The sequence below is a fragment of the Pinus tabuliformis genome, chromosome 7 (assembly GCF_031772625.1).
Source record: "Pinus tabuliformis cultivar Carrire ecotype Pingquan chromosome 7, CPIR1, whole genome shotgun sequence".
Lineage (NCBI taxonomy): Eukaryota > Viridiplantae > Streptophyta > Pinopsida > Pinales > Pinaceae > Pinus > Pinus tabuliformis.
The window spans coordinates 1,883,415,113-1,883,487,201 of NC_142293.1; the positions used below are offsets into that span (position 1 = coordinate 1,883,415,113).

The 72,089-nt window shown below is 39.2% G+C and overlaps 1 protein-coding gene across 1 annotated transcript; it reads right to left on the minus strand.

Annotated features, from left to right (window-relative positions):
* Window positions 1–8,305: 8,305 nt before the first annotated feature.
* On the minus strand, window positions 8,306–23,965 carry LOC149255999 (red chlorophyll catabolite reductase-like). Its single transcript, XM_089460624.1, has 2 exons — window positions 23,535–23,965; window positions 8,306–9,254 (listed from the first exon to the last, which is right to left on the minus strand). The coding sequence occupies exons 1-2, from the start codon at window positions 23,910–23,912 to the stop codon at window positions 8,640–8,642; spliced, it is 993 nt and encodes a 330-aa protein (XP_089316750.1). The 5' UTR covers window positions 23,913–23,965; the 3' UTR covers window positions 8,306–8,639.
* Window positions 23,966–72,089: the final 48,124 nt, after the last annotated feature.

Consider the following 72,089-nt stretch of genomic DNA (forward strand, 5'->3'; position numbering starts at 1 on the left):
TGAGCTCTTAGAGGAATCTTTTAACTGTGATGGATGAAAGATAACTCAAAGGAGGCCAGTCTACTTGCAGAAAGAAGCTGAAAGCTGAAAAGAAACTTAAACCCTAGCAAACCCTAGTTTTACCGACTAACCCTACTGGTGCAAGAAAAGAGATGAGAGCTGCAGAAATGGATGCTATTGATTCTTGAAGAGGCTATATGCATGTGACTAAGCTACTTCTGAGGTGGAATCTGAAAAGAACATCTTTTTTGTATTTTTGAGTAATTTTGCAGAATTATTATGCATGTGCTTTAACTGTTTTTGGCTGTGCAGAGGTTGATTGGAGAAAGGAAATGGATTGGGCACTTGCAGGAGGTTGGGAAGGTGAGAAGAGGGCCTAAGGGGTCCCTAGCACCTTTCCAGAGAGTTTCACAGTGTTCAGATCTCGAAAAACTGCTCACATGAACTTCTATAGGAAGTCTGCAGGGGTTCTAGAGGATGTTCTACATGAAGAGCTGAGAGAGGATTTTAGCGGGTTGATGGAGGAAAAATGGTGGGAAAATGAAAATGGAGGATGGATGAGGATGTGAAGAGGTCTAGGACCTGGTAAAGGAAGCTAAGGAGTGATGAAGGTGGTTGGATTTGTTCAAGGATGGGTAGAGCAGTGTTGCACGAAAATGTAGAAATTAGGTCAAGTTGGAAAAATGTGGCGAATGAAGGGAAGGAATCTGGAATTAGGGGTTGAAGCAGGTGGTATGATGGAGGAAGGATAGACAGGGAGGTATTACAGATGCTCTGCACACTATTTCTCAAAACTGATAGAAGAAAGACTAGAAAAACCAGAGATCTATCTACTTTGACCTAATCTAACCTAGAAACCAGAAACATGATGAGCAGACGTTTATAGAGGGGAAATCATGCAAGATAACTATGGAAACTAAGAAATAACAGATCTAAACATGCAAGCACAACTGGTATCAACTTTTCCAACTAGAAATTTAACACTGGCAATTGCATTGAGAGGAAAAAACAGTGCAAGGATGCCTTGGTCTCAACTCATGGTCCCAAGGAGGGAGAGGTGAGATCAAGGGTTGCTTGGTGGCCTTTTTGAAGATCTTTTCTGTTACCAACCTGTCAAATCAACCTGAAGCAGAAAAAAGCTATCTTAATCATCAAAAACAACCTAAGTAACAAAGCAAGATCTTAACCTAAATAGCAAAAAATATTTTATGAATGCAAAGAAAACACATAATAGTACACAAAGGAGGTACTGGCACTTGGGCTGGGCCCAACCCCAGGAGCTACAACCTCTTGAGAAAAGCTCAGAGCTGGTGCAAAGTGAAATTTATCTCCATTACTCAAAAAATAACCATGTCACAAAAATGTTTACAGCAAAAGCTCGAAAATGAGCTGAAAGGCAGAGCAACACTAAAGTGCGAAATACAACTATTCAAGAGCTAAACTACCAAGGCTTGAAGCCTTCCTACTTATGCACCACGAGGACCTCCAACAACCCTCCTTAACTTGAGGGGCTTGGCTGCTCAAAACTGCAAGTAATCAACCACTTCACAAAAGTTGCTCGGCTGCCCTTGGAAATCATCTTTGGTGGGCTGTTGAACTCCGAGCTGATGGTGGAGAACTCGAGGAAGGGGCCATTTAGTGCAGGAGACACCCTTCCTACTAATCCTCAGCCTTGTTCCCTCGTATTTGGCTGTCAACTGGCTCATAAATGCTTGACCTTGGTCCAAAAGATGTCCAAAAATCTGCAAATAGCATGTATTAGACTTCATGGTCAATTGACTATTCTCATTCATTCAATTAACATAAATATATTCAAAAACATTCATAAACTATGAAGAATGGTGGATTAATCGAGAATAATAGGCAAAATGAGCCCAATAAGTTACCCATTTTTGGGGCTCATCAACCCTAAAGGTTGATGATGCTAAAAAGAAAAGAAAAAATAATAATTTGGCCAGTCTCAATAGGAAGCGTACCACAAAATGCAAAAGATGGTTGGGACATACAAATATAGCACGTGGGAAAAAGCTAACATGAGCTCTACCCCTATCATTATGGCCATCACCCTAGTTCCTAGGTCCTCTTATATAATCCCCTTTCATCATTAAGGAACTCATGATTGCCCCAACCCTTAGTGGGTGATGAACTACCCCACCTTGATGGGGTATTAATTGTTATATCTTACAAACGATGCTCTCATCCCCTAAAGCCCCAAGTCATAAAAGAAAAATCAATAAAAGGAAAAAGGCATACGAAAAAGGGTGGAAAAACAAACCTCGGGGTAACTCATGCACCATGATTTCTTCCTCCTACATTCATACACCTAAGTGTGGGATTCCCCCATCATAGCTACCCTTGTACTATGTCATGTAGCTTGGAGCCTTCCCCTGATGTCCCACTATGTTTCATCATTATAACACATGCCACTTGCTATTTTATGTATATACCACAAACATGTCACCCCTTTAGAGGCTGAAACCACCTAATAGGGTCCTTAGTTAACCTTCTTCTTGAATTTGGAGACACTTTCACATTTTAAAGCTCACTATGGAAGGGCATGTCACTATGAAGTGTCCACTTGGATCCATGATTTGTAAGCTCATTTAGTCAATTGCACTAATGTTTGGTTGTACTAGAAGGTGAGGGGACACATTGGATCTTATACAGGATTGCGGGTGGATCTTCATCTTGGGTTTGGTCTCCCTATATGGGGTCCAATCCCTCTAGAGGGTCATATTGACATTTGTAGGGTGAGTGTCGAGAGTCATGGGCCTCCCCTATAGTAGAGAACAGATTGCCACTTCATGGGATCCTTTAGTTCTACTCATTGCTTGCTCGTGTTCCACCTATTTGACAATGATGATGCACCTAGACCACCTTGCCCAATCGGTTACACTCATGCACCACACACTTGGCAGTTGATCCAGGGTCCATATAAGGATGTGCCTCACCATGGGAGACAATGGGAGGGATTGCATCATTCTTCCAGCCCTTACAAATGGGATATAGGCTTGTTCGATCCATTTGGAGATCCATGAGGATGTTTTGTGCCCCATAGCCTCTTGGGAGCACCACAGGTCATTTTCTTGGACATCAAGGGGCCACGCCCTTTCACTATGTTTGGAGCTCATTCGTTCATCTTGGCACACATTAGACTCCACTAGGCCTCTTTAATGTCCCTTTGACCTATTGTATCTGTTATTTTTCCCTCTTGGGAGGCTAATTTTTGTATTATGGAGCTATCTTGGTGTGCCTGTCACCAAGGAATGTTATTTTGCACATTATTTTATTAGTTGGGGCATTATTAGGCCTTATTAGGAAAATCAAAGCCCTTAGGGAGGATATATATTGATGTGATGATCATTTGATTTGATCATCACTTGGATTTGGATTGGTATCTCTTCTTGAGAATTTTTCATTAGCTATTGAGGACGAATTGGAGATTCTTAGATGCATTTTGATGTTTGGATTGATGTTATTCTATTTTGGAGCTTTTCTCTTGCGAACTTAATGGATGAATATACTTTTTGTGCCATGTAAGTTTCTCATTTATGCAAAAATTTCAATTTATGTTTAATGTATGCAATATTGCATCATGATGTTGCTTGTGCTCTAAATTTATGTGAAAATCTTGAATTACCCAGTAGTCTTGATCTATTGCATGCGTTATTCATTGGGAATGAAAAGTGAATGTTCCTAGGGATAATCATTGAAGGTCCAGCCTCGAAACTCTATTAATTTGTCAAATCGAACTATAAATCTTTGTTGTAGTTGGGTAGTTGCTTCACTAAGGCATGTGAAGCTGCAATTAGGCTCCTTGATAGAGAAGAAACCCTAAATCAATCTCATCCTTGACTCTATTCTCCCAATAGGCTAGGCACTAGTCTAGTCCTAAGGTGATCACCAAAACGAAAAATCTTTCTCACATACTTCCCTCTTTTCTAAGCCCTAACCCTAGTAGGCTTCCTAGGGCATCACACAAAATCCATTTTAGCCATCCAAAATTCATGAAATTTGGTCTAGAACTGCATTTGTGTGTCCTTGAGAGGTCCTCCAATTTTCAAGCCATTCTGACAGTTGAATCTTGATTTTTTCCAAGCCCTAGCTTGAAGGCTATTTCTCCCTAGGTTTCCTTTGGTTAGTGACTTTATGAAGGACCATTGCATTAATTAAAGTCAAATCTCATCTCTTTGATCCTTTTTCTTCTCACTCACTTGGTCAAGGCCCTTTGTTTGATGCCTCACTTTGAACCCTTGACCTCGTTTGGGTCCACTAGGGTTTTTTTGTGGTCATGCAACCTTATCATTCCAATTACACAAGGATTGCTTAGAAACCCTATTCTTATAGGATTCTTTGGTCTAGGGCACTTCTTATCAAGAAATACTCCTCAACCATACACCTAGGTCTCCTTCTAGCCCTTCTTGGAGAGTCATTCATCTTGCTTCTAAAGCAAGCAATCTCTATCATTAGAGTCTCTCCTTTGAATATGATCTTGGAATCATTACCTTCACACCATTGATATATCTCTCCTAGTGATTTCCCTAATACTGAGACTCCTCCTATCGATGAAATTCATAAAGAGTAGGGAGCTTTAGCTTAGTTGACAGTGGGTTATTGCTCTATTATTGCCACTTGACCTAGTAGTTTCTCTATAGGAACCCATCCTAGGACGCCTGCTAGTTTGAGTGGTAACAATGCCGATTAGGTAATCAACATTAGTTACTCAATGTAAAAGAGTCATTTTTATTAAATAAAGCTTGCTAAGTGGTTGAGACTCCTTTAGTGATGGCTCCAAAAATAGCTAAAGATTTGTCACTAAGAAACTATTTATAGAGCTAGAAGGTTGTGTAATATTTTCCCAAGAATTCGTATTGTATTGAACCTCTAAACAATTGGATGTTGCCCTTCTCTTATTTATTTTTTCATTTTATATTACTTTGAATATTTCTCATAATTCAATGTTTTTGTTGGTTAAATAAATTACACTATAAACATAATTACGTATCTTATTAATAATATGTGAAATTGATGGAATTTTTCAATTGCTTTTACATTATGAATTCATTTTAATATAATTTTACTTAACTGTGCATGTATGCATAAAGGACTTGGTGAATGCAAACATGCACATTAACATTTGCATATATTAGCATCACACATGTAAGTTTATGTTAAACTAGCAAGCAAGAAAGCACAATAAGATTATGTTGATAGTATTTGGATGAATTTCACTTTTTTTATTTTGGATTGACAAAACTTAGGATTAAGCCCAATTATATACTTATTAGGCATATTACAATAGAAACTTGAATTCATTCCTTTTCAGTTTGTGGATATATATTACTAATCAAAATACTAACTCACCATATTTAATGAAGTACCCATGTTATTTGTATTTATTTTTATAAAGTAATACTGAGAATGGAATTCATAACTTACTTAGATATAGATCCTTAATCAAAACATCCAACATAAATACCTAATAAAATACCTATATCATTTGTACTCACATATTTTTCCTTATAGAACAAAATATAATGATACATATACTAATAGACCTCATATACCATACAACTTGTACTTCTTCCATTTTATTCTTTTAAATAAAAGTGTAATAATGCAATAACATCATATACAAATACATTTCATAACCTTTTACCTAAAAGTCTTCCTTGATACTATTTAGCGAGAAATATAAATTCTTAGGTTTTCAAATCGTATTAAAAATGTCATTAACAAGGATGAAAATAAAATTAGTGGGATAGAATATGAATGGCTATAACCTATGAGGTGTAGACCAGTTGGTTTGGTTTGTGTGAGGTTTAGTGCCATTACATGTTCAAATGTCATGGGGAATGGTTGAGAGTATGACCCAATTGTGTGGAGTTACACTATCCCTAAGGACTTTTAGGGTAAACCAAATCTCACATACTCTTAATGATAGTATGTTGTTGTTGGACAGATCATTTTTCCATCCAAATATTAAGGTTCGCCCGGCTTAAACAAAACCTAATATTAAGTCACTTTATTAAACCCCACAAAAATATATATATATATAGAGAGTAATGTTGTGCAGTGAAATATTATAATCACTGCAAATCTGTAAATCTCAGTGGCTGTCAACTATGCAATAATTTTTTTGAGTTGTTTTTGGGCCTGAATCTTATTAGAAATAGGGAAAAAATTAGTGGAGTCTACACAATACAAACACCCGGATGATTTTTACAAAAATATAATTTAAACAATCCAGCATTGCACAATTCTGATTTGTATCGCAATGGTTTTTGCAAAAATGCAATTTAAACATTAGATCTCACCAAAATGAATTCCTGCTATACAAGGCCAAAAAGTTAGCGGGTTAAACTACACCTTTATCTAATTCCTGACTCACTATAACTCTGCCATGTCGCGGAGCCCAGTTAACTCGGTCCGAAGTCTCACTCTCTACACCAGCAGCGAGAAACCGACGAGTACTTCAGCTCGGAGCCTGATACCCAAGTAACCAGCGGGCTATCAGTTGCTGTCAAATTTGCGCGCGAGCGGAAAAATTCGTACACATCAAATATAAATGCCCAAAAGCTACAGAAAAGCTTTCTATGATTTTTGTTGCTTTGTTTTCGCCATGCCCAACATGGCCAAACTCTCCACTCCGTCCTTGCAGAGTTATTCACCTACCTGAGATTTCGCTCATTCTGACTCAATTATCATTCAAGAGGAAGTACCGTGCCAAACTCTCATGCTTAGGAACCCACACGTCAAGTCTTCAACCTTTCCATCGTAGCCTGTCTTCGACACTGAATATAGAATTTTGACTTTGAGGCAGTATTCCTCCCGATTTTCATAATACGAAGGACAGAAGTTACTTTCAAATATGTGCCGCAATATCAATGGAAGGAATTTATGCATCTCATCCAGCTGTACAGCTAGTCACTGTGTTCCAGCTGGTTTGCCCAAATTCAAAAAATATGGCTACAAGAGTATTGAGCATTTGACATCGCAGTAACGAGGTGACTTTTTGGCATATTTCCGCTGGAATTTGGTAACATGATTTTTGATAACATCTTAATGTTACTTTGTTTAAATTACATTTTTAAATGTAGAAATAGATTCAGTGCTCTGGAAAAATTTTGGGTATGTAGATTTTATAAATAAAACAATTCGAAATCACAATTTTTTGGTTAAATTTTGGGTAAAATCAACAGAAAAATTTGTAAAAAAAAAACCCAAAAGGTTGCCTCATTAGACTGCTAGCCAACAGAAAAATCTTTCTAAAAAAGGGCCAAAAGGTTGCCTTATTAGACTGTTACCCAAGAGGTTGCATCCTTAGACTATTGGCGGCAGTAGTCTAACAATCCAACCTTTTGGCCCTTTTCTGGGCAGATTTTCCCCTCGAATTTTCTCAAAATCCAACCAGAAACTCGGAAAATTGTAATTTGACGTTGTTGAGTCTGCACAACCAAGTGCCTCAAGGGCATTACAAGGTGCTGAATCTAGTTTGGAATCAAAAATGCAATTTAAATAACATAACATTATGATCGGGCCAAGAATCATGTTGACGAATTTTGGGAAAAAGGCCAAAAAAATCACCTCATTAGACTACACTTTTAAGCAATAGTCTAATGTGGTGACTTCTTGACTCTTTCCAGGACTGAATTTTCAGACAATTTTTTGTGAAATCCAATCAAAAATTGGGAAAATTATTGTTCTAAGTTGTTGAGCCTGCACAACCCTGGACCTAAAGGTTTTCAAGGCATTAAATTTTTTTCTGAGTTCAAAAATGCAATTTAAACAATATAACATTCTGAAATTTAAACAATATAACATTCTGATCTTGCCGAGAATAGTGTTGTGGAATTCTAGGGGAAAGCCAAAAAGTCAAGTCCTTAGACTACCCCAAACTGAAATTGCGACAAAATTACAAAATTGAAATTCCTGTGAAAGTTGATTATAGTAACAAGTAAAAAGATAGAAGCTATAGTTAAAGTTTAAACTACTACTTTACAAGCCATTACATAATTAACAAGAGCCAACTGCCAAAACACAGGCAGACAGAAAAACCAAGGACATGCATAACCCTGCAAGGGTTTAAAACTTATGGGGCAACATCAAAGATTAAAATTTGTTAAAGAATGCATTGTATGCTGTCTACAAAATGATGTTCACACCTTCCTTTCGAGGATTTGTTTTCTGAAAGTCGTAAGCACCCTGAACTTTATTCAGCCAAGGCCAACCATGAATTAATCCTAATAGAACTTTTTATGCCATGGTCAAAACGTTTGTATCTAAAGACTGATACTCTTGGAGCTCCAAAGAAAATACTAATAAAATTCAATAGCTTATATAAAACCATTCTACTGTAAATGACTGGAGCCACAATTGGGCCTCTATAGTATATATATGACTCCTCCAACATTGCTTCATGGACAAGAGGTACCATGTTAATGTTACATAGCAATAAAGTAGGAATCATCAACAGGTAACATATGTGCATGATTATATACAAATTTACCGCTGAAATATGATGCTGGATTCTGGCTTCTATGGCTATGGCTTTAACCTTATTAAGAGCTCATGCTTCTCAATGGACAACCTATCATTACCTAAATTTGAACCTTACACAATTATTTGTGGATAGGATTTCAGATTCCCTTTCGGAAAGCAGCTAGTACACGATCAGCGACATCCTGTCCAAAGAGTCTAGGCATGTTAGAGCTCAGATCCAATTCAACACCTTTTGTTTTAATCATGTTATCTCTTCTCAAGAGCGGCTCCTGTTCATGTTCCTGCACTGACCTCCCTCTGGCTGAAATCGCTTCCAACCAAATCCCAATAACTTCTTTTACTACCGGTTCCACAGTGTCCTTGACAACTTTGTCCATGTTATTCACTGTACCTTCATTACCTTGTAACTCACTATTGATCTTAAACAATATTGCAGTGGGTGAAACAACACTACGAACATAAAGAGAGGATGAAACGTATGGTTGTGCCTCTCGAGCTTTCTCCAAGGTTTGCCTTGGGACATCCAGTTTGGTGTCTTCATAAAACCATTGTAAGTACTCGGGCTCTAGAACTAGATCCTTTCTTGGGAGCAAGTCAAGAACAAGTACCAGTGAGCTTGGACTGCTCTGAATAAATTCAAAGAGGAGATGTGGTGTGTCTGTTAGATGACTAACCATGCCAACAATTGTAGCTATGTTTAGAGCTCCAAATGGAAGCTTACAATGAAGCCATGATCCTAGTAGAAAGTCAACCTGAAAATCTCAATACCAGCAATGTGATCAGATTAAATCATCCAATATAAGCTCAACTTTCAATATTGATTGTATGCAATCAAAACAAGTATAATGCACCCTACATTATGAGATACTGAATGGAAATATACATAAAATGATTATTTGCTTAGTTTTACATGATAGAAACTAGTGACTGGTTAAATTTAACATCTTATTTCCAAACATAAAAGATAACTATTTCTAAGGAACAAAAGGGAAATTTTAGAAAGTACTACTAGCTTGTATGAACTTCTTAACGAATTAAACTTCCACACAGAATTCCTTCGCCATATTTTTCAGCCAACTATTTCAAAAGAGCAAATGGAAGCTCCATTAAATTTCCTCCGGAATTTGAAGAGAACGTTAGGAGAAATTGTGCACTTGCAGATTAATGCAACCTACTCTGCAGAATTAGTCATACTTGCATAGTTACCATATGCAAAAGTTAGAAGACATGTTGACGTCCTAAACATTCATACTTTAAAAAGCTAAATAGTTCAAGAAAAAGAAAAATAAAAATAAATAAAGAAGACTTTTTATTCATAAAATTATAAAATAAAGATAAATGAAGTCATCTGTGACAATTGGCATTGTACTTAAATAAATAATTGAGTAAGATATCATCCACACATTGGTGTACTACTGAATAAGCAATACTTGATGCTTAATTGTCCTCCCTTTTCTATATTTTTAATAGTATTATTTTATAGGATATGCCCAATGACTCCGCAATAATGCTTTCTTATACATATTTATCATTTATAAGGCTTTGTTTGGGGAAATTGAAATGCATGGAAAACTATGGCGTATGCTATAGGCTCAGCATGAGAAAATATACGTAAAAAAATTTATTATGTATCTTAAAAACATTGAATTTCAGTAAGAAAATGTTAGAAAATGTAACTAGGTTCATTCGTCATAATGTCTAATGTAATCATGATGTTATGTATTTGATGTAAAGAGAAAAAAAATTTATTATTATTATTTTGTAGCATGGGCTTCATGCTCAAGATATTTTATTTATAGGTCAAGCACCCATTGAGTGCTTCTAGGGATTTGTCATTATGTCTAGGAGTCAAAGAGTCATTGTAATATTTGAAAGACCCCATTGGGCATATTGTATCATGTCAAGAGAATTATTGGAAGTCAAAAGATGCCATAAGACTCCTTCCAAAAGAAGTCAACCTTGCCATCAACAAGTCAGCCTTTAAGGAAAAACAAGTTGGCCTACAAAGTGACAAGTTGGCCTCTTGAAAGGGTTGTTCGACCTCCTCAACTAGCCTATATATAAGAGCTTGATCGCATTTCAAGAGGGCATCCATCCAAGTTCGTTGAAGCACAAGAGAAGCCTCATACCTAGCGAAGAAAAGAGAGATAAAAGGAAGCCAAAACTGAATTTGAAAGGCATTGCTTTAGGACCGGATCTCCCACATGTGTGAAAGGATTATGACAACACTTATTGCAACAAGGACAAAAAATCATAGTCATACTAGGAGGCATTAGGTATTAAAAAGTGTTGGGTTGTGTTATATTCTTTCCACGTAGTTAATAGGGGGTTTGAAGGGCACCCGTAACCCCACTTTATGAGGTCCGGGCCAGCGCCCCGGAAAATTTTGGTTTTGGACCATATGTTAGGTTGGGCGGACCCACCTATGGTTTTGTGCATGATTTTCGCACATGTTTTTTGGACGCGATGGTTTTCGGTCCATGGTATTGGACGCGATGGTTTTTGGTCCATGGTATTGGATGCTTCGGCATGTATAAATATGTATTGTAACATTGAAAGGAACATAATGAAAAATCAAGCTGGTAGTCCCGGTTTTGGGATCCAGGGAAAAATCTCTGTGCATATGTGTTTTATGGGTTATGCTCTCGCATTGTTTATTTTCTTTGTTTAAGAATTTGTATGCAGGTAATTTCTGTACAGGGTTAAAACCTACATTTGGTATCAGAGCTGTTTTGGCTTCAAGGGGACGCCTTTGTTGCTGAGGGGTTTCGCTCGGGCCTGTGGTAGACCCTGTTCAGTGGGAAATCTGCGAGATCGATTCTGGTGGTGAAAGAAGATGGCGAGCAGTGGAAAGATAGAGATTGAGAAGTTCAATGGTCAGAATTTTGAGTTGTGGAAACTCAAGCTGGAGGATCTGTTGGTGGATAAAGATCAGTGGATCGCGGTAGATCCGGGTACTAAACCATCGGGAGTGACCGATGAAGAATGGAAGAAGTTGGATCGGAAGGCAAAGAGCACAATACGATTGTGTGTCTCGGATTCAGTATTGCTGAATGTATCAGGGGAAGCTACGACAAAGGCTTTGTGGGTTAAGTTAGAGACTTTGTACCAATCTAAGTCTCTGGTGAATAAACTGTTCCTGCGGAAAAAGCTGTATAACCTGAGGATGAAAGATGGAGACTCGGTGACAGAGCATCTGAATGCGTTTAATACTGTGGTAAGTCAGTTATTATCTGTTGATATTAAAATTTCAGATGAAGATAAGTGCATCAGTCTGTTGTGTTCTCTACCAGATTCGTGGGATAGTCTGGTTATTGCAATAGGTAGCAATGCAACTGCTTTGCAGTTTGATGAAATAGTCTCAGCCTTGCTGACGGAGGAGATGAGACGGAAAAATATGGACAACCAGAATGGTGATGCCTTGTCTGTACGAGGACGGTCCCAGAACAGAAACAAAAATAAGTCATTGAGTGGGAGATCTAAATCTAGAGGGAGATCTAAATCTCCAGGAAAACCTACAAAGGTGGTGTGCTGGAAATGCGGAAAGGAAGGGCACTTCAGAAGGGATTGTAAATCTAAAGCTCCTAATAAAGGAAAGGGATCTGATGATGCTCCTTCTGCAGAGGCAAAAACCACCTCAGATGAAGGTGGGGATGTGTACTTGGCATCTTCAAGTACACATGTAGATCATGAGGCATGGTTGATTGACTCAGGTGCATCCTTTCACTTCACTCCCCATAGAGAGTGGTTCTGCGAGTATGAGAAATACGATGGTGGTGATGTCTTCTTAGGAGATGATAGGAAGGCTAGAATCATTGGTCGGGGAAAAGTAAAGTTGAAGTTGCAAGGTGGAAGGGTTAGAACACTTTCGGGTGTTCTACATATTCCTGCATTGGCCATAAATCTGATTTCTGTAAGCAAGTTGGATGATGCAGGTGTAAAGACGGTGTTCGAGAAAGATACCTGCAAGATGGTTCGAGGAGCACTGATATTAATGCGGGGAGTTCGGATTGGAACTCTGTACAAGCTGCAAGGTAGCACTGTTGTTGATGGGTGCAATAGTTCTATGGTTCCTGAAAATGGAGTAGAGAATCTAGTGGTCTCTGGAGAGAAGACCATGTTGTGGCATCAAAGGCTTGGACATATTGGAGAGAAGGGCCTTCGAATACTTCATGGTAAAGGTATGGTAGAAGGTATGAATAATAGCTCTCTCGATTTTTTTCTGTGAAAATTGTGTATATGGGAAGCAGAATCGGGTGAGTTTCCCCTCTGGTGGTAAGAGGACGAAACAGATATTAGAGCTTGTGCACAGTGATGTGTTTGGACTGTGAAGGTTCCATCACTGGGTAAGTCTGTGTACTATGTATCATTCATAGATGACTTCTCAAGGAATACATGGATATATTTTCTTAAGAAGAAATCTGAAGTCTTTGACAGGTTTAAAGAATTTAAGGCTCTGGTGGAAAATCAGACAGAGAAGAAGATAAAAGTGCTGAGGACAGATAATGGTGGAGAATTTTGCAGCAAGGAATTTGAAGAATTTTGTAAGAAGTGTGGTATAGCACGGCAGAAGACTATTCCATATACACCTCAGCAAAATGGAGTCGCAGAAAGAATGAACAAGACGTTGATGGAAAGGGCAAGAAGCATGCTCAGTGGTGCCGGGTTAGGACATGAATTCTGGGCAGAGGCGGTGGATACTGCATGTTACCTGATCAACGGATCACCTTCATCAGCGTTGGAGGATAAGACTCCACAAGAAGTATGGACTGGTAAGAAACCCTCTCTTTCACATCTAAGGGTATTTGGATGTGATGCATATGTACATGTTCCAAAGGAGAAACGAACCAAGTTGGATAGTAAATCTGAAAAGTGCATCTTTATTGGGTATAAGGATGGTTTAAAGGGTTATAAGCTTTGGAACCCAGTCACACGGAAGGTTGTGTACAACCGAGATGTGTTGTTCAGAGAGGTAAAAGATGTTATTCAACATGAAGTCCAACCAAAGGAACCTGAGAAGATAGAGTTTGAGCCAAAGGAGGAAGAATCAGACTCTGCAGCAGAGGAGGAATCAGAAGATGAAGAGCCACAAACTCCGGCTGTGAGAAGATCAGTTCGAGAAAGAAGGCAGCCAGAAAGGTATAGTCCATCTGCTTTCAGTTCAAATTTTGCTTTGTCTGTTACTGATAATGATCCCAGAACTGTGAAGGAAGCAGTGGATTCAGAGGATGGAAAACTCTGGAAAGAGGCCATGGTCGATGAAATGGCATCTTTGCACAAAAATGAGGCTTGGGATCTGGTGGAGTTGCCGGCTGGAAGGAAACCCATTGGCAGCAAATGGGTGTTCAAAAAGAAGACAAATGCAGAAGGAAAGGTGGAGAAATACAAAGCTCAGTTGGTAGCAAAAGGTTATTCCCAGGTGCTGGGAATTGATTTTGGTGATATATTTTCTCCTGTTGCCAAAGTAACTTCTATTAGATTACTTTTATCTATTGCTGCTGCTTTTGATTTTGAGGTAGAACAGATGGATGTGAAGACAACATTTCTTCACGGGGATTTGGAAGAGGAAATCTACATGAAGCAACCTGAAGGCTTTGCGGTGAAGGGTAAAAAAGCACTGGTATGCAAGTTAAAGAAGTCTCTGTATGGGTTAAAACAGTCACCAAAGATGTGGTATCAGAAATTTGATACATTTATACGGGGACTTGGCTTCACCAGAAGCAAAGCAGATCATTGTGTGTATTTTAAATTAATTGGTGACCGTATTATTTATCTGGTCTTGTATGTGGATGATATGTTGCTGGTTGGAAATGACAAAGAAATTATCCAGGATTTGAAGACCCAATTGTCCTCCAAATTCGACATGAAAGATCTTGGTGCTGCAAACTATATTTTGGGCATGGAAATTAAAAGAGATCGGTCAAAGAGGAAGCTCTGGTTAAACCAGAGAAAGTATGTCAAGACAATACTGCAGAGGTTTAATATGCAGGATAGTAAACCGATGAAGGTTCCTATTCCTGTAGGTGTGAGGTTATCTGCTGAACAGTGTCCCAAAACACAAGAAGAGGAAGAGGACATGTCTCGTGTTCCATATGCAAGTGCAGTGGGTAGCCTGATGTATGCAATGGTCTGTACTAGACCAGACATTGCACATGCAGTGGGAGTATTGAGCAGGTTTATGTCAAAACCTGGGAAGGAGCACTGGACAGCAGTGAAGCGGGTTTTCAGGTATTTGCATGGCACTAGTGATTATGGTTTGTGCTACCAAGGAAGACCAGGATTGGACAGAGTGTTGGATATTCATGGCTTTGTTGATGTAGACTGGGCTGGAGATCTGGATCAGAGAAGATCTACAAGTGGGTATGTGTTTAACCTATTTGGAGGTGCAGTCAGTTGGATGAGTAAGAAACAATCTGTAGTGGCACTATCAACTACAGAGGCAGAATACATGGCAGCCACTCATGCAAGCAAGGAAGCAGTTTGGTTGCAGAGATTGTGTTCAAGTATGGGGTTAGTACAGGGAGCTATAAGAATAGACCGTGACAGCCAAAATGCAATTTTCTTGGCAAAGAACCCTGCTTATCATTCAAAGACAAAGCACATTGATGTTCAATATCACTTTGTGAGGGATATGATAGAAGACAGAAAGGTGTTGCTGGTAAAGGTGGACACTTTGAAGAATACTGCAGATGCATTGACAAAATCTGTGAGCTCTGAGAAGTTCTCTTGGTGTAGAGAAGCAATGGGAATCTCAAGGCTGAAAAATGACTAAGCTCTCATGTGGCCCCCTATGGAAAGAAAACAACAAGTGGGAGATTGTTGGGTTGTGTTATATTCTTTCCACGTAGTTAATAGGGGGTTTGAAGGGCACCCGTAACCTCACTTTATGAGGTTCGGGGCAGCGCCGCGGAAAATTTTGGTTTTGGACCATATGTTAGGTTGGGCAGACCCACCTATGGTTTTGTGCATGATTTTTGCACATGTTTTTTGGATGCGATGGTTTTCGGTCCATGGTATTGGACGCGATGGTTTTCGGTCCATGGTATTGGATGCTTCGGCATTTATAAATATGTATTGTAACATTGAAAGGAACATAATGAAAAATCAAGCTGGTAGTCCCGGCTTTGGGATCCAGGGAAAAATATCTGTGCATATGTGTTTTATGGGTTATGCTCTCGCATTGTTTATTTTCTTTGTTTAAGAATTCGTATGCAGGTAATTTCTGTACAGGGTTAAAACCTACAAAAAGATTATCTTGCAAGTTGAGTTACTAAGGAAGAAGCAACTCCCCAAGCGAAGAAAGAAAGAGTCATATCTCACTGTCATTTTCTCACACATTTCAAACTAGGGTTTCTACAGTAGAAGCAGAAATTGCAGTCCTGAAGCAACAAGTCGAAATTCAGAAGAAGGGCCGAAATTTGAAGTATTGGAGCAAGTTTGACTGGCGTTAACTTTATGGAAGTTAAGCTCTTCAAAGAAGAGGTTGACTTGGTCTTGGATGGGTCTTTGTCAAGGGTCAAAGGTCTTGGAGGGGTCTTTGTCAAGGGTCATAGGTCTTGGAATTCGTCATTTGAAGATTCTATAAGAAGAGAAGAATTCTTGTGGGTTTTCCTCTCAAGAGGAGAGGTTTTGGCCCTGGCTAGCAGCCTACATTTTGTGTCCTCTTGTCTCTTTGATCTTCGTATTTTGGTAGTTGTTTGATGATAAAAACATAATAATATTAAGTTATTAACAAGTACATCAAGTTGAGTAAAAGAACATCATAAGCGGTTATCAAAGTAGGAGAAATCACCTAATCTAGCCGCCCTAGATTTCTCAACATGGAATTAGAGCTAAGGTGACAACATCAAGGAGAGGCAGCGTGATGATCATACAATTGAAGAAGGATACATAAGCGCCGAGCATAAAAAGAGCATCAAGCATCAAGGAGGACTACCCATCACATCATCACAACGTGTGGAAGAAGAGAAGACCTCAAAAACCTACCTCCATTCAAAGAAGGACTCTACACTTGAAGCATTATTAATAAATTTACACATTCTACAATCATCAATCATCAAAGTGATCTCCCTCTCATTAAAGAAAGGATCACATCTCAAGCATACTTGAAGAAAGAAAGGTCATCAAGGAAGCAATCATCATCAAGAAGGCATCTTCAATTATCAACATCATCAAGAAGGCATCAAGTTGAAGATATCATCATCAAAGGAGCATCTTCACTTGACAAATAAGTATTATATATTTTATGTCTCAAGCTATAATGACTTCTTTCTACAAGGAGAACAACAAACTGGTTGGGTCATCAAATTACCTTACATGGAAGAAGATAATAGATTTGATCCTCTTAGAAAATGGAGTTAGTGAATATGTTTTGGGATCAATCACCAAACCTTCTCAAGAGCAATCTCAAGCACTATCAATGTACATGAAAGGAGAAATAAGGGCACAAAGGATCCTCATAGAACCAATTAAGGATTCTCTCATCCCTTATGTAGCAAAGTTGAAGACATCTAAATGAGGGTATCTCAACTAAAAGACCTACTACAAGAGTTAGGAGAAGTAATGTTTGATTGAGAGATGACCACCATTGTTCTCAATGCACTACCAGATGAACGGGGCAACTTTGTGTCAAGAATCTATGGAAAGAAGGAAACTACCCTATTCAACGATCTATGGCCATTATGCAAAATTGAAGAAACTAGATTGAAGGCGAAAAACTATGTTGGATCAAATGAACAAACTCAAGCCTATGCTGCATTGACAAGGAAGAAAGGGAAATTTGGAAAGTTTGAGCATCGAAAGAAGTTTCAAAAGAAGATCGACATGTCAAAGATCCAATGTTATGAATGTAAAGAATATGGGCATTTCAAAAGTAGTTGTCCTAAACTCAAGAAGGACAACAAGAAGAGAAACGAAAAAAATGAAGCCCATATCACCGAAGAAGTAGAAGAACCAGAAAAAGAGAAACCAAAGGAGGAAGTGAAAGACCTTTATTATGACTAAGATAACCTCCTTCAATTAGTTCTTTTCTGTTATAGACGATAGTAGTCATGATCGAAAGCATCACAAATATGATAGGATGCATTATAGCAAAGGTTGAGATCAATGCATGGCAGGATAGCCAAAGTAGAAATCTATATGGTCGAAGCAGTCATACTACATGATAGAAAGGAAGTAGCTCATGGCATCTTCATTGAAAGCATAGAAGGACAATCGAGGTAAGTAGTTTATATGGTAGGAGAAAATCATCTAGCAAAATAGAAAGGTAACAATTTGTCACACGTCATCATTAGGAAAGAAGCATTTTCAGAATGAGGATCATTAAGATCCTCCATTGGAATCTTTGTTAGAAGATTCACCTCTACTTAAGAAGAAGCAAGTATCTCACGGATAGCCTACATGCCACCATGTGTGCGATCCACAGTTTAGAAGAATAATGGTATGATGACAAAGATGTGTAGCATGTCAAGTTGGTTGAAATATTTCCATCTTCAGGCAAGGAAAGGAAGCTGCTAGAAGGAAGTCTAGATGACCAAAAGAAGGAAGAGGTATGTATATATTTGATAGATAAAGTCATGTCATCATATAGTTACAAATAGAATGGTTGAATGCTCTATCTCATGAGCATGATTGAAGAACAAGGGGCTCTTCCTTATGAATGATACACAAAGGTATGAATTCAATGTGCTTTGAACTCTTCTACATATTGACAAAGATGAAATCAACATAATATGACCTCATGAAGAGTATGAGGTGATTGGCAACTATGGTTCCTATGATGAAGGAACTACGCATAGACAATCTTGTGGAAGAAATATGTGAAGAAGGTGAAAGAAAAGTATATGAAAGATGTATCTATAGTCACGTAAGATAAGATAAATGATCAATATTTAATGACAAGAAGGATTAGCTATGCCATCTCCATGGAGAAGGTATAAAGACCTTGATATGTATGCTAGAAAAGGAGAACCTTAGTAATGAATGTCTTGGAGATGGATTCATACAACATGCAAAAGGATGTTAATGTTGCAAGAAACAAATGTCATGACGAATGGCCATCATAAAGAGGTAATTTTGATTTAATATTCATTTTGATTTTTGAGAAATCATTTGGTTGGATTAAAACAGGGCTACTAAAAGAGAGTTGTAGAAGTTACCTACAATTAGAACTCATGAGATTGGATGGAAGAGGTTGAAAGAAACATGACTTGGAAGGTGGCTACATGAAGAATAACCAGATGTGGACAAGAAGGTCACTTCCCGATGAAGAGAAGGATGACATGACTATTGGTTCAACACGATGTTTCATTGAAGGGAAGTGATGAAGAAGATGGTTGATGCCCTACGAAGAAGAAGGCTCCACGATGAAGAAGTTGAAGTTCATGACATGATGCAGAAAGAAGGAGCGCTACATGCCGCTAATAATACCATGATCTCCACAAAAGAGAGTGTTGTTGGTAACAAGCCCCTTGTCAAGAGGGAGTTTGGGTATATTCCTTTTATAGGAATGAGTAGATCCTCCCTAGTTGAGAAGGAGAGATAGACACATCATTTTTTTCTTCTTTATGAAGAAAGAATGGAGGATTGGGTAAGCATCTGAGATTGATTCCGATACTCTTTGAGGATGAGGTAGGGCATCCAATAGGTAAGAGTAGTCGAAGAGGAAATTCCTTGAGGATGTATCAATCCAAGATGGGAATGGTCCTAGAAGGACATACCTTGTGAACATCCGAGGTATGTGCCTTGAGAGACAATGATGAAGGAGTCTATTAGTCATGTCTCCCTAGCATTGTGCTCTATTCTTGTGGAGAGATATAGTTGTTAGTCAAGGCCTTGCTATATGACAACGTTGGTTGATACGATGAGATGCATTGATATAAGGTGAATAAATAGCTCATGAGATTGTTTACCAATCAGACACTTCTTATGAGAATTCTTCAGTATGAGAATGTCCAAGTACCTTGTATGTATTATGAATACCTCCCTAGTTAAGAGGGAGTATTGGAAAATGTAACTAGGTTCGGTCTTCATAATGTCTAATGTAATCATGATTTTATGTATTTGATGTAAAGAGAAAAAAAATTATTATTATTATTTTGTAGCATGGGTTTCATGCTCAAGATCATTTTATTTATAGGTCAAGCACCCATTGAGTGCTTCTAGGGCTTTGTCATAAATTCTAGGAGTCAAAGAGTCATTGTAATATGTAAAAGAGCCCATTGGGCATATTGTATCATGTCAAGAGAATTATTGTAAGTCCAAAGATGTCATAAGACTCCCTCCAAGACAAGTCAACCTTGACATCAACAAGTTGGCCTTTAAGGAAGAACAAGTCGGCCTACAAAGTGACAAGTCGGCCTCTTAAAAGGGCTGTTCGACCTCCTCAACTAGCCTATATATAAGAGTTCGATCTCATTTGAAGAGGACATCCATCCAAGTTCGTTGAAGCACAAGAGAAGCCTCATATCTAGCGAAGAAAAGAGAGATAAAAGGAAGCCAAAACTGAATTTGAAAGGGACTGTTTTAGGGCCGGATCTCCCACACGTGCGAAAGGACTAAGGCAACACTTTTGCAGAAAGGCCGAAAATCGGTCATACTAGAAGGCCGAAATCAGGTATTATAAGGATCATCTTGCAAGCCGAGTTTCTAAGGAAGAAGCAGCTCCCCAAGCGAAGGAAGAAAGAGTCATTTCTCACCATCATTTTCTCACATGTGCCAAACTAGGGTTTCTGTAGTAGAAGCCGAAATTGCAGTCCTGAAGCAGCAAGCCAAAATTCTGAAGGGCTGAAATTTGAAGTATTGGATCAAGTTTGACTGGCGTTGACTTTGTGGAAGATAAGATCATCAAAGAAGAGGTTGACTTGGTCTTGGAGGGTTCTTTGTCAAGGGTCATAGGTCTTGAAATTTTTCATTTGAAGATTCTTTAAGAAGAGAAAAATTCTTGTGGGTTTTCCTCTCAAGAGGAGAGGTTTTGGCCCTGGCTAGCAGCCTACATTTTGTGTTCTCGTCTCTTTGATCTTCATAGTTTGGTAGCTATTTGATGATAAGAACATAATAATAAGAAGAAATAAATAACAAGTACATCAAGTTAAGTAAAAGAACATCACAAGTGGTTATCAAAGTAAGAGAAATCACCTAATCTAGCTGCCCTAGATTTCTCAACAGAAAAATTCTTAAAAACATTGAAGAAAAGTTTATTTTTCAATGAAAAAGAGTCAGAGTCAGATATTTTCACAAGTATTGGGAACGAAAGGCTTCTAAAACACCAAATGGCAACCATACTGCTCCTTAGTAGCATGCTGAATCTGTATTAAAAGCAGACCAACTGGACTCTCCTCATTTATAGCACAGTGTCTCTGCGTAATTGCAGTAACTAAAGCTCTAATAATAATCAGTCTCAATATGGTGATTAATTCTGGGAATTTCAAAGGTTGGGTGAAGGACACATTAACCTCAACTGTAAGGATGGAAACGCTTAGGGAAATAGCACATGGAGTTTCCAGACAATTGACATTATGCGCATTTCCATCTGGGAATAGGGATTGACAGGGATCCACGAAAGGAGAACACTATTAGTGTACATGATTGGAAAACTCTACAAATATCAAATAATGAGCCCCTCTTAGAAGTCGGATACATGACCCTTCAATAAGTGATCCCTTTTATAAGATTCTTGACTCATGCTATTAATTTTAATTGGATTCTACAGGACCAATAAAGTCTTTGGTTATTCTTAATACAACCCAAAATCTTTAACACGATTGCAAAACAAGGAACATGACCAGAATTTTGTACAGTATGCCATCTGTGCCCAAAAATATATGGCAAAGTTTAACAAAGCTATTTCCTAATTAATACATAGCTCATATATCAACATTATTTACCAGTGAGGTTTATCTATTGCCTTTTAGTATCCTGGTATAGCCAACTTCAGTCCATGTACTTTTCCTTGGAAAGATTGTAAATTGTCATCAAGGTCTTTCAATCCTTCCTGCATGTCGGAGTTTGTCATTCCTCTAACTTAATTAGGATGTCTATTCATGGTGCTTGAATTCCCCCAAAAATTTCATGGATAAAGTGTAGGTATGCACTCATTATAAGGTTACTGAGCACTAAGGATAAGGGTGACTATTGAGCAGATATTCATATGGCGAAGGATTAGGAAACATCCGATGCACTCTTCATTGCCACAACATATTGAAACGTTCAACCAAAAGGATCAAATAATTCCAAAAAGAAGCAGATTCTCATCCGCAAGTGACTAAGAAGCAGTTGCTCATCCTCAAAGTGACTAATAAGAAGAAATCAAACTCCATTATCATCAGTGAATGACAATACACACCTCCCTATCCACATGGATAAGGTGAATTGGTGAAAGTCATGAGCGTCTGGGTTCATAGCTCGCTGAAAAAACCAGAAAATTTTACCAAAAAGCAAGAATACTGGGCAAGGAGAGGGAAACCAAACTACGTAGCAACTCCAACACTCTAATAAAGCAAGACTCGGACCTGTAACTCACTAGCCTAACAATCCCATGCGAAGATGGGTAACCACAAACTATCATGCCTAACATAAAATACATAACCACAAATTAAATAACCCCAAACTCTAAAATATGCATTCGTTCAAAAGGTATGCCAATAGTGTGGGATTAGGTGATGATGATTCAGTATAAGGTAGATGCCAAGAGGAATATAACACTGGAATATGTGTAGGAGCTTGCCATTTGTACCCCAATGGTTTGACAGGAAATTAAGAAGTGGTGGGTCTCTAATATTATATATAGAGCGTAAACAAGCATTAAATGACTAACAAGTTATTACCGTTACGGGAGCAGCTACTGCATACAGATGAAGAAGCTTGCAATCTTCCCAATTGAACCAAAAGAATTACAGTAATATATAGCTACCATGCCTTAGATAAATAAAGCTTAATCTCAGTGAGAATCCTAATTGAGTGCACATTTACTCAAGAGTGTTATTCTAGATCCATTGCTGTTCAGTGTGCCAAAGTTATTGCACCGACAGAAGGCAGGTGTATTCTACAGCCTTGGTGGGATGGGGATACAACATTAACTCTTCATACATTTCATGTGCCATGTAAGTAATTAACTCTACTTGCATTCAGAGAAATGAGGTGTATTTTATGGAGTAAGTAAATAAGTGAGTTTAATTTTTTTCCCGTCCAGGCAAAGGTCAACCTTGATTCACTCTCTTTTCTTCAAATCTGGGTGATCTGGGTCATTCTAATATGGGTCAAAAGTAGGGATAAGATTCAATCACCCGAAATCATAACTTCCAATAAAACTCTTCCTGAATTTAGAGAGGGCTATCTCTCAGCAAAGAGTTGAATTTGTCCACTTAGTTACGCACTCTGTATATTAACTCTTCTTGTGCCCATCTTGCAAACAATTAAATATAGACAGTATAGACAGTGCAATGGGTGCATTGAATATAAAAACTAAACAAACTCATTCAAACCCAAGTTTAATATGGGTACATTGAATATAAACATTAAACAAACCCATTCAAACATAGGTGTAATATGCACTTCAAGGTTGATAAGGAACCATAGTATGCTCACATATATGGAAGACCTATCAAATATTAAAACCTGAAATATGCACCCTTACTCTTAGTTTTGCGACGTCTGATTGCATTTCATACCAAAGGCTTAGATAGGCAGGCGTTAATTCTAAGTTAATAACATAGATCGATCTTAACTTACATAAAGATGGATCTACTAGTATACTAGTGTTTTTTTTAAGGTTGATTTTTTTTTCTCTTTTTCTTTCCATTCAAGTAAATTTCTGTTTTAACATATACATCATCAAATATATTTCTATTTCATTTTATGCAAATAATACCAATCAACGATGAATTTCCATCCCTTCCCTCCGGGTTGTAAGAACATTTAACTTCGCTCAGTGCAATTATGGATTTCTACCATTCCTGAATATTACAGCATAACTATTGAAAACTGGAGAAATCTAATCATGACATAAAATTTCCAGATTGGGTTACGTTTTGCACCTTAGAACCTTCTTTGCCGGATTTGATATTGACAGAGCCTTCCCCACTGTCATCTGCATTTTTGAATGATCTCACATCTGCAGGGGTGTAGCTTGGATTTAGCTGGGAACCCAATTGGGTTTCCACTGTGGAAGCTATTCCTTCCATCAGGCTTCTTCCAGCAAAGGATAAATGTGGGAACTCCACCCATTTATCATGCATACTTATATCTCCAACAATTTGCTTGCATTTGAATTTGAAGGGTATATTCAGTTTTCTGGCTGTTGGTACCTTCAAAGGAGTGCGCTGCAAGCTTTTATTGGGGATGTTACAGAGCTTGACGGAATGGATTGTGAATTTAGCTGTTGGGTGGCCCGGACAAGCGAAGCTCACAGCCATTTGGGAGTTGTAATATGCCTAGAGCCTAGAATATTGAGTGTTAACTTTTCACCTTATCTTCTATGATTGGATGAAAATCGTCGTTATATGCGCCAATTGTTTTTAGTATTTTGCTAGAACACAAGCCAATCAATATTTCGCTTTCTCAAAAGCCGATAGACAATACCTAAGTCAGTATGTTTAGATTTGATTTTGGGTCAGGAGCAGTAAATATTTTTAATTATGCTAATAATTATGCTAGTCTAATTAATAATTGAAATGTTTTTTTGTTTTGTTTTTTTTAATGGGAAGTTTTATAGATTTTTATCGTTTAATTTCGTTTTAAAGATTGTTCAGGTGTAAAAATATATTTTAATAAAAAAAGTCATTTTATTTATTAGTTAGACTACTTCGTAAGAATTCAATTTTAATCTAAGTTAGAGATTAAATGAATAAAGATTTGGTTGTTAAAGTTTATAGAGGTATACATGCTTGATCTTATAAGAATAAACATATTTACTTAACTATTAAACCCACTCAGAGAGTATTTGAGAGTCTAGTTGATAGCTTAACATTTTGGTTTGCTCAGTGAAGAGGCAAAGAATTTTTACATTTATTAAATGCTATAGATGTAGAGATATGTAGTGTTTGTGATTCTTGGTTTCTTTTTGTTAATATGCATGTTGTAATTTAGAATTTTTTTATTTTATTTTAATTGTAGTGTTTTATAGTTTTTTTTTCTTATGTGTTATTTTTCATGATTGAATCCATAACTTGTTGGAGTAATCTAGGCAAGGTCCAAGATCAAACCTAGTTGATGCCACTATAACACCAAGAGTATATCCAATAGCCTATAAGCTAGATATACCAAGAATTTATGACAAGGCTCCACCAAGGTGGGGGAGCCTACTTGATTAAAGAAAATCAAGCTTGGGCCAATTGTAATAGGCTTTCATTATGCATAATTTAGGAAACAACTTAATTTGGAACCTTTAGTAAGGAGAATTTTTCTTGATCTACTCTAGATTATTATCAACACCACATCCTTGCCCATTAAATACTGTAGATATAAGGCTTCCATGTAGTTATCTTTCTTCTTGTTTTTCATTATTTGTTACTACAATGCTTACCTTCAAAATGTGTACCCGCATACAAGCTCGTTGACCTTACTCTAAATCTCTTATATTAACGTATAAATCCTTAACTGAAAAATCAAATCAAAATCTTTGATAAGGTTTCCCTAAGTAATTAAACAAGGCTTCTTCTTGTTATGTCTAAATTACAATGTCTTTGATCGTCAAACCATATTAATTTTAGGTTGGTAGAAGAAAGGAATAGATAGCATGCAAATTTTTATCACTGAGTAGTGAGGAAGCTTAAATTAGGTATAAAGAGACCATGAAATTGGCGACAGCCAGCGGTAAGTGTTGGAAATATGGTTATATTGAGAGGGGTGAATCAATTTAATGGTCAATCTTAACTAATCAAAACACTTTAGAGTATATATAACACCAATTACATTAGCAACATAAAATAATATATATATATATAATCTCAATGATCTTGTAGGCACTAACTAGAAGGAGATACCAGTTCCCTGAGAAATGTAGGCACTAACTAAAAATGCTTTATTGTGACCATCCCCTTGAAATGTTTTACTAGCACCAACTAAAAGGAGACACCAGTCCCCTAAGAAACACAGACACATACTTGAAGTGCTTGTTAGACCCCTTCTTTATATCTTCAACTTTGTTTTATCACAATTCTTATATGCTACTGTATTTTTCTTCTTATCACTTCCTATTCCATATTTTTCAATTTTTCCTATCAGTTTGTCTATTCAAACCTCATCCCCAAACTCTTCCTTGGTCACACATCTTCCATAGACTTCATTATCATAATTTTGTTGTTCTTGATCATGTAGAGCTTCATTCGGCTTCTTTGTTCCTTCTCACTCTTCGCATAATAGAAACACCACAATTGTATCAATGATCGTTCCGAAAAACAATTCAGACTTCATAGTATTAACCACACCCAAATTGAACAACTTCACACATCTTCCATAGACTTCATTTCTCAGACTTATTTTACATTTCACAAAACATAACCACCACAGACGATTACATACACCAAAACCAATATAGTATAAATCGACCGAAAATTTTCCAACTCTTTTAAACTTCTCTAGATTATTTATATTATATTAGCACAATAGAATCCTAACTAGGTTTACATGCCATAGAGGGCAATCTAGAAATTTTGGAATATTCATCTTATTTCTCAATTGGAACCCAATCCAGAGGACCCAAATAAAACTTACTTCAATGGATCCTTGGCTCCTCACGAGCTTAACTTTAATTCCACGAAACTGGATGATATGACCCTAGTTAAACATACATTACATTAAATCTAAGTATGGGCCCACTTGCATGTGACAAGTTACTAGATACCAAGATCATTTGTCTTCCCAAATTACTTTTAACTCTAGCTCCAGGGGCAAGGAATACTTTATAGGACCATAGTATTAAAGAACATGCTCTTAATATCTGAGAGTCTAGGTTTTCCTTAAGTCACACACTTGCTTGAGGCCCAGATCAATTTCATACAGAGCCGTGACAACTAAAACATTAACTAATATTCCTTTGTAGTTGAATTTGGATTCAGGTTTCAAGCTCATGCACATGTTGCCTACACCCTCATACCACTAAATGCCCAAATGTCCTGGTATGATCCTTATTTGGGAAAATTAAAATACAAAGAGAAATTATGCCAAACCAGTTCTTGGCGTGAATCTCTAGGTTTCAGGAGTTGCCATGTAAAAAATTTGAGAACCAAACAGAACTTGCCACATGGTTAAGTTTCCATGTCATCTGCTTAGTCAACACATTTCTATGTTTCATCCTCTACAATTGCCATGTTTCCAAGTACATGTCACGTATCATCTGCCACATGTCCAATTGACCACCTAAAGGTGCATAAAATGAGTGCTACATGTCATCACCTCCTACTTCCACGTCGATGTTTTCTACCAATTGGTGCCACCTTCCATTGCATCTATATCGCCAGGTCATTTGGGGTCCACTTGCTAGCTAAGGCAAGGAAATATGGATCCGATTGTTTTCTTAAGCATCTCTTAGTTACACTCTTGGAGGCGCGAATGTTCGATTGTAAAAAAATTATCTGGATGTATCTAATATCCAACTATTAAGCCAATGAGATGTGCAACACAGGGCCTGAATGCCTGGATGCCTCAGTGCATCCATGGATGGCCTAGATTTAGCTATAAGGTGGGAACTTTGACTAGTTGGAACCATGCTTTGACTTCTTCTATTCAAATTCAATTTTTGGTCGATTCTTGTTGAATTAGAAGAAGTTCCATATACCATTGGAAATATCTTAGAACACGTTATTCGATCATAAAACTTCCATTCTCATTTGGACTAGGGAGATGGGGAAGAAATGCCTTCAAAAATATGCTACCCAAATTGCAACTTTTAACAACATGTTATTCATAATGTTTCTTAACTATAATATAAATGACAACACACATTCAACAATCACCCATGCTATTGGAAAATTTTGAAATCAATAACACTATAGTTGACATCAATGAAAACATGTGTGCAATGATATGCCCCTTTGGCATTGATGGCAACACCACTAGACATCTACTAGTTATTGATGATCTTTAGGCTAGACTCCCCTTATCTGCATGCTAACTGTAGTCCCCCTATCTGCTTGCTCATTGTTCTTCTCTTGTTGTCTTCTTATTCTCCCCCTTTAACATCAATGATAAAGGGTATATACTCCCCTTGTGGTGATGCCTTTTCCTTGAATCTGTAATGCAAACTTGAAGGTGATGGAAAAATTGCAAGTAAAATTATATGTATTTTAGGCAATGGATCACTTTGCAAAACACATAAAGTAATGGTTTTTAAACTTAGTTAACAACATATATAGAGACAAATATACCATATCAAAAACATATAACAACAAAAATGATAAAGGAGTTCACCCTTCTCTTTGGGCTGCTGTTAACGGGAAAAGTGTCTATTCAGAACGACCCTATCCCACTGAGGTGTGACAGTGACCTCAGAAACAAACAGGGAAAACTATTTTCGTATTCTTCTTTATGAACTATAAAGGAAGAGGAATAGGATGAACCAATCTGTGTCTTGCGCTAGTCCTTTGATCCAATCTCTCTCCTCTTTGACAGCTTCCAGCTACCTGCTCCCTTACTTGCCCAGCGTCACCAAGTTCCTGCAAGATCACAGAAGAAGGAAACTACACAAAGACATGGATTTATATTCATAAATAGCTTAGGATCAGATTTAAGCTAAACATACAAATGTAACAAACATCAATGATACACAAGCATGTAGGAGAAACTCAAATAGTTTTATTGATAAAACAAGAAGATCCAAGAGGAGTTACAACCGATGATTCCTGATCCAGCATCAACCTCCCAGCATAGAATCCCCTCTTCACCTCCAACAAAGCATAAATCACCCAATACTCTGATATTTATCTCAAAACCAACAACAATTCTCTGCAATGTACAAAATTCCAGCCTCCGGATCTCTTGGTGAGGGATCCATATATAGATGTATGCAAAGAGGATGAGTCAGCTCATGAATTGATTAGTGGCTTCTCTCTGTCAGTTCTTGCTTCCACTTGGAGACTGAGAGCCTCTTACTCATCACTGGTCGAATTCAGTGAGGCAAGTGTCATTGGGAAAGATTCTGGAAGCTTCCATTGTCTCTCCACCTCGTGGAATGACTCTGCCACTTGTCATTTCCCGCTCAACGCACCTTGGTAGTGCATTTAGGTGCGTTGCAACGCACCTAGCTAGTGTATTTGGGTGCTTTGCAACGCAGCTAGCTAGTGGAGCAGCTGAATGATCCTGATTTGACTAGTTCTGAGCAGTTTCTGGTGGAGAACTTCTGGGAGAAGCTGTAATTTGTTGACCTTGTTTCTTTAGGAGTTGGAACAACACTTTTAGGGACTTAGGATCCCTTGGTTTATGAACATTTCATGCTTAGAGCTGTAAGGCACAAAAATGTCTATAACAGTTGCCCCCTAAAGTATGAGGCCGTTTATCGGGTGAAATGCTTTATTAGGAGGATCCGAAGTTCTTTCAATGCTGGGAGGAGACCTGTAATAAGATACAATACAATACATTATCTTCATACTGTTTTCATGATCTAGCTGAGGCGGGCATTCCCATGCTCAGCTTTATAAATTCATTTTCATGTACATAGGACAGACAATCGTCTGATGGTAGACTGATGATTCTGATGGAGTCATCATCCTTTTGGTAGGATGATTATTTGTGTTGCAATGCTGTACATTTCAATGTCTTTATTTTCCCTGAATATATATCGCAGCCCGGATGGATGAAACTAGATCCAGGGTCTTCAATCTCGTCCAATTTTCACTCGAAGTACAAGTCGATCCATGTGAGAAATGTTTTGAAGTCGAACATGGAAAGGCATCGCTTGATTACCAGTCAATGATGTAAATTGTTAACAAGCGCGAGAGGAATCACCGATAATGATAATGACCCTCAAGGTACTGCAGTACAATTCACGTGGTGTGAATAAAGGACTTGGCGTCGAACACCACGCAAAATCTTTCGGTCGAAGGTCATTGATGTATACCTGTCGCCGGAAGTGAGAAACTTGCCATTGAGGCATGCAAGCTTCAAAGTACTGAATGGGGTGTTCCTAGATCAACTTCTTGGATAATGAGCTGATGTCGACAAGAAGCGATCCGTTAAAGGAGGGCCTTAATGAATCCCACATCAATGACACGGAACAAAGCAAATGATTTTGATGGAGGTGAAAACGATCTGATGATATATGGTTCATGGTGGCGGTCATGAAAGAATGAAGTATAATGTATGGTAGTGGATGGGACACAGGGGACTTCTCTGGATGACTTCTCTTGAACATGTCGGCGACACTTATGTGATGGATTGGTAGCATTTACCCCAAATATGGATGGTGTGGCGTGACCATGGTGATGTGACCGGTGAATGAAACAACCCAACCCGACTCGGGCATGGAGTGGAAGTGTCATGTTCAAGAGCGACTTGCTACCAATAAAGTTTCTTTGAGTTTTCTTCCCAATTTTTCCCCAGTCATTGCTGACCAGTACCTCTTTATTTTTGCCAAGCTTGAGGAGGATAACATATGCTTGTTCTATAATTTGCCCTTCGGGCAAACCCATCGCTATGTTTTAACAAGCCTAGCGATAGTGAAACTCGTTCTCGCCTAAAGACAAGTTTGTCGCTATTAATCTTTTTAACGAGTCTAACGACAAAGATAACTCGGTCCTTTTCATTTTTAGAGAGTCTGAAAAGGTACGTAAAGGTAACTCCAAAATTCCTTTTTCGTCATCTAATCCCTTAAGTCCGAAAAAGTATAAAACAATACAGAAGGGATGAATTTTCGATTAGCTTTAACGAGCCGAACAAAACAAGCGCTCGATCTTTTTGTGCAATAATCCCTCGGGTCCAAAAAGATTAAAATCTAGAGGAGGGATAGCACTTCAGGTCGCTTTAACGAGCTGGAAGGCAAAAACTCGACAATCTTTTCATATTTTACGAGTCAGTTGAAAAGAGCTTAAAGAAGACTCGTCTTTTGAGGAACGAGTGATAAAATGGGTAGTAGCTGATTCCAGGTAAGGTTTGGAATTTTCCAATCACGGCAGTGTCACAAGGATGGCTAGTGAAATCACTCTTCGCAGCTGTTCCTCAAAATGGGTAAACAATCAAATGGAGGTGAATGATCGGCCAATGGAAAAGTGGAGGTGACGGTGCAAACACGACCAAGGCTTTAATGGCTGAAAATGCTTCATTCACGGTGGTTATTTACCAGGGGATAGTTCATTTTTTAACGAGCTTAAATGCGGGTGGAAACATTTGCTCGGTCTTATGTTTATTTTTTAACGAGCTTGAACTATGCGCTAAAACTGCTCGATTAATCCAGTCATATGATAAGAATGTCTCATATAAAAACGACAATTTTAAGATTTTTGCCCCACATCCTTTCTTTATGCAAGTTAGGAAACGACCAATCTAAAAAAACAGATAAATAATCGCTCTTTGCTTGCACTCCAAAAGGTTTGCATGCCCCCAGGTATAAAATATGGTTTCAAGGTTACCCCTCAATTTGCAGACAAAACATTTGTTTTATCAAGAGAGGCCTACCTCTTACAGGTTACCCAAAGATTGTTCTATTTACGGCGTAAACAAAACACTTCTTCGGCGATGTCTACCGAGATAAACAAAGGTGAACGGATGATATAGTGAGACCATCCCTGACATAACTTTGACAAGAGAATCTTATTCTAGAATAACCCCTCTTCCAATCACGGACGGGGTACAGACTAGTCATATTCTCCCGCAGAAACCTACCCTATACCCGAAGTTTTCCTGCCGAAGCAGACCAGGATGCATGCCCCTTGGGTTTTAGTCATATCCCTTCGAATTACTCGCGCTCATCGGGAGGACGGACTGGGGATTGAGACATTTCTTGTGTGAAAAGACCATTTAGGGACGGTATATGACTATTTGCTATGCGTGATCCGGGAAATGAAAGCTGGTCCACGAGCTTGACCACTCTTCCTTCGTGCGGAAAACACATTACTCTAAAGAGTGAGGAGACGATGGCTCCCATGCAATAAATATAGTCCCGTCCAAGGAGTAGGTTATAATCCAAGGGTCCTTGAACGACCATGACGTTCATGCGAACTGTCTTCCTTCTCAATGTTATGGGCACATCGGGAAGGATCCCTAAAGGTCGACTGGTTCCTTTATTAAAGCCTGTCAGATTTCTCATCTCAGGCAACAACGATGGCGAACCAAGCGCTTTCCAAGCAATAGAGGAAAGGATACTCACAGAAGCCCCCTCATCTATGATGGTACCAGCCATGACCATTCTATATATTTGAATGATAATTCGGAATGGTACACTTGCTGGTAGGCGGGGTCTGCCTAGTTGATTCCAATCGAAGGAGACAACTAGGTTGCTTGGAGGTGGGACCGAGTAGACGGCCGGGTATGGCTCTGACGAACTTCCTTCCTGCGGTAAAGGAATGGGTGGATTGCCTCCATGTTCGTCGGAGTCTGTGTTGATGAAGAGAATTTGGCCGGTGTCATCCTTGTTCTCTTCAGTGACTGTATCATCCGAAGATAAAACCTCTGAAGGCAAGACCGGGTCAACTGCCGCCTCGACCTTTTGACTTTCGTCTGGTATGGATTCAGTTGGTTTGTCTTCAATGATAGGCGCTTCAGCCGTCTACTTGAGCGGGCCAGCTGGGTTCTCAACTAGTGACGAACTCGGAAAGAGTTTTTTATATCCAGGAGGAAGTCGTAATGGTGAAACCGGACGATCATTTAAAACTCTTTTAGCCTCGTCTAAGAAGGGACAACGGTGGAGGGCATGGTCGCCTTCGCACAGTTTACAAGGAAATCTAGGTTTCCCTTTTTGTCCTGGGGCTTCACTTTCACTAGTTGACGGTGTGCTTTCAACATGATCTCCAGAGGTTGATGACACCGGATTGTGCAAACGAGGAGACCAGTCCCTTAGTATCCGGGGGATGCAAGGACAATCTCTGTGAAAGTGGTCTCCTCTGCAAATGCCACATGGCGATTTAGGCCTGGTTGGTGCTGTGTGTGGATTTTCGTTAGACGACACTCGTTTTCCCCCATTCGCCTTTGGCTCCTTCTTCTTTTTCTCTTTCTTCTTCTTTTCCTTCTTCTCCTTAGGAACTTGGCTTTTAGCTTTACCAGTCCCGTCAAGCGAAGAGGAAGGAGGAGAGGAAGAATTAGAGGAAGTAGAAGGCTGGTGGGTAACTCTGGACTCGTCTAATTGCTGATTCGATTGTTCAGGAATAGTGGTGTTCTGAACGACATTGGTTGAGAAGAGCCAAACTGGCAAGCCAATTGTCAGTCCTGGAAGCGACAATGTGGCCATATGGGGCGCACCAACATCTCCCCAAGAGGAGAAGGGACTAGGATTTCCACCAAGGGGAATTCCTTGGTTGGTAGGCTCCATTTTCTCAACCCAAAGATCAACGTAGGAAAAGGGGATGAATATTCCGTTTAAAATAAATTTTAACACGCTTTGACACAACTTGTTTTTTCAGTTTTAAAGAGTCGAGAAAAAACAAAAGATGACTCTAGTCTCCTTCGATTTTTAATGAGACTGAAGTGACAAGTGCTCAGATGGACCTTTTCCGTTAAGGAGTCTGAAAAAGAACGAAAGGGACTACTCTGGAGATCTAGGTAGAGGGAGTACCAAACCAATCGCAAAACTGCAGAATACTTTTTACGGTACGACAGTCAATCTTCCCGAATGCTGTGTTCGGTGCATTGCGATCAGTAGGGCGGCCGACACGGCTTCCTATGGATAAAAGGTTTTATGCTTATAGGGGTCTCCCAATATATACTCGACGGTACGTGGGAGCACAAGTCCGTACTGACACTTATCGTCTCAAAGTGGAGGAATCACCCAACCATCAGTGAGGACAACAGTTACCAGGCTTTACGACGCCGGAATACGTCTCTAGCCCAGACCTCTAAATGTTGTGCGTTAAGTTACAAAGCGTTGTTAAGTTCATTGAATTTATTTTAAGTTGATCTTTCTTATGAAGTTTGCCTTTTGGGTTCACCACGAGATGTAGATGTAATTCCTAAAATGCAATCTAAAGATGATAAGCAAGCTTTTATCTCTTTTCAGCAATGAAAATCCTAGCTACAAGGGGAAAAGAAAGACACAATCTTTTCTCAAAGAGCAAAGAGCACACTGTAAATGCACTTTTCCTAAATCAAGCCAAACAGACTGTCAATATGCAAATGCACATGTGCATGTATTTGTTTTTCACTTTCTTAATATTGATGCCTAAAAGGAAAGTTGTTGTACAAATTTGAATTTGTTTTCAAGTGAAAAACACAAACAAGCTTCTTTTCGAAATCAAAAGGTAGAGACGATTACGACACTTTATGATTTTGAAATAAACACTTGTTTCGACACTAGAAATTCACAAATTCAAGCCAAAGGCAAAAGTAAAAGCATAATCGACTGTCAACAGCAAATAAACTTTCTCCTAAGATTAAAATCGACACTTACGACAGATCTAAATCAAAGGACGACAGTATGACTATTTTACTTTTGCAATGGGAAACTGTAAATGACTTAACAAACACACAAAAACATATACAGTTTCTTTTATACAACTGAGGCGAAATTAAGGCAAAGAAAAGGGGTTTTTAAACAGACACACACACTGATCACAGGCTGCAAAAATCAGAGACAAAACTGAAAAAATTGAGCAAAGAACCTCAACTGCACAAGGCTAGGCTGATCAACGCACCTACTACACAGAGAAACTGGATTGCAACGCAGGTTGCCCTCTCGGGAACTGCGCTGAAATGCAGAATCTCTTCACAGAGCCTGTGCTGGGGCAGAAACGAGAATTCTATCCGGGTTCTGGGTCACGGTTTGCAGTTTAATCTATGGTTTTTGGCTGAGTGAAAGCAATCAGTAATGCACAATCAGAGGGTAGATTTAAAAGAGGTTTAAGAGCTATCACAAAGGGTAATCAGATCATTTGTGAATCAACTGTTCAAATCATAAACAGATCCAGTGAATGGATTGAAGTAGCAGTTGTCTACTTTGCATTTGTTAATGGCAAATGTAGTTCGATTCGCTACTTCTAAGTTTATGAAACGAACAACAAGAGAAACACAAACAAACTAACTAGACACGATCCCCAGTGGATTCGCCATTTTGTTAATGGGAAAAGTGTCTATTCAGAACGACCTTATCCCACTGAGGTGTGACAGTGACCTCAGAAACAAACAGGGAAAACTACTTTCGTATTCTTCTTTATGAACTATAAACGAAGAGGAATAGGATGAACCAACCTGTGTCTTGCGCTAGTCCTTTGATCCAATCTCTCTCCTCTTTGACAGCTTCCAGCTACCTGATCCCTTACTTGCCCAGCGTCACCAAGTTCCTGCAAGATCACAGAAGAAGGAAACCACACAAAGACATGGATTTATATTCATAAATAGCTTAGGATCAGATTTAAGCTAAACATACAAATGTAACAAACATCAATGATACACAAGCATGTAGGAGAAACTCAAATAGTTTTATTGATAAAACAAGAAGATCTAGGAGGAGTTACAACCGATGATTCCTGATCCAGCATCAACCTCCCAGCATAGAATCCCCTCTTCACCTCCAACAAAGCATAAATCACCCAATACTCTGATATCTATCTCAAAACCAACAACAATTCTCTGCAATGTACAAAATTCCAGCCTCCGGATCTCTTGGTGAGGGATCCATATATAGATGTATGCAAAGAGGATGAGTCAGCTCATGAATTGATTAGTGGCTTCTCTCTGTCAGTTCTTGCTTCCACTTGGAGACTGAGAGCCTCTTACTCATCACTGGTCGAATTCAGTGAGGCAAGTGTCATTGGGAAAGATTCTTGAAGCTTCCATTGTCTCTCCACCTCGTGGAATGACTCTGCCACTTGTCATTTCCCGCTCAACGCACCTTGGTAGTGCATTTAGGTGCGTTGCAACGCACCTAGCTAGTGTATTTGGGTGCTTTGCAACGCAGCTAGCTAGTGGAGCAGCTGAATGATCCTGATTTGACTAGTTCTGAGCAGTTTCTGGTGGAGAACTTCTGGGAGAAGCTGTAATTTGTTGACCTTGTTTCTTTAGGAGTTGGAACAACACTTTTGGGGACTTAAGATCCCTTGGTTTATGGACATTTTATGCTTAGAGCTGTAAGGCACAAAAATGTCTATAACAGCTGCATCTCCTGGTCCAACTTCCAATGTTGGGCCTCTTTCATTAAGTGATCAAATTTGTGTTTACATGGATTTATAGTGCTAAAAATGTAAATATTATGTCTCCAATGGCTTCAGAACAGTAAAAACCCCTAGTTGGGCTCTTGTTGGGCTCAATTTGACAAAAAATTGAAGAAGCTATGCTCTTTAGAAGTTTTTCTTGTTAATTGATCTACAAACTGGATTGAATTGCTAATGGTTCTACGAATTCTACATTTCTAGGGCGTGTCGAGGTCTGATTTTATCTGGTGTCAGCAAGATTCCCGTTGGTTCGGGTGCATTTTTTCACTTCGTTTAAATGACCAATAAGGCTTGTATCGGAAAATAAGGGCCACATGGGGCCATGCGGCTGAGGGCTAGGGCTAACTGCTTGCCCCCGTCGACATAGCCCCCAAATATTCGACGATTGGTTCCATGGAGTGCCATATAACCTAGGCTTATCCCAAAAACTCCATGCCCTTTTCTAGAACTCTGTTGCGACTTCATTGTGGTTCCATGGTCGCCATGTGATCTGGGGTTGGTCCCAGAGTTCTGCCTCCCTCAACTGTTCCGCACTCCGGGTTATTGCTACATTCTAGTGGTTAAAACTTGTGGTGTAGAAACCTTGGTCTCGGGCTAAGCCCAAGCGCTCAGCTCCTGCTACCTATGGTCCCATGGGCATGGGGTGATCGAGGGCTAGGGCTTAGCCCCAACCCCGTCTGCTAACATCAAACTGCATATAATTTAAATAAATATGTGCCACCATATATGTTAAGTAACACCATGTTCCCTAGCGATAAGGAACTATATTTCTGCTCCATAGGTCTCGCATTCAAATCCAGTCGGGCCTCTAACCAACCCCTTCCCAAATTTTGTTTGACCTCGAGGTGCCACATGGAAGCCCATGACTCGGCCACATGGCATCCCACCATTGGTCCACATAACAAACTCAACCACTAACCAATTGCTTGCCAAAATTGAGCGAATGACAATCAGACACTTGGAAGCTTTCCATTTGCCTGGTACAGTCAGCCTGTCGAGTCACCTTGCCCAATAAGTGTACAGACTACCCAGTCAGCAGTCCTGCAACCAACTTGCAAATTTTTTACATGTTTGGGAAAACAATCAGAATAGGATATCGGGATCATACGATATTTGTTGAAAATAGCAACAAGAAATGCTAAAAATAGAAATGTTATAAATAACATTTCAGGTACCAGTGTTGGAAATAGCAACAAGGAATGATAAAATAGAGAAGCTAAAAATAACATTGCTATAAATAGCATTTCGGGATACATTCCAATTTTAGTTAGTCCTTGAACTAAAATTGAGAATTAAAATTTGAATTTGATCTTAGCAACTGTTTGAAAATAATTAATTAATTCATCTTGAGTTAATTAGTTGGAGAAAATCAAACATGAAATCCATGTGAAGACATGCAACAGTTATGCCTTTGATTGAGGAAGTTATCCCTTATTTAAGGAGATCAGGATGAGTTGTACTTTGATTTGTAATTAATTAGCTCAGTTAATTGAGTTAAGTCCAGTTAGATTAGTTCCAACAGTTTGTGGAACTGATTGTGAGTTTAGTTAGTTAATGCATGCATGCATGTAACTACTGTACTTTAGATAACTGAATATTCTGTCATAAATAACTCATGCATGTCAATTCAGTTAGAGACCTAGTTGAGATCAGAGGATGGGACAATGTACTATCAGTTGGAGGATTTTTCCTATATAGGAAACTCATCCTTGCAGAAGGAATTATCTCCTTCAAGACTGCGCAGTTACTAGTGGGTTTTAATGTGTTGTGTGAGAGGTAAATTTACACAAGTGGCAACATTGGACCCCAGGAGAAATCGCGTAAGGAAATAGGAGGCTTGGATGGCAGAGGAGAAGGTTTGTGAGAAGCCTTTGACTGTCTATGAGCAGCAGAGAGATTGTACTGAGAGTTGGATAGCTTGTGAGCTAAAGCTTTGTGTAATCCATTCATATTTCCACTTGTATGATAATACAAATAGCGGGGTTTTTAGCTGAGGCCTTCCCTAGATTATTCTTTTGTGTTTCATGTGTATGATTTCTTCTTCTCTATTATATGTGTTCCAATTAATCTTGCTCAAATTGATTAAGCTTCCGCAAAGTTTGATAGTAGAAGTAGATAAAGTATTTTGCTTTAGTTACATTACATGATATGTTGATCTACAGTGGGAAATTCTACATGGTATCAGAGCAACGGTAATCAAAGGAGAGAATAGTATACAAAGAAGGGAGAAGTTCGAAGATTGAAGTTCCTAAATATAGAAATCGAGTTCTTATCACATCTCAATTTCACCAATGGCGTTCAACAGTTTAAGACTCGAGTATGCCCTTGATGGTAGCTCGAATTATATAGCCTGGACGGATCGCATGGAAGTTATTAAATGATAACGGTCTAAAGGACTTCATTGATCAAGAAGTCCTTAAGCTGGCAGCAGCTAATGTTACAGAATTGGGGGAATGGAAGAAATGTGTGGCTAGAGAAAGGAGAATCCTTCTGGAGAGAGTTCGAGACCACATAGTCTCGAGTCTCCATGGGAAGGAGACACCGTTTTTGATGTGGAAAACATTGAAAGATCTATATCAGAACATCAACGATTAGAGGAAGCTGGCACTGAAAGACAAGCTTCGGAAAATCAAGTGTGAAAAGGGCGACACAATCTCTACATATTTGAAGAAGCTCACCACCTGCAAGGATGAGCTTGGAAGTGTAGGGATCACGACAGTCGATGCTGACATGGTGAGTCTTGCGCTCCTCGGTCTTCGTAAGATCTAGCATAGCTACTAAGACTCGGTAAATGGAAGAGAGAAACTGCTAGATTGGGAACGACTTTGGTCGGATCTGATGCAGGAGGAGATAAGAAGAAGCACCAGAGATGGTTCTTCATCCAAGGAGGATGAAGAAAATTGCGTCTTAGCGATTAAGGCGAAGAAAGGGAAGGAGAAGGATTCTCATCCCAAATCAAGTTCTTCCCATGGTGGGAAGAAGTTTGACAAATCGAAAGTGCGATGCTTTCATTGTCATGAGGTGGGCCATTTTGCTACAAATTGTCCACTGAAGAAATCCAAGATGGGATCCAAGGAAGGATCTGAAGGTGAGGCATTGGCCTCACAGTTCGAGTTGGATTTCACCCTCTTTGCATGCATGGTTTCATCCATGGTGGGATGTGGTTGGTTTTTTGACAATGGAGCTTCATTCCACATGACTGGTGATAAGAGTTTGTTCAGTACATTGGAGGAGAAAGATCTCCAAATACTCATAGCGATGGGTAATGATGAAAAGTATAATGTCTCAGGAGTAGGCACGATTGTTTTTGAGAGGGAGCATGGAGCTCACATTACCTTGACGGATGTGAAGTATGTGCTAGGATTGAGGAAAAAATTGGTATCGATCGCAATGCTAGAAGACAAAGGCTATGATATAGTATTCAATAAGGGAAAGGTTTTCCTTAGACATGTCACCACGAGACAAGTGAAGCAGATCGGTTCATGAGTCAAGAACCTGTATGCTCTTGAGATTCAAGATGCATGCAAAGCCTTGAGGAGCAAGGAAACTGTTGGAGACTTGGTGGTTGAGAGGGAGCATACATTACCTCTCAATATGCAGTGCCAGAAGAAGTCTTAGACAATTGTGGAGGAGTCACAATTGGTGAAGCAACTTCAGGAGGTTGTGGAGCAGCCACAATTGGAGAAGTCAAGAGGAGACCGAGTGGAGGCATCCACTCATGCAGAGACCTCCAGTAGGGGGAAATTTCGAGCCAAGTGGGCAGAGGGATCACATGCATCCATACCTCCAGGTGGGAGGTGGGGTGATGTGGAGTGATAGTCCTAAGAAGGCTGAAATAGGGGTAGGATCCTTGAGGTACCCAACCTCTTTGATTAGACCTTGCTACGGGAGCCCCAACGAGGAGTAGCAGGACTGGCTGAGTCGGTAGAGACGGATGCACGTGGAGCGAAAGAGAGAGCTACAGTGCAGGAGTCCCAAGACAACGCAAAGCTAGCAGGTTGAATCAATGCGAGAGGCACAGGAGTGTTGCACCAGTGCAGGATGGCATAGAGAGGTGCGCAACAGTGCGAGATGCAGGGAGTTGTTGCAGCACCGTAGAGGTTAGAGAGGGAGCACTTGTTAGCGGCAGAGGAAGCTTCAGCATCAGAGGATGTTTCTAGCCCAACAAGGAGGTCAGTTGGGAGATCAATTACTTACTTCTCAGTAACTGAGTTGCAGTGCAGCAGTGGGCATCATAATGCAACATGATGAGAGGAGGTGCGGTGTGGATGCAGTGTTGGGAGATAGGACCAACAACAACACGGATGCACCAATAGGAATCAGTGTAATTCATGCAGTCAGAGATCAAAGTGACAAAGGCTAGAGCAGTCAAATACTGAAGAGCACAAAGGTGCAGAGTTTTCAGTCAACATAGGCAATAGTAGTCAGAGACTTTGATGACAGAGGCATCATTCTGATTCAGGTTGGATATTTTTTTTGCTTCTAGAGTTGTTGGAGCAACAACACTAGGGAGAAGTGTTGCATGCAGAACATTCCAAACGTTCAGGATTGGGTTCGAGTTGAATGCCTTTCTTGTTGAGAGGGAGTGTTGAAAATAACAACAAGAAATGCTAAAAATAGAAATGCTATAAATAGGATTGCTATAAATAATATTTCAGGTACTAGTGTTGGAAATAGTAGCAAGGAATGATAAAATAGAAATGCTAAAAATAGCATTGCTATAAATTGCATTTCATGATACATTCCAATTTTAGTTAGTCCCTGAACTAAAATTGAGAATTAAAATTCGAATTTGATCTTAGCAGTTGTTTGAAAAATAATTAATTAATTCATCTTGAGTTAATTAGTTGGAGAAAATCAAACATGAAGTCTATGTGAAGACATGCAACAATTATCCCTTTGATTGGAGGGCAGAGGAGAAGGTTTGTGAGAAGCCTTTGACTGTCTATGAGCAGCAGAGGGATTGTACTAAGAGCTGGATAGCTTGTGAGCTAAAGCTTTGTGTAATCCGTTCATATTTCCACTTGTATGATAATACAGATAGCGGGGTTTTTAGCTGAGGCTTTCCCCAGAGTATTCTTCAGTGTTTCATATGTATGATTTCTTCTTCTCTGTTATATGTGTTCCGATTGATCTTGCTCAAATTGATCAAGCTTCCACAAAGTTTGATAGTAGAAGTAGATCAAGTATTTTGCTTTAGTTACATTGCATAATCTGTTGATCTACAATGGGAAATTATACAATATTGGTTTTGAGTGATTCAAATTACGTTGGATTTAGGTCGTCGAAATCTACACTCTGGTATAGGTTTCAAGCACTTTTGAACACTTCAAATTTTGAGCACTTTATTGATCCCTTGGATCACTCCCCACTGGAAGCTTTTGGACCTCCAAAAGACTACTTTTAGTCAACCAACAAATGAGGGTACATTTCCCTCACCCTTCCAATCTCAATCCATTTGGCTTTGCTTGGATTTATGACTTAGACCCACACGAAGGTACTCCACATTCCCTCGCTTTGAAGTTTTTGTTTTTCTGTCAAGGGTCGTGTATTGTTGCAATTATTCAAGAAATTCAGGAGAGAAATCTTCTATTGATGGAATTTGAACATGCTCTCCTTGATCTTCAATCAAAGGAGGCTCATATAATCTTAAATTCTCAACATTAACAACTGCATACATTTTCATATATGGGGGCAAATCCAACTGGAAGGCATTATTACCAATTATTTCTAAAATCTTAAAAGGTCCATGCCTTATTGGTTTCGGTTTTTTACCTTCTCCTTTAAGCCTATCCTTGGTAATGTAAATCCAAACTTCATCTATAACTTGAAAATTGTGGTCAACACGATGCTTATCATGCCTTTTCTTGTACTTGGCTTAGCTCTTTTCCAACTTTTTTTGAACCATCTGATGCACCAATTGAACTTTTTCAATGAATCGATTTTCCTTATCAATGTCACTTTGACCATCAATAGAAACATCTTTCCCAAAGATAAAATCTAAAGGATATTTTGGTAAGTATCCAAAACATACCTCAAATGGAGATGTTTGAGTTGATGAAGGTTTTTCCCGGTTGTAAGCATGTTGAATGTAGTGTAAGTGTTCATCCCAAATCTTAGGGTGTTCGCTGCAATAACCACGAAGAACATGTACTACCATTTTCTTCACCACTTATGTTTGACCATCAGTTTGTGGATGGAATGATGTGCTCTTTTTCAACTTTGTGTCCACGAATCCCCATAATCTTGACCAAAATTTCCCAACAAATCAAGAATCTCAAACGAAAATAATAGATTTGGCAACCCAATATGTACCCATACAATTTGAAAGAACATTTGTACAGTCTGCTCAATTGTAACCTGCTTCTTACAAGGCATCAATATACACATCTTTCTTAAACGATCCACCACAACATAAAGATTATCATGGTTTGTTTTAGACATAGGCATTCCTCCTACAAATTCCATAGAAACACTTTCCCAAGGACAGGAAGGAACTGTAAGTGGAGTATACAATCCTAACTTTCTATTGCTAGGCTTACTTGTAGCACATAATGAACATCCTCTTACATATTGTGACACACTTTCATTCATTTGAGGCCAATAAAAATACATTTATAATTGTGCCACCATCTTGCCTACACCAAAATGGCCAACAATAACAGAAGTATGTGCTTCCCTTATGATGTTGACTCTTTCACCCTGTGGAATGCATAGTTTTCCAAGATGATACAAAAATTTATCATGAACATGGTAATCTAATTCCTCTACTTGGTTACCTTGACACAAAGTTTCATATACATCTTTAAAATCGTCATCTAAAGCATATTGTTCAACATAGCTCTCATGCAAAATAGAATTATGCCTAAGAATAACAAAAGCACTAACAATTGGTCTAGAAATCATGTTAACAACTTTGTTATAGATACCTTTCTTATACCTTTTCACTAAGTGGAATTGCTGCAAGAAACACATCCATCTAAAATGCCTCCCTTTTTGTAGCTTGGTTTGAGATTGTAAGTATTGCAATGGTTGATGATCAGTGTGAATAATAGTTTCCTTTCCCATCAAATAGTGTTTCCATTTTTTCACACTTTGCACCAATGCATACAATTCCTTGTCATATGTAGGATAGTTAACTACTGCACCATTAAAATTTTCAGAATGGAAACAAATGGTCTTACCATGTTGCATCAAGACCGCTCCCATGTCATAATCACTTGCATTGGTTTTTATCTCAAAGGGTTGTCTTAAATCGGGAAGTGCAAGAATTGGAGTTGTGCTGATTCTCTCTTTCAATGCATCAAAGGCTTTCTCATTTCTTGCCTCCCCATTGAAAAACTTGGTTTACACTCGTCAATGCATGTAATGGATTTGCAATTGAAGAGAAGTTAGAAATGAACTTTCTCTAATATTGGGCTGCTCCCAAAATATCCTAACCTCAGTTACATTATTGAGTTTAGGCTGATCTACAATGACTTTGACTTTTGAGGGATCTATCTTCAATTCCCCCCCTCCAATAATATGTCCCAAATACACTAACGAGGTCTTTCCAAATTCACATTTAGACATATTTGAAAACAACTTTTCTTTCTTTAAGACATCTAAGACTTGCCTAACATGCCTGACACGTTCTTCACGAGTTTTGCTAAAAATCAATATGTCATCTATGGAGACAATCACAAAGTCATCAAGAAAAGGCCTTAAAACATCATTCATAACTCTCATGAATGTTGTAGGAGCATTATGAAGCCCAAATGGTATAACAAACCATTCAAACAAACCTTGCTTTGTTTTGAAGGATGTATTCCATATGTCTCCTTCAACAATCCTAATATGATGATAGTCACTTCTCAAGTCCAACTTAGTGAAATATATAACATATTTCAATTGATCAACTAAATCATCATTTCGAGGAAGAGGGTAACGACTTTTTACCGTAATTTTCTTCAAGGCTCTGAAATCCACACACATGCACCATGTACCATCTTTCTTTGGTACTAAAACAATTGGTGACCCACATGGCAATGTGCTTGGTTTGATGACCCATTTATCAAGCAACTCTAGGATTTGTCTCTTGATTTCTGCATTCTCCATAACTGACATCTTGTACATGCCAATGTTTGGAAGAGAACAATCTTACTGCAATTGGATCTCATGTTGGATTCTTCTTTTAGGCGGAAATCCTTTTGGTTCATGAAACATCTCATCATAGGTGTTAACAACCTAAAACAAATCAGAATTTAATATTGCATCACATCCTTGAAAGACTTCATTTTCAACATTCTCTTTTTGTTTGATCATCAAGATTACAAAATTCTTACTAGCATTAACAAACCTCTTCATTTTTCCACCATTCACTAGTTATAAATTCAACTTCTTGCTATGTGCTCTAACAATGTACTCAATCCCATCTTTAAACAAGTGATATTTTTTCTCATGGCGATGAAAGATGGCTCTCCTATCATATAGATATGGGCTTCCCAAAACAATACCACAAATGTCAAGTGGAATAACATCAAGCTCTACCTCATCTATAAAGTTTGCAGTGATGGAAAATCTTAGTTTACATCTTTTTGTCACATGCAATTTTTCATTGTCACATATCCAACCTAAAGGATAAGGTTTAGGATGAGGAGTGGTTTCCAAATTCAATTTCTTAACAATGTCTTCTAAAATAAGGTTTTCTTGTGATCCACTATCAAACAAAGTATCTATCTTGGTATGTTTTGAAATGACTCTAATGTGGAAAAGATCTATTATTTCTTTTTCATGTTGAGTTTCATTGAGGCTACTTGAAGAACTAGTACTTGCAATAGAGTCCTTACCTTTAAATCCCATGGTTGTGATATTTGTTTCATCCCCAAAATTGGATCCTAAATCATGTTGTGTAGTTGTAGCAGTATTTTATTTCCCTTTGTTGTTAAACTTTTTGGGTCTCATTTTAGGATGAAGTTTCCAACAATGGTCTTCATCATGGCCTTCTTTTGAACAATGTTTACATGTGGTTTTTTCTCCCTCCTCTTTGACTGAAGCATTCTTCTTCCCTTGTCCTTTGAATGTCCCCTTTCCTTTGTCTCCACTCTTGAATGGCTTTTTGCTACCCTCTTGAGGAATATTCTTCCCTCTTGCTTCTAAATGAGTTGCCTGTACACAAATTTCATCTAGTTTTGTAGGGTTAAACATAAGAATTGTGTGTCTCAAATAACTATGTAATCCTCCAATGTATTTTAGTAAAGTGTCTTGAGAGGATAAATCTACACCCAAAACCAAAGCTCTTTTCCTAAACTATTGAGTATATATTTGCACATTTTGACCCTTAGCTTGCCTAAAGTATTGCCAATCCATTATAGCTTTTTGCATGTATGCTAATGGATAAAATTGTCTTCTTATTGCAACAAAAAATTCATTCCAAGAGGATAAAAGCTTACCACTTTTCTTCATGTTCGCTAAATTTTTGCCTCCCACCAAATACGTGCTACACTTTCCAACCTAAGAGAAGCAAGATAAATTTTGGTCTCATCACCCTTGATTCTTTGTATCGTGCAATAAACTTCAAGTCTCATCACCCTTGATTCTTTGTATCTTGCAATAAACTTCAAGTGTCATCACCCTTGATTCTTTGTATTCTACAATAAACTTCAATATGATGAACCCAATTATCCAATTTCTCAACATTTACCTCTCCATTGTACATAGGAAATTCAAAATTTATGTCAAGCTTTGTTGTGGGGAAAAATGCCTATGCAGGACGATCCTATCCACCTAAGGTGTGACAGTGCCTTAGCAACAAACAGAGACAGCTATTCTAGTATTCTTCCTTTATGAATTAAGAATGAAGAGAGATGGATGGACTAACCGGTGTCTTCCGTTTGTCCCTCGATCCGGTTTCTCTTCTCTTGGAGAGTTCCCAACTACTTGCCTTCTCGCTCGCCCAGCTTCAAGAGGTTTCTGCAAGATCACAAGAAGAGAACGCTACACAAGACATGGATTCATATTCGTAACTAGTTCAGGATTAGAAATAAATTAAACATACTAATGCAATCATACATCAAAGATACATCAGTATATAGGAGAAATCAAGATAGCTTTATTGATGAATAACAAGGTTCAGGAAGAGATACAACCCAGAGGGCTCCAATCCAGCATCTCCTTCCCAGCAAATGGAATTCCTATCTTCAGCCCCTTCAAAGCATTAAGCACCCAATGATTCCGAATCTCAAACCAACAGCAATTCTTTGCAATAACAAAATTCCAGCCTCTAGATCTCATGGAGGAGAGATCCATATATAGATGTTTGGAGAGAGGATGAGTCAGCTTGAGATCTGACTAGTGTCCTCTCCCTCTGTTAGTTCTTGATTCCACTTGGAGGTTCTTGCTTCCACTTGGAGATTAGGAACCTCTTACTCATCACCAGTCGAATTCACTGAGGCAAGTGTCATTGAGGAAGATTCTGGAAGCTTCCTGGGTCTTGACACCTCTTGGAATGAACTTGCCATTTGTCAACTCTCGTTCAACGCACCCTGGTAGTGCTTCTATCTGCGTTGCAGTGCAGGTAGCCAGTGTTGACTTTGACATTCAGCGCAGACAGCTAGTGGAGCCACTGAATTGATCCTGAATTGACTTGTTTTTTGAGCAGTTTCTGGTGGAGAACTTCTGTGAATTGCTGTGGTTTGTTAGCCTTGTTCCTCTAGGGGTAGGAACAACATGTTTAGGGACTTTGGATCCCTTAGATTATGGACATTTCATGCTCAATGCTGTAAGGCACAAAAATGTCTATAACAATTGCCCCCTAAAGTATGAGGCCGTTTATCGGGTGAAATGCTTTATCAGGAGGATCCGAAGTTCATCCAATGCTGGGAGGAGATCTGTAATAAGATACAATACAATACATTATTTTTCATACTGCTTTCATGATCTAGCTGAGGCGGGCATTCCCATGCTCAGCTTTATAAATTCATTTTTCTGTACATATAACAGACAATCGTCTGGTGGTAGACTGATAATTTTGATGAAATTATCATCCTTTGGGTAGGATGATTATTTGCTGCAATGATGTACATGTCAATGTCTTTATCTTTCCTGAATATATATCGCAGCCCGGATGGTTGAAACTAGATCCGGGGTCTTCAAACTCGTTCGATCTTCACTCTAAGTACAAGTCGATCCATGTGAGAAATGTTTTGAAGTCGAACATGGAAAGACATCGCTTGATTACCGGTCAATGAGGTAAACCGTTAACAAGCGCGAGAGGAATCACCGATAATGATAATGACCCTCAAGGTACTGCAGTACAATTCACGTGGTGTGAATAAAGGACTTGGCGTCGAACACCAAGCAAAATATTTCGGCCGAAGGTCATTGATGTATACCTGTCGCCGGAAGTGAGAAACTTGCCATTGAGGCATGCAAGCTTCAAAGTACTGAAGGGGTTGTTCCTAGATCAACTTCTTAGATAATGAGATGATGTCGACAAGAAGCGATCCGTCAAAGGAGGGCCTTAATGAATCCCACATCAATGACACGGAACGGAGCTAATGATTTTGATGGAGGTGAAAACGATCTGTGACATATGATTCAGGGTGGCGGTCATGAAAGGATGAAGGATAATGTACGGCAGTGGATGGGACACGGTTGACTTTTCTGAACGACTTCTCTTGAACATATGGCGACACTGATGCGATGGATCGGTAGCATTACCCCAAATATGGATGGTATGGCGAGACCATGGATGTGACCGGTGAATGAAACAACCCAACCCAATTGTGGTATGGAGGAAAAGTGTCATGTTCAAGAGCGACTTGCTACCATCAAAGTTTTCTTGAGTTTCTCCCAATTTTTCCCCAGTCATTGCTGACCAGTACCTCTTTATTTTTGTCAAGCTTGAGGAGGATAACATATGCTTGTTCTATAACCTGCCCTTCGGGCAAGCCCATCGCTATGTTTTAACGAGCCTAGCGATAGTGAAACTCGTTCTCGTCTAAAGACAATTTTGTCGCTATTTAATGATTTCAACGAGTCTAATGACAAAGATAACTCGGTTCTTTTCATTTTTAGAGTCTGAAAAGATACATAAAGTTAACTCCAAAAGTCCTTTTTCGTCATCTAATCCCTTAGGTCCGAAAAAGTATAAAACAATACAGAAGGGATGAGTTTTCGATAGTTTTAACGAGCCGAATAAAACAAGCGCTCGATCTTTTTGTGCAATAATCCCTCAGGTCCAAAAAGATTAAAATCTAGAGGAGGGATAGCACTTCCTGTCCCTTTAACGAGCTGGAAGGCCAAGGACTCGGCAATCTTTTCATATTTTACGAGTCAGATGAAAAGAGCTTAAAGAAGACTCGTCTTTTGAGGAACGAGTGATAAAACGGGTTAGTAGCTGATTCCAGGTACATGTTGGAATTTTCCAATCACGGCAGTGTCACAAGGATGGCTAGTGAAATCACTCTTCGCAGCTGTTCCTCAAAATGGGTAAACAAACATATGGAGGTGAACGATCGGCCAAATGAAAAGTGGAGGTGACGGTGCAAACACGACCAAGGCTTTAATGGCTGATAATGTTACATTCACAGTGGTTATTTACCGGGATAGTTCATTTTTTAACGAGCTTAAACACGGGTGGAAACATTTGCTCGGTCTTATGTTTATTTTTTAACGAGCATGAACTATGTGCTAAAACTGCTCGGATCTTGCGTTTATTTTTTAACGAGCATGAACTGTGTGCTAAAACTGCTCGATTACCCAGTCATATGATAAGAATGTCTCATTAAGATTCTATTTTTTATGGAGATTCATCTTATAAAGCTATGCCCCGCATCCTTTCGTTATGCAAGTTCGGAAACGACTAATCCTACGAGTTTAAAGGGTTAGACCTACAGGTTTAAAGGGAAGGACCTAAAAATTTAAAAAATAAATAGCCGCCCCTTGCTTGCACTCCGAAAGGTTTGCATGCCCCCAGGCATAAAGTACGATTTCAAGGTTACCCCTACTTTAGTCCGGCAAAACAATTGTTTTACCGAGAGAGGCCTACCTCTTTCAGGTTACCCAAAGATTGTCTCGTTAATCTTTCAAACAAAACACTTCTTCGGCGATATCTACCGAAATAGACAAAGGTGAGAGACTCAGTTTGTCAACTCACATAACTTTGACAAAAGAATCTTATTCTAGAATAACCCTCTTCCAGCATGGGCGGGGTACAGACTAGTCATATTCTCCCGCGGAAACCTACCCTATACCCAAAGTTTTCCTGCCGAAGCAGACCAGGACGCATGCCCCCTGGGTTCCAGTCATATCCTCTCGGATTACTCGTGCTCATCAGGAGGACGGACCGTGGGTTGAGACATTTCTTGCGTGAAGAGACCATTTAGGGATGGTATATGACTATTTGCGATGCGTGATCCGGGAAATGAAAGTTGGTCCACGAGCTTGACCACTCTTCTTTCATGTGGAAAACACATTACTCTAAAGAGTGAGGAGACGATGGCTCCCATGCAATATATATAGTCTCGTCCAAGGAGTAGGTTATAATCCAAGGGTCCTTGAATGACCATCACGTTCATTTGAACGGTCTTCCCTTTCAATGTTATGGGCACATTGGGGAGGATCCCTAAAGGTCGACTGGTTCCTTTATCAAAGCCTGATAGATTTCTCATTTCAGGCAAAAGCGCTGGCGAACCAAGCGCTTTCCAAGCAATAGAGGAAAGGATACTCACAGATGCCCCCTCATCAATGATAGTGCCAGCCATTACCATTCTGTATATTTGAACGATAATTCTGAGTGGTATGCTTGCTGGCAAACGGGGTCTGCCTAGTTGGTTCCAGTCGAACGAGACAACTAGGTTGCTTGGTGGTGGGACCGAATAGACGGCCGGGTATGACTCTGACGAAGTTCCTTCCTGCGATAAAGGAATGGGCAAATTGCCCCCTGGTTCGTCGGAGTTTGTGTTGATGAAGAGAATTTGGACGGTGTTGTCTTTATTCTCCTCTGTGATGGTATCATTTGAAGATAGAGCCTCTGAAGGCAAAACCGGGTCAACTGCCGCCTCAACCTTTTGACTTTCGTCAGGTATGGATTCAGACGGTTCATCTTCAATGATAGGTGCTTCGGCTGACCACCTGGGCGGGCCAGCCGGGTTCTCAACTAGTGAAGGACTTGGCAGGAGTTTTTGATATCCAGGAGGAAGTTGCGCTCGTAAGATCGGGCGATCTTCCAAAACTCTTTTAGCCTCGTCTAAGAAGGGACAACGGTGGATGGCGTGATCGCCTTCACACAGTTTGCAGGGAAATCTAGCTTTCCCTCTCTGTCTTGTGACTTCACTTCCACTAGTTGACGGTGAGCTGTCAACATGGCTATCAGAGGTCGACGCTACCGAATTGTGCAAACGGGGAGACCAGTCCCTTAGTATCCGAGGGATGCAGGGACAATCTCTGTGGAAGTGGTCTCCCTTGCATATGACACATGGCGATTTAGGCCTCGTCAGTGCTGTGTGTGAATTTTTGTCAGACGACACTTGTTTGCCCCCAGTCGCTTTTGGCTCCTTCTTCTTCTTCTCTTTCTTCTTCTTTTCCTTCTTCTCCTTAGGAACTTGGTTTTTTGTTTTACCAGTTCCGTCAAGCGAAGAGGAAGGAGGAGAAGGAGAATTAGATGAAGTAGAAGGCTGGTGGGTAACTCTGGACTGGTCTAACTGTTGATTCGACTGTTCAAGAACAGTGGTGTTTTGAACGACATTGGTCGAGAAGAGCCAGACCGGCAGGCCAATTGTCAGTCCTGGAAGCGACAATGTGGCCATATGGGGCGCACCAACATCTCCCCAAGAGGAGAAGGGACTAGGATTTCTACCAAGGGGAATTCCTTGGTTGGTGTGCTTCATTTTCTCAACCTAAAGATCAACGCAGGAATAAGGGGTGATTGTTCAGTTTAAAATAAATTTTTAACGACGCTTAGACACAACTTGCTTTTTCAATTTTAAAGAGTCGAGAAAAAGCTAAAGATGACTCTAGTCTCCTTCGATGTTTTAACGAGCCCGAAGTGACAAATGCTCGGATGGACTTTTTCCGTTATAGAGTCTGAAAAAGGCCAAAAAGAACTGCTCTGGAGTTCTAGGCAGAGGGTGTGCCAAACTTCTCGCAAAACCGCAGAATACTTTTTAGGGTACGGGCGGTCGATCTTCCTGAATGCTGTGTTCAGTGCATTGCGATACGGCTTCCTAAGGATAAAGGTTTTATGCCTATAGGGGTCTCCCAATATATATGCGACGGTACGTGGGAGCACAATCCGTACTGGCGCTATCGTCCCTCAAGAGGAATCACCCACCATCCACGAGATCGACAGTCACCAGGCTTTACGACGCCGGAACACGTCTCTAGCCTAGACCTCTATGTTGTGCGTTATGTTGCAAAGCGTTGTTAAGTTCATTCAATTTATTTTAGGTTGATCTTTTTAGAAGTTTGCCTTTTGAGGTTCACCACGAGATGTATGATACAATTCCTAAATGCAGTCTAAAGATGATAAGCAAGCTTTATATCTTTTCAACTTTGAAAATCCTAGCTACTAAGGGAAAAGAAAGACACCATCTTTTCTCAAAGAGCAATCAGCACACTCTAATGCACTTTTCCTAAATCAAACATGCAAACTATCAAAATGCAAATGCACAATGCAGGTGTTTGTTTTCCGCTTTCTTAGTATTGATGCCTACAAAGAAAGCTTTTTGTACAACTTTGAATTTGCTTTTAAATGACAAATACAAACAAGTTTACTTTTTCGAAATCACAGAGGGTAGAAGAGATTACAACACTTAACGATTTTTGAAATGAATACTTGTTTCGACACTTAAAAGAGACAAACTCAAACCAATAAGCAAAAGTAAATGTATAATCAACTGCAAACAGCCAATGAACTCTCTCCTAAGATCACAATCAACAGATCTTAATCAAGGGCTACAGGATGACTATTTCACTCTTGCAAAGGAAAACTGCAAATGACGCCAAAAACACATAAAAACACTCACAGTCTTTTTGTACAAAAGGAGGCGGAATTTAAGCAGAGAAAAGGAGTTATCAGACTGGTACCTATGCTGGTTACAGGCTGCAAAAATCAGAGATCAAAACAAGGCAAAACAGAGCAGAGAACCCCAGCTGCACAAGGCCAAACTGGATCAGCGCAACCTCAACACAGGGGTTTTGACATTCAGCGCAGGTAGCCTTCACGGGACCTGCGTTGAAATGCAGAACCTCTTCACAGGGGTCGCGCTGAAGGAGAAACGAGAGTTTCTCACTGGGTTCTGGGTCACAGATTGCTATTTAATCTACAGTTTCAGGCCAAATCAAAGCAACAAGCAAGGTACAATCAAAGGGATGCTTTGAGGGAGTACTAAGATCTATCACAAAGGATCATCAAATCATTTGTGAGTCCATTGTTCAGATCATAGACAAGTCCAGTGATTGGATCAAAGCAGCAACTGTCTACTTTGCATCTGGGAATAGCAGATGCAGTTCGATTGTTGCTGTCGAGTCTATGAAACAAACAATGATAGAGACACAAATAAAATGACTAAACAAATCTCCCCAGCGGAGTCGCCAATTTGTTGTGGGGAAAAATGCCTATGCAGGACGATCCTATCCACCTAAGGTGTGACAGTGCCTTAACAACAAACAGAGACAGCTATTCTAGTATTGTTCCTTTATGAATTAAGAATGAAGAGAGATGGATGGACTAACCGGTGTCTTCCGTTTGTCCCTCGATCCGGTTTCTCTTCTCTTGGAGAGTTCCCAGCTACTTGCCTTCTCGCTCGCCCAGCTTCAAGAGGTTTCTGCAAGATCACAAGAAGAGAACGCTACACAAGACATGGATTCATATTCGTAACTAGTTCAGGATTAGAAATAAACTAAACATACTAATGCAATCATACATCAAAGATACATCAGTATATAGGAGAAACCAAGATAGCTTTGTTGATGAATAACAAGGTTCAGGAAGAGATACAACCCAGAGGGCTCCAATCCAGCATCTCCTTCCCAGCAAATGGAATTCCTATCTTCACCCCCTTCAAAGCATTAAGCACCCAATGATTCCAAATCTCAAACCAACAGCAATTCTTTGCAATAACAAAATTCCAGCCTCTAGATCTCATGGAGGAGAGATCCATATATAGATGTTTGGAGAGAGGATGAGTCAGCTTGAGATCTGACTAGTATCCTCTCCCTCTGTCAGTTCTTGATTCCACTTGGAGGTTCTTGATTCCACTTGGAGATTAGGAACCTCTTACTCATCACCAGTCGAATTCACTGAGGCAAGTGTCATTAAGGAAGATTCTGGAAGCTTCATGGGTCTTGACACTTCTTGGAATGAACTTGCCATTTGTCAACTCTCGTTCAACGCACCCTGGTAGTGCTTCTACCTGCGTTGCAGTGCAGGTAGCCAGTGTTGACTTTGACATTCAGCGCAGAAAACTAGTGGAGCCACTGAATTGATCCTGAATTGACTTGTTTTTTGAGCAGTTTCTGGTGGAGAACTTCTGTGAATTGCTGTGGTTTGTTAGCCTTGTTCCTCTAGGGGTAGGAACAACATGTTTAGGGACTTTGGATCCCTTAGATTATGGACATTTCATGCTCAATGCTGTAAGGCACAAAAATGTCTATAACAAGCTTTAACAAAGGAGTTTTACGATGTCCCTTTGCAGAATTTGGAGGTGTTTGTGAAAGAGTATAAGAAGTATAAGAAGATGAGGATGAGGATGAAGATGGAGGTGAAGGTGGTGGCTTGTAAACATTTCCTTCATTCCCTTTTGGAGGTTTGTCTCCTTTTTCTCCATCTCCTTTGGAGGTTTTGAGCTCTCTCCTTGCAACCTTGAGTTCCTCTCCTCATAAATAGCCTTTACCATCTTATACATTTCAAAGAAAGCTTTTATGAAAGTTATTTCATCTTCAGACATCCCTTGAGGACCTTCATCATGTGCCATGACTGGTGAAGCTTGAGGTATGCGTGTTCTCCTTGAAACAATTTGAGACCTTGGCTCTGCAAGTTCTCCTTCTCCTGTTTTAAGCTTCAACCTTGTAAGCATCAGAAAAAACTTGCAAATAAAATCAAAACTTCAAAATAACCTTGAGCTCTGGTACCAAACTTATCTATAATGCAAACTTGAAGGTGATGGAAAATTTGCAAGTAAAATTTTATCTATTTTAGGCATAGGATCACTTTGGAAAAAAATAAAATAATGGTTTTTAAACTTAGTTAACAACATAAATAGAGACAAATATACCATATTAGAAACATGTAACAACAAAAATGATAAAGGAGTTTACCCCTCTCCTGGTCCAGCTTCCAATGTTGGGCCTCTTTCATTAAGTTCTCAAATCTGTGTTGACATGGATTTACAGTTCTCATAATGTAAATATATGTCTCCAATGGCTTCAGAATAGTAGAAAACCCCTAGCTAGGCTCTTGTTGGGTTCAATTTGACCAAAAAATGAAGAAGTTATGCTCTCTAGAAGTTTTTCATCATAACTGATCTACAAATGAACTGCTAATAGTTCTACGAATTTTTCATTTCCAGGGTGCACCGAGCTCCAAATTCACTTGTCGATAGCGAGATTCCCATTGGTTCGGGTGCATTTTGTTGCTCCATTTAAATGACCAATAAGGCACATAGCAGAAAATAATGGCCACTTGGGTCCATGCACCTAGGGGTTGGGGTTAACCACCCAATCCCGTCGGCCTAGCTCCCAAATCTTTGGCGATTGGTTCCATGGAGCGTCATATAGCCCAAGCTTATCCCAAAAACTCTGCGTTCATTTCCAGAACTCCACTACGACTTCGCTGTGGTTCCATGGTTGCCATGTGATGCGGGGTTGGTCCCCAAAGTTCCGCCCCCTCAAATGTTCCACGCTACGGGTTATTGCCACAGTCTAGTGGTTAAAACTTGTGGTGTCGAAACCTTGGGCCGGGGCTAAGCCTGAGCCCTCGACTCCTGTTGCCTGCGGTCCCGTGGGTGTGGGGTGATCGAGGGCTAGGGCTTAACGCAGACCTCGTCCCCCAACATCAAACTGAATACAATTTAAATAAATGTGCGCCACCATTTGTGTTAAGTAACACCATGCACCTTAGTGGTAAGGCACTATATCACTGCTCCACAGGTCTCGCTTTTGAATCCAGTCGGGCCTATGGCTGACCCCTTGCCAAATTTTGTTTTACCCCAGGGTGCCACCTGGTAGCCCACCACTTGGCCATGTGGCATCCCACCATTAGTCCACATACCAAAATAAACCACCAATCAATTTCTTGCCAAAATTGAACCAATCACAAAAGGGAACTTAACAGCTTGCCATTGGCCCACAAGGTACAGTCAGCCTGCCAAGTTAGTAGTCCTGCATTTTTTTTACTTGTTTGGGAAAACGATCAGAATGCAATATTGGGAGCATAAGATATCGGTTTTGAGCGATTCAAGTTACATTAGATTCAAGTCACCGAGATCTACGATCTGATACAAGTTTTGAGCACTTTTGAGGACTTTGAATTTTGAGAACTTTATTGATCCCTTGGATCACACCAACATGATTCTTGGTTGAAATCAATGGATCACTCCCCCTTGTGAGGGAGAAAGTATGCCCATTTTTTGTCTAAGATATCCAAAGCTTTCTTTGGGTAGATGTTTGCTAAATATGTCTGCAATTTTCTCTTTTGTTGGAATGTATTCTAATCTAACAGTTTAATTAACAACTTATTCTAGGAGTAAATGGTATTTGATAAGAATGTGCTTTGTTTTAGAATGCATAACATGGTTTTTAGAGGTATTGATAGCACTGGCATTGTCACACATGATGGGCACATGTTGATCACCATTTTCTTGAAGATCCTTGAGATTTTGCTTCATCCATAGGACCTGAGTGTAACATGATGTTGTTGCAATATATTCTACCTTAGTTGTGGATAGAGAAATGGATGTTTATTTCTTGTTGAGCTGGGAGACTAGACAAATACCCTAAAAGAAGGTCCCTGTACTGGTTCTCTTATTATCTTCAATACTACTAGCCCAATCAACATTTGTATAAGCTTTGGGAGTAAGATTTGTGCCTTGTCAAGCCCAAAATATTACAAGACAACAAGACAATCAAGATTCTATGTAGGTTAACCAATTTAAATGTAGATACTTACTTGGATATCCATTTTGAAGTCGATCCCTAAGCTGATGTTGTTTTGAGTATGGCCCCGCTACCAAACTAACAAATTCCTCCTTGCCTATTTGGGATCAACCTATTCGTTTCCAAGATCTAGAAGACTTCAAAATTGAAGCCTTATTGCCTCTATGCCAAAAAAGCCAAGAATAGTTGCTCAATTTTCCATGCTTTCAGTTCAATCTCGAGTCCCAAATTCATCCTTCAATTTATATCCCTCCCTTCACTGTGGCTCTATATGTATTTTCTCTTCTCCTTCATTTTCCCCTCCTTCTTATGTGCATCCTTTGTTTTCTTCCATCCCCTCTCTCGTCCTCTTCGATCCCCTTATATTCCCTCGGTTTCTTTTCCATTGTCTATTCATAGAATCATATCCCCACAACTTGAGTCGGTCGCTTGCCATTTACTCCCCCATCCCTCACCTGTTAGGATAATAAGGGTCTATGTTATTATGCAAGTTATGGCCCATTTGTTGTGACGACAAGTTTACCAAATCAATTTTTTTTTGAACTATAAGAGGATAACATCTACTGCCTCCCTACATTTTAATGGATTCACATAGTATTAACTATTACAAATTTTTTCAATCAAATATATATCATATTTTATTTTTATTCTGTACTATATTTTCATTTTGGCTTATTTGATATATATATTATATTCTCTTCTTTTTATTTTACTCATTATATTTTCAATTCATCTTATTTTGTATGATATAAATTGTATTTTATTTTTATTTTATATAGTATAACATATTGTATTAACGTGTTATTTTGTATATTCTTATGTTGCCTATGTAATCATGTCCTCCCACATTTACCAAATTCACAAGCTTTCCTAGGTAAACATGAGACTAATGTCATTATGACATGACTTGACCTCCAAGTTCCAGTTAAGGAAGTGGGGCCTATAAACAGAACACTATTGACATCCTACAGGGACTATTGATCACTTAGGAGCTAAACAACCACCCCAGGTGATCAATCCCTGAGTTGGAACCTTTTTTCTCTAACCTATTACCCCAAATGCATGTAAAACAAGGCAAGAGTGTGGTTATGATGGCCCAACGCACAAGCGTGTGTCCATGTGGTTATGACCCAAATCCTCTGGTTTAGTGCCAATGGTTCTGAGATCTGAGGCACTTTTTTAGGCTAGCCTTTAGACCACTTCCTAGAACTTCCTGTAACTTTCCATAATCATAATTAACATGTTGGAAATGCCAAACAATAAAACTTGAAGCCAAAACTAGACCTAGACCACCTAATACATAACAAACATTTTATCAAACATATGGAAAACATGTAAGCTACAGGTCATGAATGCATATCTGATCATAAACTGATAGTCTTCATCTGAGAATCACCAAGAAGGCTCTAAGCCCTCCCTAGAAAGCTAAAATAGCACTCATTAGTCCATGAATTAATCACCCACTCAATTACTTATCAAAACATGTCAAGAGCCATAGATAGATTACATCATATAACCAACATAGAAACCATGGAAAATCAGCCATAATATCAATATCATAACAAGTACAATTATTCATAAACCACAATAGTAAAATAACTCTTACTAACATATGAAAATGCCAACCAAGTCAGGGACTTCCACATACCACACAACCATAGATTGGGTTGAACCAAATATCTCTTTCAACCAATCACCCTTGTGCCATATTCCAAGCATGAATATGGAATATCATGGAATAAACCAAAACAAAACAAACCAGGGCTTTCAGAGGCCAAAACACCTGAACCCTCAACCACAATGATTCCACCTCTACAGTACGAAAATCACTAACATCAAACAGAATGGCCTCTACCCAAGTTGCCTAGGGCTCCAAGAACTAGTAACTCAACCCACAACCCTTCAGGGATCCAGAGCACTATTTCCAATCGCAACTCTAGGGACTAGTGACTCAACCCATAAAGGGCTCCAGAGTATTTCTCCCAACATATAGCTCCATTAAATAGTAACTCAACCAAGTTTCTCCAAGGATTCCAAAGCGTTTGTTCCAACCCACGACCTTTGGAATTCGAGCACAAATCAGAAAAACGAGTGGAAAACCCACAACACCATGTCTATCTAGGAAATGGAAAGGCAAGGCCAAAACCCCTGTCAATCCAAGAAACACTCCATGCCATTGAAAACACATAACCAAGGAACCACATTCATATACAATGCATCCAAAAATCAACAAGGAAATCACACATGCAACCTTTTATTTGCAAAGCAATCTAGTTGTAGTTGTTGATCCAACTGTTTCCTTATGCTCCTTGCTTTCCTTTGCCTTCTTTCTCCAAATCCAGGTTAATGCTAAAATGCTCCAATCATTCCCAAAGAATGCTTAAAGTCTGCAAGAATATGAAAGAATGAATGAAAGAGCCAAAAACTAAACTTACAAAGTTGTAATGACTAGAAGTTGTGAACTAATTCTCTAAATCCTTTGTATCATTGATGCCTCTATTTTTCTTCATTTTTCTTTATTTTACTCTAATTTCCCTTGCATGCAAATATGTGTCTCTTCAAATTCATTTTCTAGTATTTTCCTTTATTTTCATAAATAAATGCCAATTATTACCTCTTTGTCTTTGCCAATTTCCATAGTCATTAATCACAAGTGATGCCCACTAAAGTGTTTTTCCCAACATTCAGCTTGGAACACATGTCCCATGACCTTGGTATTATTTTTATTTACATGGAAAATTTATCAGGGTTTGTTGCAAACCCTCCCCCCTTGGTGGAACACAATCCTCAGTGTTCAATGATGCTCATAACTAGCAAAATATGTTTCCCATGTAGCTTTATAACACAAATCAATGCAACATTTATATGATACCAAATTGCTAAAACCATGAACACCATACTGCTTATTGGAGCTTTATAACACAACTCGATGTAGTATTTACAACACATTACTTATTGGAACTTTATAACACAACTCATTGTAGTATTTACAATACACGTATGCATATATAAACATAAACCAAACACATTTTCTCAACCAATAAATAAAGAAGGATACAAATCCCACATCTGATCATCCATCTCCCATGTGGCTTCATTAGGCCCAAAGCGCTTCCACTGCACTTTAACTTGCTTGATTGCTCATTTTTGGAGGATGAGTTGTTTCCATTGCAAAATTTATTGAGGTCCTAGCTAGAATTCTCTCTCTGGATCGACCTATAATACAAACCAATCGATCACATGATTAACATCCTAGACATATCTCTTAAGCAATGAAACATGGAAAACATCATGGACTTTCATTGATGGCAAAAGTGCAAGTCTGTAGGCCACTGGTCCAATCCTCTCAAGGATCTCAAAAGGCCCACAGTACCAGGGTACCAACATGGCACATGATCCAATCCTTAAGGATCTCCTCTTGGGCTTAATGCACAAGTACACATGCTCCCCAACCTGAAACTCCTTGAACGCTCTATATTGATATGCATAAATCTTTTGCATGTCATGTGATACCTTTAGATTCCTTTTAATAATCAACATATCCTCTTCCATCTTAGCCAACATATTCGGTCCAATTAACACCCTATTCACAAAATCAATCCAGTTGATAGGAGTAGTACAAATCCGCCCATAGAGAGCCCCAAATGGACTCATCCTCAAGGAATCTTAATACCCATTATTATATGAAAACTATACTAGTGGAATATAATCTTCCCACTTCCTCTGTTGATGCATGGCACACCCTCAACATATCCTCAAGAATATTTTTGACCCTCTTTGTTTGTCCATCTGTCTGCGGATGATAAGTTGTGTTGAAATCTAACTCTGTCCCCAAATCTACAAACAACTCCTTCCAAAACCAGGAAGTGAACTTGGCATATTTGTCTGATATAATATTCTTAGGAACACCATGCAACCTCACTAGCTCCCTAATGAAGATCTGAGCTACCTCACTAGATGAATTAGTAGACTTAACTGCAATGAAGTGAGATACCTTACTTAACCTGTCAACCACAACCATGATCGAATCATGCTGCTTTAATGTCCTCGAAAAACCTGTAATGAATTCCATAGAAATGACCTCCAATTTCCATTCTGGAATCAAAATCAGCTATAACAAACCAATTGGATTGTTACACTCTTCCTTTACCTACAGACAGTCCAAACATCTAGTGACAAACTCAACCACCTCTTTCTTCAAGTTCAACCAATGATAGAACTTCTTAACTATTGTCAATGTCTTTTGATATCCTGGGTGACCTGAATACGACTTGACATGAAACTCCCTCAAGATAATCTTCTTGAGCTCACTGCTATCTGACACATAAATCCTATTCTGAATATAACCAAGCGATATGCCATGAGGTGATACTCCTCATCCCTATCACCTTCACCCTGCTACTGCAATCTCTGGTACAATTGCTGGTACTTGTCATCATGATACCCTGCTTGTAGGATCTGATCCTCCAAATTTGTCCCATAATAGCTTACGGTTGCCATATGATTCACCTACACATCCTACTAAGAGCATCTACAACCATGTTCTCCTTGCCCTTAATGCATATGATCTCAAATTCAAACTCACTGAGAGTAGCCAACCATCTAGCTTTCCTGGAATTCAGGTTGGGTTTCTCAAACAAGTACCTCAACCCACTATAATCACTCATTAAAATAAACCTCATGCCAAGAAGATAATGTATCCACATCTTCAAGGCATGAATGATAGCTTCCAACTCAAGATCATGAGTCACATAATTCTACTCGTGCTTATTCAACTTTCTTGACTCATACATACCACCTGTCCTTCCTGCATCATGACTCCACCAAGTCCTCTCTTTCAAGCATTTATACAAACCAAAATCTCCTTATCATGATCTGTAATATTCAAAATTTGATCATTTGTAAGAAAATTCTTGAACTTCTCAAAGCTAGTTGCACACTCTTCAGTCCATTCAAACTTATTTCCTTTTAGTTGCAAAGACGTAATAGGATGGGAAATCTATTATACAGTATTTACGATTGTAGACAAAGTATCTCCCCTAGGTCGGTGGCTAACCTAGAACAACAGAGATACAAGGAACACAATGCTTTTACATAAAGTAAATAGATGACGGAGTGAGGCATACCTAGAATCCTTTGCACACTTAGCTCCTTCTTTAGCTTGGAAGCTCCAATTCTAGCTCTCAATGCCAAAATTAGAACTTGCACAATTAGATAACACAAGCCAAGAAAATACGAGATATATGTAGTATCATCTAAGTACTTCATTCAATACATCAAAATGGTATTGAAATAAGTCAAATAACAACATCACATATAGGAAAACAATGAATTATTTGCATTAATATAAATGGAAGGAGGTTACAACCATAAGTAGCACCTGATATTGTAGAAGAGCTCCTCCAAGTTGTTGACTTGTCCTTTCCTTGTCACAATATGAACCTCCAATCACCCTAAATGCATGACATGATGGCCAATTACTACAACAACATAAGGGCATAATCACTCTCCAAAATCCAACCCTTAACCACATAGAAGACTGGGAATATATAGAGAAGTAGGGTAAGTTGGGATTTCTTATCCAATTACCAATATAGGGTAAGAGATCCACCTTTTATGGAGGGATAGATCAAAGGATAATTGGTGAAAACTCCAATGTAGGAAAGTATAGGATCCAAATGTTTTATCCAAGGTAAGTAGTTGAAACAACTTCTCGAAAATCCTAAAAGGGGAAGCTTCTGGAATCTTGATCATTCTCCTAGATTTATAGAACCAACACAAGTGCAAAGGGGAGCAACCTGCTGGTGACTAACATAGGCCACAATGGAGCAAATTGTAGGTCAACGCACCCCAATAGGTTTAGAGGGAGCGTTGGTCCTCAAAATGTCTCAGATGAAGCAATTTAGGGCTAAAATTATGGGGGATGAAGGGAACATGCTTAGAGCTTTGTGAAAGATGGTGACAAGGGGGAATAGGATGTTGATTGATCCCATTAGGAGGCTCACTGGTCAGATGTGACAAAATGGCCTATAACAGAATGCCCCCTAAAGCGCAAAGTCAGAGATGATGACTGATGACTAAAGTGCTTTACCTTGTGAAAAGTCGGGATCAAGGACAACTGACGAGCTTCATCTGTTACAATACATGACATCTTTGTTTGTTGAGGGAGGCATAGCCATACTCAACTCATAAGCTAACATAACATGTACAATGATCAAATGACGCGTCGATAAATGCAACTGGTGGACCCACGACTGGATGACTTTCTATATGATCATGACCATCATACATAGTGATCTTTGTATAACTCCTGAAATTATAGCTTGGATGGATGAAACTAGATCTGGGGTCTTGTATCTCGTTCACATGACCAATCAATGTACGAGTCTAACCATGTGAATCAATGAGCTGGAGTTGAACATGGTAGACACCATCTGATTACCATCCAATGATGTAAGTCGTTAACAGACACAAGAGAAACCACCGACGATGTTAATGGATCTCAAGGTACTATAGTACAATCCACATGGCATGAATGAATGAGTTGATGTAAAACACCACATAAAATATTTCGGTCGAAGGCCAATGATGTAAACCTATTGTCGAGAGAGAGGAAACTTGTCATTGATGTATGCAAGCACCAAGGTTCCAAAGGTGTGTTTCTAAGTCAACCTCCTGGATGATGTGTTGATGTCAATAGGAAGCGAACCATCACAGGAGGTATTGATGTATCCCCCATCAACGACATGAAATGGGTATCATGATTGAGACAAAATGATCAAAATGATGCTGACATGGAACTAGATCAGGAAAGGTAGACATGAAATGAAGGCTTAATATTATTGTAGCAGAGATCAACTGAATGAATTCTCTTATACAGCTCAACGACACTGAATGGAGTTGGCAGCATATTGGCTTCAGGGGCTTATACCCAGGTTCATCGTTAATTGCACTAACTAACACAACCCTATACCACCAGCCCTTTCGGTAACGACCTGCTTATGCAGACCGCAATCTCACCTGAGGTGATATTGGGGGATGCTAGAACCAAGTTTTTGCATCTAGAGGGGCTATGCAGTGTGGCGATAAGGTTTCTTTCAATTTAGGGCTTAATCAGATGTTCGTGAACCATTAACCTTATTGTTATAGTCGTAGAGTGTTTTCCTAATTAACAGACTTGTGAGTTGCGGGTAACTAGTCTAACATGCATTATTCATCATATAAAACAATAGTTGAACCTTCGTGATGCAATTACAGAAGGAATATACAAAAGTGAACCATAGTTAAGCAAAAACATAGAAACTACGGGAACATATAAAAATACATAGATTTGTTCCAAATTCTTCTTTATTAATCCAAAGCCTCACTGATGCGATCTTTCTAACCCCGCGCACACAAATGTAGACTTACCAAGGTCTCTGTGCACACAACTGCATGAGCCTTCCCCTTCGCTCGAATACAGAAAAATATCCAAAATAGTTTTACCACATTACATTCATCACTTACCTTAGACTTGCTAAAACATCCCTTTATATCCTTTACCCTTATAATACCATGGTCCACAAACCATGGGTAGAGCTCAAAATATTTTAAATAATCCCATCCTATTACAAAATAAGGGGCATTGACCAGCCCTAAATCCCCTTTGACTCTTACAACTCTGCACTAATTGTGCACTTCACTTCAAAATGCAGAGACTTTATGTGACTTAGACAAACTTGGACTGAGGGGACCCCTACCCAACAGGCCCCCAACACAGAGATGTGACTCTTCCTCAAGTCACTCAGTGGGTATGTCCTCTATCTTTGCTTTGAGGGCGCTATATGAATACTTCAATGGATGAAGTGTCTCTATGAATTGCGCCGTGACATGTCGAAATTCTTCTACGAGCTTCTCTGTTGTCAACCCTTCTATTTCTAGACCGATTGTTCGCTGTGTTTTTTGTATGCTCTTCAACTTTCTCTCTACTTTCTGTGGAAATTTCCGACTGTAGATCACCTGGTAATGCAATGTACTAAAGAAAAACACTCGATCTACTTCTACAACAATTGAGTGGAAGCTTAATCTAACATGAGCAACATCAAACATGAATAGGTATAACTGAGAATGAGAAGAAATCAACCATAACACATAAGATATATCATTGGGGAAAGCACTAGCCTAAAACCCCAACTCTGTATTATCATACAAGTGGAAATCTTGTTCAAGTTACAAAAAGAATTAACTCTCAAGCTATCTTGATCTCTCTGCACTCAAAATAATACAACTCACAGACTCAATAGACATAGAATATATCTTCCTCAAGCCCTCCAAGCCTCCTATTTCCTTGCGCAGTTTTGATTGGGGTCCAGTGATATCACATGTGTGAATTGGACTCATCACATTCACTGTAACCTCAGGGCCAACTGTGCAATCCATAAGGAATAATATTCCTTTTGCATGCAAGGAATATTCACCAAGGAATATCCTAGCAACTAATAGTACACTATCCCTCCATCTGATCTCAATTGGATCTCTGACTGAACTGACATGCATGAGTTATCCATGAGTGAATACTCAGTTATCTGAATTACAATAGTTACATGCATGTAAGCATTAACTAACTAAACTCTCATTAATTTAACAAACCGTTAAATTAATCTAACTAGACTTGACTAAGTTAAACTAAGTCAACTGATTACAACTCAATATTACAACTCATCCTTATCTCTTTAACTGAACGTTAAATTCCTCAATTAATGGAGAAACTGTCGCATCTCCTCACATAGACTTCAAGTTTGATTTTCCTTAACTAATTAACTCAAGATGAATGAATTAATTAATTTCCAAACTGCTGTTGATATCAAATTCGAATTTTACTTTCTCTGTTTAGTCCAGGGACTGACTAAAATAAGAAGGGATCCCGAAATGCTATTTTAGAAAAGCTATTTTTAGCACTTTCACTTTTCACCCATTGTTGCTAAGACCTCCAATGGCTGAACTGCCATTTATAGCTCAACTATTTATAGTAGTGCTATTTTTAGCAATTTCTATTTTTAGCATTTATTGTTGCACACTTTTCAACACTTTTTGCGAGAGTTGGCAGGTCTCATCTACCCAAGTTTACGTTTGAGCGGAGATTATCTGTGCTTTTTGCCGCAACTCCTGAATTTGTCCTTGCAGAAGCATTCCTTCCCGAAGACGGGCAAATCGTTGCATAGGTGCTAGGGTCCGCATCATGGCTTTGAGCTCATTAAATTATAGTTGTTTGTCTCTAATTTTTGCCTCGTTCTTCTGCACATGTGGGTCCTCCTGTAGTGAGGCCCATATTTCCATGCGTCTCGAGCCACAGGTACCCATCATGACCTAATGCTAACAGTTGGCACACATAAATTGTATTTACACTGCTGCACCCAAAGTGCGAAACATAGAGCATATTCAGTAACCCAATGCGTTGAATTCCTTCCATCCATTTCGTCGGCTCAACCCTTGTCATTCCATCTTCCTCATAGTAAACGACTTTTAGATACTTATTGGCCTCGAATTGTGGAAACTTGCTTCGATAATTCAGATCCCAATCCTCCATGCGCAATTGCGACACCCTTGCTAGCAAGTATCCCTAAATCAGTATGTCCTTTGGTAACAATGGTGTAAAGGCCTTAAATTTTATAGCACTTGGGTCCTTTGTCACCTTTGAGGTCTGATTCCATGACAACATATAGGGTGGAAACCTAGAAATTGGTTCCACCTCGTCTGCACAAATATATTCGATTCTTGCGGCCACTTCTTCCTCATCAGAATCTTTAGGCTCCATCAGTTGCTTGATCTTATCCATTCTCTCCTTACTTCGTTGTCCTGTGGGGATTTTCCTCGATGATTTCCTAACTAGAGTCTTTTGGGCCTTTTTCTGCTTCTTGGCCATTGTTTCTGCAATAGTAGGCTTTGTTCTTGGCGATCTTAGTGTTGTGGCATGTATTGGTGGTCTAGCAGTCATGATGAATTCTAGCCCTCGTCTCAGAAACTTTGGCTCAAGCTCCTCCCAATTCCAATCAGACATGCAGTAGAATGCTCGGCTCACACTTAGGCAAAAAATCACACTTCAAATTCTCAATAAGACAAGTTTCTTTTTCACATTAAAACCCCTCGATCCCCTGCAGATCCTCCTCATAAATGCGAATTTGGTGGCATATTTACCAATATATGCTCCTTAAATGTGTTTCCCTCGCTCCTTTTAGCGAAAATTTCCCTGTCAAATCAATTGTAGCAACCCCGACAATCATATACTGAATGAACTACGTCAGACCTTTCCCTGCAGTGTAGTTACCCATTCTTCATCGCAGCTTCATCCATCTACACTATCCTTCTGGATACCGCACAACCCTCCTTCGACAAATTCCTTCATTGGCAGAGTACTTTATAATCCCGTGCTTCTTTCCAATCGCCTGTAGCACTAAGAATATCCTATGTTCATATAGTCATCGTGCAGTCCCAACGATGAAATCATCCATGTAGAGCTTCAACCTACTCCCAATTACTATCCCAATAAATAATTCTCCATTCAGCTTCGTGAACTGAATTGCGCCACCATATGAGATATCCCTAATAACGTACGGGCCTAGACAATGCATCTTGAGCTTACTGGGGAACTATGCGAACTTACTATCATACAACAAAACCAAGTCTCCATTCTTAAAAATTTGTTGCTTAATATGTCAATTGTGCCATGCCTTTTCTCGAGATTTCTGTAGTTTTTGGTAAAATCTTGCAAGAAAGCGATCTTCTTCTAGTGCAAGAAGTTGTTCCAATCTTTCATCCATAATATCGTTGCCTGCCATATTCGTGGCTGCTACAATTCTAGGACTTGGTACTATATATTCCATCAACATTACAACTTCCTATCCATACACCAGGTGAAACAGAGTTTTCCCAGTCAACTGCTTGCAAGCAGTCCCGTATGCCCATAAAATTGTTGGTATGTGCACATCCCAATCATTCTTATTGATGTTGCACACCTTAGTCAAAGTCTTCTCCAAAATTTGTTGAAAGCCTCAACTGTGCTATTCATCTAAGGATGATAAGGCGTGCTCTTCTAATGATGTACCTAAAACTCCTCTGTTAATGCTTCAATAATGTTGTTTAGGAAGTGTGATCCCCTATCGCTCATCAAGATTTTTGGGCACCCAAACCTCGACAATATATACTCAAAGATTAAGTGCGAAGTAGTGTTTGCGATGTAATCCTTTACTGGTTGTGCCTTAGCCCACCTAGTTAGATAATTCGTCGCAGTAATAATGTATCATGCACTAGTCTTCTTGCCCGACAGCTTGATTGGCCCAACAAAATCAATTGCCCACTTATCAAAATCTTGCAAAGTAACTTTTGGATTCAACAGAAATTCATCTCTTCTCGATGGTCTTCTGTTCCTATTGAAAATATCGCAAGCACTACAATAGTGTTTAGAATCCTTATGCATCGTGGGTCACCATAGTCCTGCTCTCAAAATATTTTGCGTGGTGGCTTTTCTTGCGTAGTGTCCTCCCGTGACACCACCATGCACTTCTATCAAAATACTATGTCTTTCGTGCTCAGGGACATATCTGTGAAATATCTCATTAAGGCCCATTTATACAAATGCTCAACAATCAGAGAAATATCCGCAGCTCTGACTACTAGTTCCTTCTTCAGCTGCATTATATACTCCGCAATGGTTATGATGGTAGTCAAAAAGTAAATAATATCTGCAAAATTCTCATTAGCAACCCTTTCTGCGAAGAGTTGCGCATCCGAAAATCCTGCTTCAATGTTGGTCAGTTTTTCGTCGGTCTCAATTCTGGACAGATGATCCGGCCCAACGTTCAATCGTCCTGTCTTGAATATTACTTCAAATTCATATTCTTGGAACAACAAGAGCCACCTAAAGATATTCCCCCCAACACAAGCTTGTTCACCAAGTATTTCAACACATAATGGTCCATGAACATCTTGAAGTGTGCACCTAACAATTAATGCTTGAACTTCTGCAATGCGTACACCATAACCAAGCCCTCTCGCTCCATCGTGGGATAATTCCTTTCTACCTTGGACAATTTTAGAATCAAAAATACAATGGGGTGATGAAGATCCCCCTCTCCTCACCGCGTTAAGACAAATCCCAAAGCTATGCATGATGCATCCACATGAACGTGGAACTCCTTCAAATTGGGAGATGCCAGGATCAACGCAGTGACCGTTTTATCTTTTAATATGTCAAGGCTCTTTTGACACTTATCATCCCAACAAAAGGTGGCATCTTTTTTAGTAATTTCTCCATTGACGTAGTGATTTGTGTGTACGCCTTAATGAATTTTTGATAATATCCATTGTGTCCAAGATTTTCGCGTAGCTGCTTCACGTTCTTTGGCGAATCCAAATTGATAATAACAATGATTTTTGTAGGGTCCACCATTAGCTGCTGCTTACAAACGACATGTCCCATTAAAATTCCATAAGGTACACAAAAAATACATTTCTTCAAGTCAATGAGATTTGATACTTCCTGCAGATATCCAACATCAAGCGTAGGCTCGAGACATGCTTTTCTAACATTCCAAAGACTGTCCAGTCATCAAAGTAAACCTTTAGAAACTTGTGAATGAATTCTTTAAACGCTGCGATGACAACTCTAGAAAATATCGCCGGTGCATTCTTCAACCCAAATGGCATGAATGTATATTGAAAGGATCCCCATTCAGTAGCGAAAGTGGTCTTACTTCTATCTTCTGGCGCTATCTTAATATGATGGTACCCTGAAAACCCATCTGTAAAGGAGTAGGCCTCTTGTCCTCCTACATTTTCCAAAACTTCATCCGTGAACGGTGTTGGGAACAGGTCATGCATGCATGCATCATTCAACTTCCTTAAATCGACACAGATCCTTATTTCTCCCTTAGTCTTTTTCTCCTGCACTACCATTGGGCTCACCCATTCAGATTCTTCTACAGGTTCGATTATGCCAGCTATGACCATCTTCTCAAGTTCCTCCTTTACCTTCTCCTTGTATTTTGGGTTGAGCCTATACAGTCGTTGTTTTATAGGCTTCACATCTGGCTTCAAAGTGATTTTCATGACACCTAGGTCTCCCACAATGCCTTTTAACTTCGTGAATTTAGTTGGAAAAAACTCCTGATACTCATGTAGTAATTCAGTGACCTTTCCTACTGTATCCTCATCCCAGTAATCTCCTATGAATGCGAACTTGGGCTCTGCCTCCGATCTTATATTGACTTGCTTCGTCCTAACAGGCTGTGTTACATCAGGTATTTCAATATTTGGTCCTTCCAATTCACGTTGTTCTTCTAACTCAGGATATTAATGTTTTGCGGATCTTCCTCGCCCTCCTCAGCGGTCATATTATAGCATTCTAGTGCGTGATGCAATTGCGCATTCTAGTCACGATGTACCCAAGTTGTTGGTTCATTAGGTGTCCGAAAAATTGTTTCTCTAATTTCTTGAAGGGCATCATCTATACACTAAAAACCATTGTCAAATCTAAAAGTCAATAGAAAAATTTCCTTCAGATCATTCCAATTGGTGGTGCCATGGCACCACTTTGTTTCAAGATACCAATTCATCAATATTACATCCAATCTGTGAAAAAATACATGTACCCATTCTGGTCGAGGTTCTTCGCCCCATGCATTAGCCCAACGAGACAAATGATCTAGAGGGTCATCCTTACCATTTTAATTTTCTGCGATCCTTGTGTTTTCATGACCAAACCTGAGCCCCATCAATCGAGGTTACTCCCTCCAATATCCTATATTATCTTTATGTGTGCCCCACTATCGTGCAGATGTAGCCCTTAAAGCTATATCCAAGGCTTAGAATCATTGTTCTTCTAGTACATCCCTTTCAAATTAATCCAGAAATAAGATGACATCACTTATCCCATCATAATATGGAAAATTATGTACCTCAATTGATATGCAGCAAAGAGATTTTGTGAGTCTATTACAACGTAGAGTAGAAGCTTCGTGAAACTGGTTCTACCAATTCTCCAATTCTTCATCTGAGTCTAAATGACATGAACTATTCTTCTCCTAGATTTTCCTTCCATCTACGATGGGGTTGATCCAATCCTCATATCATGCAATTAACTTGTAGATGTGGTCAATAAACTTATCACCATATTCTTCATGGACAGGTTTTGTATATCTCTCTCCTTCAGAGGTATCTAAAGGAACAACGACCCTAGCACCGTTATTTTCAAAAACCATAATTATCATTTTGAGATTGATTATGGTGTCCATATTCTGAGTGAAGATGGATATGGATTACGATCATCCACAATCTCAATTACTTCAAAATCTTCCATCACGCTTGTGTAGTGCCCACTCTAGTCTCCTGACCCTAATACGACATTATCTTAGACACTCTATTCTTCGAGGACCTCAGATTGAGGATCTGGACCCATGACACTATTATTAGCGATTGAGATATTCATGGTAGTGATGTTATGAATGTTTTCCATTGATATTATGGTAGCATGAATGGTTATGTATCTTATCTATCAGTATTCTGATGATTGCAATATTAAATAGTTAAGTTGGTCTCTATTTGAAATTATGACGAGGATAGCAAAGATTATGTATGCGCTCTACTAAAAGCATAATGAGAATAAATTTTATGGATAGGTATATTTCTACGATGTTACGATGTTGATAGCTTAATGAATATGTATGTCTCCATTGATAATTATTGATGATAGCCATGAGGGATGTGTCCCCTATGTTACCTAATTCCTTTAGTTCAGGCTTACAATGGACAATGATGTGAATGACCAGGAATTGTTAATGATGCTATTATGATAATTGACTAACATTAAGAAACCGTGTTACTGATGATTATTGAGTATGGCAGGGAACCATCAGAGGCACTCGCATATGATGAGTTGATGACACCTGGTTTGACGAAAATTCATATTATTTTATCTTTGAAAGTCTAAGTCGATCTTAGAATCTGCCATATATGTTTAACTATATTCTGATGATATATTAATGGTTGCAGGCACAGATTAGTTGCTTGACCGAATGACTCACATATGGGTGATGGGGTTGTACAAGTGGATGGAACTACATGGGAGGGGTGGGACAGAGTCCCTGATCTCACCCACTAGCACTCCCGCCGTGACTTGGGCTGGAAGGGTTGAAACACCTTCGCCTTGAAGATCACGATGCCATGAGGGCAGGTTCCAAAGTTGGTTCGCTCATGAGGACTTTACCGGGGGGCGCGCATCAAGGCGGATTCCTTGATCCCCGACACCATTAGTCTCACTATAGCAGGCAACATAAGAGATGATAGTGGTCTATGACGTTGCACTATACTTTCCCCTCGTAATCACTGGATGCTTGAAGGGCAAGTGGTGTGGCACCCTTGGAACTTCAGGGGAATTTCTTGAAGGGCACGACCAACTTGGCACCCTTGGCATCACAAATAAACTATTAGGTGTGGCACCCTTGGAACTTCTAGGGAAGTTCTTGAAGGGCACAACCAAACTGGCACCCTTGACATCACAAATAAGCTATTAGGTGTGGCACCCTTGGAACTTCTAGGGAAATTCTTGAAGGGCACAACCAAAGCTTGGCATCCTTGGAATCATTAAAAATAAATAATAATAAATAAATATAAGCAAGGAATGAAAACTAGGTAAATTTACATCAAGGGTAAATGATGATTAGAAACCAATGTAATTAAATCAAAAATAAAACTTGGAATAAGGAGGATCATAGGAAGAATTAAAATAGAGTACCTTAAAAACTCTACCCTTCCCATTTTGGAAAATACTAGGAAGATTATGTGGTTTAATTAGGAAAAAGGGGAAAGACAACCATAATGGTAAGGATAAAGATTAATCCTAAACTAATTTAAACCTAATTAAGAAAAGGGGGAAGGTGAATTAAAATGAGAATAATAAATTAAATTTAGAGAAATGAAGAAAAGTTCCATGTGTCAACAACCAACATAAGAATATCCATCTAGGAGATAACCTGAGTTAAATTAGGGAGTAGATTGGGGATAAAATCTTGACTCATTAATTGACTTTAAGTAATGAAGACAAATTAAGGAATAAAAGGGGGGAATAAAGAGACAACTAGGAGAAGAAATAGGAATCTTGTTGAGGTGAGGAAAATATTAGTTTTAAATAAAAAT

Excerpts from the sequence above, each read along its gene's own strand:
- LOC149255999 (XM_089460624.1), bottom strand. The coding sequence starts at position 23,912 with ATGGCTGTGAGCTTCGCTTGTCCGGGCCACCCAACAGCTAAATTCACA. Across the intron at positions 9,255-23,534 it reads CCGGCAAAGAAGGTTCTAAG|GTTGACTTTCTACTAGGATC; the intron begins GTGCAAAACGTA and ends TGAGATTTTCAG.